Raw genomic sequence first — 58,319 nt, forward strand, 5'->3', positions numbered from 1 at the left:
ATTTCAAATGAAATAGGGAAGCCTTTTAACAGTGAACTAGCCTGGTTTTTACCTGGATTTTGGCCAGCAGACCACAGTAAAGGGAGAATGCTGCCGGATGTTTGCGCACATATTTTAGTGGCTGCAGATCACATTGGTTTGAAGTTGCAATGGATTAATGACTTATTTTGCATACTAATCAGTTAACCCTAGCAAGTGAGGCTTCACCTTAATTGTCTACTCAGCACACATGAAAATAGACTGTTAGTACTAACTCGTCTACCAGTCTCAGAATATTTTGGATTGTTTTTTTTTCTTGATTCACCATTTCTCAAATTGGCAAATTGTTCATTTTCCAACGTGTCTGCTAAAGACTTCATGGTTGTCCATGTATAGACCTTTATCACGGTGCAGCCATCTTGAATTTCTCTCATTGATATCAATGTTACCAAACCGAGGCTAGAAGAACAATATAGTCTGGTTCCTTATTGCAAGGTGATTATTAGCATCCATTATTGTTATTCGATACGAGGAACATTACCAAGATGGAGGTAGCATGATAAAGGTCTATACTTAAATCAGGACTTGAATAGAAAATAAGGACTCAAGTGAATACAATTTTGTCAACAAAACTGGGGTGGACTTTTTCAGAGTTTTAAATAAGCAAAGCTTTTTGGTGTAAAAGTACTGCATAACAGGCATTTTTTAAGCACATTAACAAATCAATTCATTTTCAGCCATACCACAATAATCAGAGTCAAACAGTTTGGGTGTTGTATTTACCATGATGTGTTGGATTTTGTCACTGCGATGATCGACCCAGAAGATCGGGGTTTAATATGTGTCTAGCAATCAGGGAGATATTTTGCACAACAATAAGGGAGATCGATTTTCATTCAAAACTAATTGGGAAAAGGTTTCCATACTCGAGGGGGGTTTCAAATTTGTTTGGAACATATTGGCGTTTTTCACTAAGGTTTCTGCAGAATCAGGGCGAGTTGGCAGTACTGAGTTATTAAACACACCACTGAATCCATCAAAATCAGACAAATGCATTTTGGAAGAATTTGTTTCCGAAAAAGATTTAGTGTCCCAAACGACTGCACCACACCATAAATATTATCACATAGCAGGAATGGGCAAACCTTTTAATCGATGCGACATTTAGAATTTTTTGCACCATCAATATGGCAAGAATCATCGCAAAGGTGTATCTGTTTAAAAAAGAAGAAGATGATCGCTAAAATTTTGTGATCAAATTTTAACAGTGCATCTTTTGAGGGTGCTTATCAATTTCATCGCAGCGACCGCATATCAGCAACCCATCAAGAACACAACATAAAACCACGACCTGATTCTGATAATCCCTTTTCCCATCCTCCATGGAGGTAGATTTGAAAGACCACTTTCGATGATTTCCCATCAGGTCCCGAAGTCGCCATGCTGAACTGAATACAAATGTTAACTCGCACAATTTGAAGACGGAAGTATCTTGATCATGTATAGTTGGGAGGGCAACGTCCTCCAGCTGACTTGTGTCGACTTACTGCATTTTTGTATTCATGGGGCTCTTGCTGTTGATTACGCCCAGGTAATGTTGCGCCTTGCAGCTCCAGTCTGTGCAGCTCCCCGTCGCCCAGATCACACAAATGATAACTCGCACGAGTGATCACAGGGGAAAATCTTCCAGCCGACTTAAGTTGTTATCTGTCTTTGCATTTGTCTCGCAGTGGGGGTGCCCTGCTGTTTCACGGCACCCGGGCAAAACTGCCTCGCTGCTCCCTGCATCGCCTTGATCATTCTCTGCATCAAAACAAGAGGTTTGTGGCAAGAGGTGTCATGGAGTCTCAACGTCTGCATCGTTCTGTTTAAAAAGTTCCCATCCTACACCCGATTAAACAGGTACACGATGAACTCGTACGTACACATCATTATTGCAGTGTTTGGGATTTGCCTGACGAGGTGCGTTGTAAGGCCACCGTAGATCCCCCTATAGCCCTCCTCCCGAGCGACAGTTAGTAATGTTTGTACAAAGGAGCGATATTTGTTTCCTTCTTCCCGCAATCTTGTCCTTGCAACCTCTGTGAGAAGATAAAAAAAGAAAACAGAAATTTATAACTAAGGGCCGTCCAAAGTTGCAAACAAAAATTCACGGTCATATGATAACAGAGCTGCCACCATTAGCATCCGACGATTCGGGACGATTTTGTACAACATTCAGGGAGATATTTAGAAATACATTCAACACAATCGGGACATAGTTTCCATAATCTGGAGATTGTCAAATTCGTTCAGCAGAACATGGAAAGGTCGGTTGCTTTTTAGGGGAACTTTCTGCAGAGAGTCAAGGCGAGTTGGCAGTACTGCGTCGAGTGGAAAAAGAAAGGGGTGGGGGCAGAGACTGTGTTGGACTTTAAAAGGTGCACAAATAGATTGACATTTCTGAGTGGTCTAGTTTACCGGGCCAAAGCTGTGGTGTTGTCAGCAGTAGAGTGTGGCTTTGAATCCTGGTCATGACATGTGTGCCCCCGAGAAAGGCACTAAATCATCATTTTTTTGTAAAAAGTTGGGTAGGTATTGCATTCTGCTCTACCAGCCAGGGTCCTAGTGGATGATACCCATGCCTACATCCTTACTATGAAGAGAATAACCCCTGTTTCAGCAACAGGAGAAGGTGGCAACATGCCCCTGGTGGCTGTTGATGTTTGGTCAAGATCCCAAATCAGTTAAGTATAGCCCTAACCTCGAAGTGGCCGTCTCTCAATGAACAATTTAAAAGAAAGAAAACAAACTTACCGTGTGGATATGCTACAGTGGCTGCTATCGTCTTGGACATGGCAGCCGCCCCCATGAATTTAACAAAGTCCAGCTTCTTTCTCTCATCAGGCAGACCGCTTTCCCTCTCCGTCAGCAACGACTTTATGTGCTCGTAGATGACAAAGTGTATGGCCGTCTCCGAGATGCCCATGTAGGATGCCGAGATGCCCCGGTAGAAACCTCTGATACCTTCTCTACTGTGTACATACTGAGCGCAGCGGAACATGTTCGCATGCCTCTTGCCGTTTCTGCATGCCAAACAAATCAATCAATCAATCAATCAATCAATCAATAAATAAATCAATCTACCAGCTGAAGGGAAATTATACCTTTGCTTTTTGAAACCATTAGATTGTTTCAATCCTGTTGAAGTATAATACAACAGAACTAATCTCATTTCAAAAGCAGGTCGCGTTTTTGAGATATCCCCGAAAAAATCCAGAGCAAGTAATGTTCATGCAGGAAGAGTAATTCCGAATAGGAATAAACAATCTGAGAAGCATTATGACAGAACATGTTTACTTACACTTGTTCCAATTGTAGTCTCGTTTTGACCAGCCATATTGGATTTGTTAGCGTGCACGCTGTAAAACCTAAGAATGAACAACAAAAGGAAATATTTTAAAACTGTTTATTTGTAAACAATGAAGAGTAGTTTATTATTATATGAAATCAAATTCGATTTTGAATAAATATTGGTCACAACATAGTTCACAATACATTAGTTACATGATACCTATTACTTGGAAACATTTACTTTCGAATATCACAATAAAATTAAAATGAATTACATTGCGAAAGTGTTTTTTATTTCAAAAATTCTAATAGATGATGATAATTCTCAATGTGCAATTACACAGAGAGCTCTGTAAGCAGCTAAGCAAAAAAATGCTGCCTAGCAAATTGTGCGGAGCACCAGTTGCAACAAATGTTATAACATTAAGAAATGCTGGCTGGTAGCCAGCATCTGTTAAGATTTGCTAGTGCTTAGGAAGTTGTTATGCTTACAGCCTTTCTGAAAGTAGGCCAAGATGTGAGAAATGGTGTTTGGATGGTAACTTTACTCTGGTGAGTAAAATTTGATGTAGATTAAGAACAGCCTTGAAACTGTGCCGTGGTGTCAAGATGACGCAGAGGAAACATTACTTTACCTGCAAATCCTGCAGACAGCAGGTGCACAAGTGAAGACTCTGGTGTTAATCTGTCGTTCAGGAAGCCCTTTGTTTCTGCGTAAGCACCGAAGTAGATCGCTCTGAAAACAACCAAGAAGGAACAAACACAAAGTTATCGATGGGGAAATGAAACAACTTGGACCTAGCTCTTCAAGGAGACAACACATTGTATTTTCCTCATACATGTGCTCTACAAAGGGAAAAATTGCCTTGCCCCCTGAAAAAAAAACCCATACTTAAACATGATTCATTTACAAAAGCATTGTTTCTCGCTCAAAATCGCACATTTGTACACAGAAAACAAGTTTGTGAGAGAAACTTGTTTGTTTAAATATGTTGTTTATTAGAACAGTGGTGATAATAAGTGATCATGTATCAAGCCAGATGATAACTGACAGTAACATTTTCTGCCGGCCATTTCTATTGCTTTCTGTTTCTCGCAGAAATCATTGATAACAATTTGTAAAAACACAACTCTACGTTGCAACATCAGCTACCAAGATGTTGAAACGAAGCTGTTTGGCAATTGGCATTTTAATCGTGTGGTTTTTATATTCACACAATGGTCAGCTGATAAAACTCCACAGGAAGTCCCCTTCCAGGCCAGGAACTTTGGATTTCTATTGTTTCATTGTTTGAAGGGGGTATTGTTTCGTTGATTGAAGAAGATATTATGTCAAACAAATAGGGACTAAAACCCAAAATGTTTTCAAGATGATAATTGTGTTAAACATGGGAACCTGAGGGGAGCTACCCCTTGCCCCCATATTGGACATGGTATATGAGCAATTTACACCAGTAGTTTAGTCTGGTTCCTTTCTTATAGATAGCTTACCTTGAGGGTGCTACACCAATGAGGTTAGGTCCAAGACCCCTGAAGAGAGCAGCAACACCTTCCTTTTCAACGACGTACCTGAGAAGGTGGAAACAAAAATGGTAAATTGTGAGAACGAATAACCCCAAGCTGCTGTGTGACAATTAAAAAGTATGCGGATTTAATTCACTTTTTACGGAACACCATGACTGCTACAATAATATCACTTTCAGTCTGCAGTATACATCACTTTTCTATTCGGACACTAAGTTAGTCAATAGCACTCCACACTTAAATAATCACTTTTGCTACTAAAAACCTACAAAAAAAAACCCCACGTTTGACAAACATTCTACCAGTTGCGCGATCAATGGCACACACATCATTGATATGCAGCATAACTTCACTAGCAGTAAGACAGTACTCACGGAAAAACTTGACATGTGTTCACACATTCTGTACTGTATGTCAGTAAATTTGTCATGTTTGTCTTAGATCTGGGTATTTAGCTTCTATTTTCAGCAATAGTTCTGCATGCTTTTACAACTTGTATTTATTTTCTGTCGGAACTCAGACCTGCTATCTGAGACATTGAACAAAAATACAGAAAAAGTGGATCGAGTACAGAACTCACTTTTTAATTTTTTAACTGTGGTTTAGTTGATTTGTATACAATTAAAAAAATGTGTAGCGTATGGACAATCATTGTAGGCTAGTTCAAAGTATATTGCACTATGCATAGAAACTCAATCAATCAAATTGATACACACATGCGAGTTCTTTGATTCGGTCGAGTGGTTGGGTCAGTTATTGAACGACACACTTCATTGCTGAGGTAATTCAAACGGAATTTCCAGCTTTCTTCCCCCATGGGTGTTTGTAATGATGCAACTGTGTCCGACACAATTCATATAGTAACCATATTCTCGGGAAATAACCCATCCCATGCCACATCTTTTTTCAGTCTAAAAGTCGTTTTTATGGAAAAGGTCTACCATGGTCTGATACTTCACGGAGGCAACAAAGGCGATTGCCTCCGTGCCCCCATTGTCATTGCCTTGGTGCCCTTGACACAATATGGTGTCCAAATTCTCAGGGAAAAAAACATCCCATGCCTCATCTTTTTTCAGTCTAAATGTTGTTTTTATGGAAAAGGTCTACCATGGCCTGATACTTCACGCAGGCAACAAAGGCGATTGCCTTGGTGCCCTTGAAATGCTCCAGAAGAAATTTACAAATTTTCTCATAGAGTGCCCTTTACAAAGGAGAAAATACATTGGTGCCCTTGCCCTTCCTGAAACGAAGCACACATGCGTGATCTACTGATGTGGCTTTCATCACAGTTGTCAAAGTCCAATCAAACCAACACTGACAGTGATAACTCGACCACATAGCGCATTTTTTAACAACAGTCCCTTCTCCTTTGCACTAGCAGCATGGCACATTCTAAGTATCATGTTCTCCACATTCCAATTCGTGATCATTGGATTATCTCCCAGGAGTTAAAATAAAAAGGGCATGGTGCATCTCAACAAGAATTTGCATTCAATGGACTAAGGATAAAGAGAACCAGTTCAATAACTATTTGAAATGTTTTATGCACGAGTATTGATGATCCATGAAACTAACATTTGTAAACAATTAAAAACGCTCTCTCGTAACAGTGGTCTGTTGGCCAAGTGCCAGTTTAAAACACATGAGGACCAGTCAGAATTCTCTCCAAGTTAACCAGACTAAAGTCACCAGTTAAAAAACCATGTCACATGTACTATCTGTAACTGGTATCCTGCTTATTTTTTTGCTTAAGCATCTCTATATTAATTTGAGCACAGGTTTGACCTAGTCGACCTGACTAGGTGGACAGAGGTTCTCAAGTGGACTTTGGCTAGCAAAACCACTGTTGAAATGAACAACACCTGATTTCAACTTACCTAAGACATTTGACAACGCCAAGCGACTGTCTTGAGATACTGCCAACTTGAGCAACGCCCCCATTTGCTGTTGACAGACTGGCTTGCGAAACTGTTGGTATATACTCTGTTCGTAGACATGTGTTGGACGACTGTAGCCTAGTTTTTATAACCTCCAGTGGACACGTTAAAATTGCACCTACTGTACCGCCAGCTCTATAGATACAATTGGGAAACATAATGGTAATTCATGTCAAACTATAAGTAAAAACAAATCAACAATTTGCAAATGTTCCAATATATTTAAAAAGTTTAGTTTCCACCTGGTAAAGCTTTTGTACAAACAAGGCTTAACACTATCTTTAATCAATTAAAGCATCAGACGTTGGAATTTGAGACCTTGTTCAAACTGACAAACATTGGCTGATTAAATACAGGTCAGGCGCTCGAGCCTTCAACAATGCATGTCAAGTTTGCACCGGTTCACGGTGGTTCACACCGAATCTTTGCATTTCAAATGACATTTTATTATATAGCACAATGGCTACACAAAATTTGCGTTCAATGATTATGAAGGGTCAAGAATCTTTGATTGTAGAATGTCACGTTGATCAGTTTGGGTACAGAAAATGCTTATATTCATAATTTTTCACCACGTGAAATTTATGTCAACACATTTTTTTATCATCAAATGAACTAATTTTGCACAATAACAAAGGTGTCAGTTTTCCTCAGCCCACAAAATCGATTTCCACACATAGCCAGTCAGGGCGTAGTAAATATATTTGGTCATAGTTACAAATTACAGAAAAGACAATGCATAATAATATTTTATGTGACAACCACTTTTCACCAAGGGCCTTTTACGACTATAAGGTACAGGTGTAAGATATTATTGTTTGGGTCTAAAATAACAAATATAAACAAAAACAAAACAGTTGGATACATTCATTATTGCTGAACTTGGTGGTATATTAATAAGATCCAGACGTCATCATGAGGCCTCCATCTTTTATAAACATGGTTATTGCAATCGGTGGAATCAATTAAAAATTGCACAAGTTTTAATTGGAAAACTAAATAAAATAGTTTAAACATTACGCCAAGCAAGTGGTGCATCATATTTAATTTTACCATTATTATAATCAAATACTTCCAATACTTGAGAAAGATTAGGCCTACTTTTCTTGGACCCACCCTTATGGTCAGATGACCATCATGTCAGCAGAATGCCAATTTACCTGACCTGGATTATAAACAACACAACATCGCTGACCCATCCACAAAATTGAGGGTCGAAAACCAAACAACAATCTAGTGCTAAAAAATGTGATAAGTCTTCTTTTTTTAATACAGAATGAGCCAGATTCGATGTCGTTATATACAGCCAGCTTAGGAGGGGCTCTTCAGCATTTACATTGTGACATACTGCTGTTACCGGGGCTCAATCGAAGTGGAACGGAAAATGTGGATAACGTTTTTACGATGTAATTTGTTGAGTCGGCTGGATCGAGGCAAAAGTTTGTTAGTGAAAGGGGCTTGTTACCTAACTTAAACTTCCACGTAAAAGCTACAGTACTCACCCTCCTGCGATAACATGGGTCATATGCGCCGAAACCATTTGATTATGCATCTTGGTGTATTCAGCTTTTTCAGCATTTGATCCTGAAACTGCCATACAAAGTATCCATTCCTTTTTCACAAGATTTGGGATAACCAAAGCACACCTTCAGTCTGCGTGGAACAAGTTTTCTGTGTACAAAATGTACACGTTTTTCTCACTGCCATTCGATCACAGGTAATTTCCTATCAAACGTTCCCCACAAGTTGTCACGCGGCCGCGACATGATGAAAACATTGCATTCGACTTGCCGATTGGTCACATTTTCCACAGTAGAGGTCACGGACCGAGCTGCACGTGAGGCAACTGAGCTGATTGGCTGCTATTTTAAGATGTAATTGGTATAGCATGACGAATGACGACCCCGAAGAAATTTACATAGAGGTTACACAAAAATGGCCTTGGTTTTACGAATATGGAGCGCGGAATGTGAACTAAATTCAAAACCAATGACGTGGTTTATTATTGTAATGTACTGTGTGTTCTTGAGAAATATTTAGGCGGAAAATCGTGGTCATTTTAGTGGTTAGACTGCCAGGACTTTCACAACAATTTTGTGTGCTCAAATTCTGCCTTTGCTAACCGCTGAGTTCTCAACATTCTAGTTTATTGATTTGTACAAATCATAATTGTAATACCTATGCCTGTTTATTGATATTGTTTGTATATTTGATGCATGTTTTCGTCCAGTTTTGTGCATAATTTATATTTTCTTAAAGATGCTTTTGTGTGTGTGTGTGTGCATAGATTTTATCCATTTATTGTTTATTTAAATTTTCTTAACTTTTTAAATTCGAATGGTGAAAAGTTTTTATTTTATTTTATTCAAACAAAACAAAAATAAACCATATTGTAATAGATGTTATGAATTACTATATGAGTTTTGTTGTTGCCAGCTTGGCATCCCTTTTGTGAGCATTGCCGAGTTCACTTTTCAAGATCGTTTTAATGAATCAGCCAATCTCATGCATGTCAATTCTATGTTCAACCCAAAACATTTCAAAATTTATCCAGTCGCATTTCCTTGTGGTTTTATACTTGATTTTGATACTGGTATTGTCCTTGAGGCCATTAATTATTCTTGTTTTTATTATAATTTTTTTGTTTTTTGTTATAACAAGTTGTTTCAAAGTAAACAAAAGAGAATATATATATATAGGCCTACCTTAGATTGAAGAAACTGGTTTGGTAGTTAAGAGATCCAACAAAAGCTTTAGTATTAAAAGAAAACAGTAATTTGAAGAAACTATTCCAAGCCTGTTGTGGACCTTTACATGTATTGGAAACAATAATAATTCAACCACCTATATAGTGTTTTTACCCTAAGTTATCAAGCTTTACACTACAATACATCATTACATAACAGAAGAAAGAAAATAAGAAAATGGTGGCCATTGGGACAAATTTTCATCGTAATGTCATGCACTTCTCTAGCAGGCCCCAAAGGAGTCGAAATCGGGGAGCCATCAGTTCGCGCGAGAGCAGTGAGTTCGCGCGAGAGCAGTGTTGTCGGGGCAGCACTATCTCAGCGCGTGGGGCCGATTTAACGACTTGTCCACAAGTCTAGTGTCCTGGCCGAGCTAATGATGGCTGAATCAATCGTCGAAGCGTGCATGGTTCAGTTTCTGGTAATAACACTGTTTTTTCTTGATTAAGGCACTTATCCTTCTCAAAATGTTATTTCAAATAAGTTTCAAATTACTTTGTCTCAGATTTTGATTTGCCCTGAAAAACTTCGAAGATGTTAATAACATTATGGAGACTTGTACTTTTTGTTTCAACCAGCGTTCCATATTAGTGATGTTTTCACTTTAGATTTGCTATACTCCATCCTGTACAAGGATATTCCTTCTACGTGATTGTTTTCTTTTCCTTTTTTTTTTCATTCACACACTCAGTCGTCAGTCAATCAATGCCAATGGAGAAATACTGGTCAAATCCTACTGCTATATAAATGGCTATAAAAAGGATCTGGTAAAGTGATTGGGATTCTTTGCGAAGAAATTGGTTATTGTATTCAAAATGATTAAATTACGCGTGTATTATAAATTTATCATGAGTCATCGCCTTTTGCTGTCTATGGATATTTTTGTCAACAGTCGAGTCAGACATTATTTTATTCCTCCATGGTCAGACATTAAAACATTTCAAGTTTATGCATCCTTACAACCCATGTGTTATAACTTTTATTCACTAATCCATATGTTGGAGAGCTGTGCATACACCATATACAGTGCAATCCCAATGTGTCTTGTGTGTGTGTACGGGTGTAAATCGTGCAAATGCAAGCAACTTCGTCCATATTGTCCGTCCTCCGACAACTATTTTGTTATCGACGATGTTGTGTGCATCCAACACCTGTCACCTATGAATGACATGAATGTGCGATGACCTGTCACTGGCTGGACTTTCATTATCCAACAAGGTATTGAAACCATGGAGGTAGAATTCTATGTTGAAACTGACTAATAAATAATTATAATCAGGATCGGCCTTTTTAATTTAGTAAATTTGTATGGTTTTATGAAAACAAAGTTCCCTTTTGTTTCCAACAATTGACACACATTTTAACAAACTTCAGTTGACAAGATGCAAAATAAATACATCATTATTTATTCACAGCTCCATGCTTCAACTAGTTCATCAAGTACTTACTCACTGCACTGGTGTATACTTTTTATTTACAATCACTAAAATAACACTATCATATCGTAACATATCACAACAGTATCATCAGTAGTATGGACTATGGTCACTGTTTTCAGGCAATGTTATTGATTGGTCTGTTGAACGGTTGAGTGATGTTGGTACAGTGGGGAGAGATAGATGGTATACAACATTGTGAGAAACAGCTCCCTCTGAAGTGACGTAGTTTTCAAGAAAGAATTAATTTTCCACGAATTTGATTTCGAGACCTCAAGTTTAGAATTTGAGGTCTCGAAATCACTTTATCATTCGAAATGAAATAATATTAATATAGTATCTAATTTACCTCAATGAGATATCCCTTTTTGTAAAAATGAGTGAAAAAGTGGTGGCGCCATACGGAAAGTTCTCCGTAAATCAAGCATCAGAAAGCACACAACTTCGTGTGACAAGGCTGTTTTTTCTTTCATTATAATCTCGCAAATTCGACGACCGATTGAGCTCAAATTTTGACAGGTTTGTTAATTTATGCATATGTTGAGATACACCAACTGTGATGTGAAGACTAGTCTTTGACAATTACCAATAGTGTCCACTGTCTTTAAGTCCCTTTAATTAAATACAACTAAGAGCCTTTATTTTAAGTGCAAGTGCATCAGGGTATTTTCCCCTTGGTAAAGGTATCTATATCTATATGTGGAAGTTTGAACATTTGAAGGGGCGCATCAAGGCTTCCATGTTTGCCTGCGTTACCATGTTTATAAAACGGAAGCTTTGCACTTGATAACAATTTCTTGGAAGGTTTTGGAAGTCAACAACTTCGTATGAAATGTGTATGTTCTACCCCTTTTATTTGGCTCTAAAATCTGTTAAGATAGAATCTTTTTAGGGCCTACAAAATATTCATTTGGCCAGTGTTGTTTTTTCGCTCAGTTTTCTCCTTTTTTTTTGCTGGATGCACCCTTAATTGATCAATCAATTCATGGAAGTAACGAAAAGGCACCCTCCCTGGATGTTTTAGTTGTATCACTCTGCATTTTATCGCTCAAGTGAACTTCAGGAAGAGTTCAATCAAAGGGTTAATTCGTCAATAGTATAAACACTTTCCCACACGACATAAATTCAATTATTTCTGACTTCCTTGGATTGTTCGAACAGACCAAAGGCTTGTAATTACCGTTTACATCGTTGTATGTTTTGCATCAACTTGTTTACTGGCACACTATTTTCTAATTTATGTTTGATCTCCCTTGATTGTGGCTTTTATAAAACCTTGGACACGTTGGTCAAAAAAAGATTTCTCAGTTCTAACTTGGAATCTGGTACTGATAGCAGGTAAACATTTTTGTTATAATCACATAATTCTTGACAAAATATTTAGGTTTTTTTTATTGAGAACATCCTAGTCATAATCCAAAACCAAGACTGGATTTGGGAGTGTTATTCTGTGCTTTCTGTGTGATTAAAGGCACATATATTACTAAAAATAATGGTTAGCATAAAACCTTACTATGCTGTCTTTGTCTGTGTGATTAAAGACATAGGCCTATTAATCAAAATAATTGTTACTGTTTGTTAGCATAAACAAAACTTACTTGGTAAACGAGCAATGGAGAGCTGTTGATAAAACATTACAGAGACACGACTCCCTCTGAAGTAACGTAGTTTTTGAGAAAGGAATAATTTCTTACTAAAATATTTGTAATTGAATTCGAGACCTCGTCTGAGGTCTCTAATTCATGCATCTCAGAAAGCAAACAACTTGTGAGGTGAGGGTGTTTTTTCTTCTATTATTTTCTCGTAACTTTGATGGAGGGGTGCTCAGGGACAATCGATGTCTTCATAGCGTCTTCTCATGAAGTATTTAAAACCTTGCTTGGGGATCGCTTTCTTGCACAATGCAAATTATGAAGATTCTAGTTGCTAGATAAACTTTGCCCCTGGGTCAAATCTCTTGTTGCTACTCAAGGAATGTTGTATAATCCTAATAACAAGAACTAGGAAAGCAGCAGGAAAGCTTATTACAGGGTGATGAGTCATCTGAGGTCATCCACTTTTAACTCCTACGTTGTTTCCTTTAGTCTACTCTACCCGGTTCCCCACAGTTGAATTCATGCTTGCATGGGGGGATAGGCACTCGCTAGACTCTTACATTGACTTTGAGAAAGCTGAATGTCTGTTCAGAATAAGTCGAAGCTTTGCACAGTGTTGGGAAAGTAAAGCAAGAATAAGCTTGATTACGGGTGACGGACATGTGACGGTTATCGTAAACCTGCAAAGAAGGAGGGGTGAGAAGGGCTCAACATTTGGAACAGTTTTAAGGAGAACTGCAGGAGAGGTGGAACTCTTGGCTTGAAAGGAATCGTGTTAATTGTGTTTGATCGCTGAAGTACGGGTATGGTGTGCAGGTTTTAGTTGTGTCCGTTGAGGCATGTCATATTGTTATGATTTTATTATTTGATATTTGAAAAAAAGAAAACATTGCCTTAAGGTGATCCCCTGGCTGCCGCTTCTGGGGTTGTATCATAAAATCTGCTTTCAGACATTCAGTTCATTGCATTTGCTATTTCCCACATGAAATTATGGGAACTTTTTTGTCTTAAAGTTATGTTCACTTTGCTAGAAGCGCCTCAGAATAGGCAACTAGAATGAGGGTTCTCTACAAATGCGATTGATTGATTGATTGATTGATTGATTGATTGATTGATTGATTGATTGATAAAGACAGCAGGGCCCAATTTCATAAAGGTGCTTAATGGCTGATTTTGTGCTTACTGAATGTGTTTCCATTACACGAATGTAATCCATTGTTGAATGCAAATCTGTGGTGAGCGTGCAGAATGGCTGCCTAATGTGCTTGCTAACCTGTGAAATATGCTTACAGTAAGCATGAAATTTGGCTTACCATTAAGCAGCGCTATGAAATTAGCACAGAGGCTTGTTCAAAGGCTGATTTAAGCACATTTCAAATTGATCTACTTTGAACAATTTGAGTGTAGGTGTATATTTTATTAAACCCAAATGTTTGCATGGCATAAACTTTTTCCATTTTTTTACGCAGATTGTGTGATGTCTTCATCATCTGATATCGAATGATGGCAGTGGTGTATACGTGATAGCGATAATTCTAGCAACATGGCGTATATATTCAGAAAGAAACATGCGCTGAGTGGCTTTGCCATGTTGCTATTCTTCTGCACTCTGTGTAAGTACTGCATAGTTCCCTTCCCGGGCATGTATGCTTCGTTTTTGAAAGAGCAAGGGCACCGAGGCATTTTCTCCTTGTTAAAGGGCACTTTATGAGGAAATTGTAAATCCGTATTGTAATAAGCGTAAATGCCACAGACAATATAGTTCCTACTGGTTGAACGGTGGTCATATTTTTCTGGAGTCCGATGTTCTTATCCACTCAGCCACAGCACTTCATTTTGATGTGTCGAGTCGGAGTAATTTATCATAGTGACTCGAACTGCATTCCGAGTTATCAAAGCCGTGACTTGCGTCCGAGTTTTAGTCAAACATGTTTATAGTATCGAGTGTTGATAGAGGAGCAGCAGAGTGTTGGTTTGAATCCCGGTCATGACACTTGAACCCTAGAGCAAGGCACTTAACCATAATTACTTTGTAAAAAGTTGGTTGGGAAGGTAGTGCATTCTGCTCTACCAGCCAGGCTCTTAGTGGATGATACCCATGGATACATCCTGATGGATTGCAAAGGGGGTTACCCTGTTTCAGCCCCAGGAGTAGGTGGCAACGTGCCCTGGTGACAGTTGTACCCTTGAGCAAGGCACTTGACCATTAATGCTTCGTTAAAAGTTCCGTCCTACCAGCCAGGCTCCTTTTGGATGATACCCATGCCTGCGTCTTTACAGAGTGTGAAGTGGGCAATCCTGTTTCAAACCCAAGAGTAGGCCCGACTTGGTGGAAAGACGGTGTTCTGGGTGCCAACAAAGTGCTGAGTCGGAGGCACTCGTCGGAGAGGTGGTTCGTGGGGGCCAGCGGCGCTCCGTCTCCCACGAGCGTTACACTCGTCGGAGAGGTGGCTCGTGGGGGCCAGCGGCGCTCCGTCCCCCACGAGAGTTAAGTGAAGACTACCCATGCCTGCATCTTTACAGAGTGTGAAGTGGGCAATCCTGTTTCAGACCCAAGAGTAGGTGGCAACGTGCTCCTGGTGACAGTCGATTTTGGTCGATAGCTATTGATTTGGGTCGATAATCTAAATCAGAGAAGTGTGTAGCCCTCACCTTGAATTGGCTGTCCTCGTAGTCGGCTTTGTGATGTTGGGTGATCTCTCATCACAAAAATAATAAAGAAGGTCTCCTGACGATGACTAGAGCAAGCTAGTCGAAACGTTGAGACCAATTCAAGAACTCTGTGGTAGTGCAGTAAATTACAATCCTATAACCTAAAATAGTTGTCCAAGCCAATTTTCTATACCCTCCGCCCGGTAGTAGTTAAAAAGCAGAACAGTCCTTTTCTTTTCAGAACTGAGAAATCTCTTGAACATCCGAGAAATCTACTCCGCGGTAGAAGAATAAAGCAAGACAGTTCTGTAAGAACAAACTCTACCTGGCAAATAGACACACATATGGTGTTACAGCAAACCACAGTGTATATAGACCTTATGCACATGACGTCATTTCAGTACGGCGCCCCCGCATTGAGGTCAAAAGGAGATTGTTCATTGGTCAATCTATGTGCGTTTTGATTGTTTCGTCACCGTTTGACCTCAAAGATGGCGGCTGGATGACGTCAATGCATAAGGTCTATTGCTACCTCACCATGCAATGCCTCAAATCCTATAAAGAAAGTATTGTTTTTTGTTTTTGTTTTTGTTGCTCACAGGGATGTTACATCAACAAGAAGAGATTAGTCAGGAGCTGTCCACATCCTCCGATGATGATCTGTTACCAGCTCATGTTCTTTATCCCGTGGGGGAGTTGCAGTACAAGAAGGAACGCCAGAGGATTATTCTTAACCAGATGGAGGGGCCTCAATGTGAGTAATAGCCATAGAGAGAGGGCGCACTAGTGATGCTACTTGCACAAACGCAACGGGACCGCAAGGAGACACGCGTGCCATTTTGTACGCGCGTTGAATATGAAGTACACATTGGAGTTTGTGTTTATAATGCTACGCGATGCTGTTTTGTCAACTTATAGAGTGGCCGCACACCGGGCCGCGTAAACACACGCTATGCGATGGTGTTTGTCAACTTACAAAATGGCCGCATGCGCGCATGCCGGGCCGCGTAAATAGGCCAGTGTGCCCTCTAGTTCTTATATATAACTCTATGGTAATAGCGTGGTGATTAGGTCATATGGGGAGTCTGGGTGTCTTTTGGACTCCCTGTTTTGAAGATGGCCACCATACCATGTCTAATAATATTAATAGTGGCTACTTGTATAGCGCTCATATACGTCACTCAGTGATGCTCAAGGGGCTTCAACATTGAGTATTTGCCGGCAATGTGGGACTACGTTCGAATTATGCGACCTACTCCTTTCACATAGCACCATGTAATGGTTTACAAGGTAATGTGGCCCAATATGCTGCCAATCAAACTAGGAAGTGCAATGGGTTCTTTAACATGCGTTACACAACACATTAAGACCAACTGCTTTACATCCAATCCGACGGACGAAGCATCATGGTTTAGTGTCTTGCTTAAGGACACAAGTGTCACGATTGGGGACTCGAACCCACACTCTGCTGATCAGAAACACCAGAGCTTGAGTGTGGTGCTTCTATCTGCTAGGCCATGTCACGCCTTGTCTGTCATGTCGAGAGAGAGGGGGATACAGGCCCGACATTGCGCAGAGGGTATCAGCATTTAAAAATAAAAATAATAATAATAATGAAACTAACTAACTAAATCCTCCGAAAAAATTCCTGGATCACTACAAATGCCTATTCAACAAAATGTTCCCATCTGAATTGTCAGAAGTAATATTCAAATAACAATTATGTCTTTGTTCCTTGTTTTCCCAAACCAGATCAAGGACCTGTAGAGACCAGACGAGGAAACTACAAAATTGTCCCCACTCCCGTCTCGAATCACGTCCCCGACACGCCAAGGGATAAGAAATCAGAGGATAAAATATTGGAGGAGCAAGTTGGCATCGAGAAAGAGAGAATCGACAAGGGACGCACAAAGTTAGCTGGACTCAGCAAGAAGGTGAAGTCGATGATGGAGAAGAAGGAGAAGAAGAAGAAGCCAGCTAAAAGGCAAAATGAGACGATAGACGTGCCTGAACTATCGTTGCTGGAGATGGAGGAGTTTCAGACTAGAATCAAGGAGTATTGTAATTCACCGTCTGAGCCGTACTACGGGGCGGAAGGTTAGTTGAAACTAAGAGACTTTACCAGATACATTTTTTTTGCAGGCATGATATTCTTCCTACTTTAAGCCCGGCTCATACTTTCTGCGAATGCCAATGCGATTCGAATTTTGACATTACAAATTCGCAAAGAATAATTCACAATGAATAGTTCGCATCAGTTGACTTGTGATCAACTCCTGCGAAACATTCGCTGCGAAAACAGCCATGTGACCTCGAAATAATTATTTTGAGTAAATACCAATAGTGTCCACTGCCTTTAAGCAACAACAAATTAGCTGTTCCGAGTTGCTGAAATTTCTGAAGTTTTAAGGTGGTGGTTTTTAAACAAACTAAAACAAAATGAGAAATTTTTATTTAAGGCATACCGATCCAATAACATTAATAAAAGTAGAGAGACTAATTTCCATTATGTGAAGGTAAGATAAAAGGATGTATACTTTGAGGAGGACATAATTTTCAAGAGATGTTCTGCCCAGCAATATTTGTTCTGGTAATGAACCTGTTTTAGTGTGTAAACTTTTTGATAATTTGTATTCGGATAAAAAAGAGAACTAAAATGTTGTGTTTAATTTTGTGTGAATCTTTTGTTTTCGTCAGGAAAAGTAAGAGGTGGTTATCAGCTTCATTATGTGCATGTTGTTGCTCGGCATGGAGACCGAACTCCCATCACCCAACTCGGTCTCCCAAACATTATAATGGACCGACGTTTCAACTGCGACTTAGAAACAGCTAAGAACGACTTCCCATCCTCGCAACTTCTGCCGAGATTTGTTGCGTCCCTCGTCGCTCAGGACGAAGCTCAGGCTGCCTGGCCTCAGATGCCGATGTTTCTGCGTACTCTCCCAATCGGTAGCAACGCCCGGGAATGCGCAATCGCTCAGTTGACTCCCACGGGGTGGCTACAGCTGATGCGACTCGGTCAACACATGAAGATTGCCTACGAGGGGAAGCTCGTACCGCACCAAGGATACTTCCGTAATCCCAACACCACTTTGTTTAAGAGTACGATGAACGCTCGGACACAGCAGAGCGTCTTTGCCTTTATGTTCGGTTTCTTACCCCGCCTCGAGCTCCACTTTGCGGACCGGATCAAAATCACGGAGAACACCGCTTTCTGCTCCCTGGGAAAGAACTGCTCTTGCCAAGCCATTGTGCAACTCGAAAAAGCAAAACAGAAACAATACGGGGCTGCTCTGAAGAACGACAGCGAGACCCAAATGGTGTTGAAATCCGTAGCTAAGAATTTGCTTAATGAACCTAAGCCTAAGAAAGTACCGGGTCTGACAGCTCAGCAAGATTTGTACTCTTCACTTACGTGTCATGAGAAGTCACTACCTTGTACTCCGTACGGCTGTGTCTTAGAAAAGCACTTTGCAAAGATCGTCGCCTTCACGGACCGCGTATCAAGGGAAATGCGCAGTTCTGAGGACGGACCTCATCAGAAGTACGCCCGGTTGGTCATGCATCCGTTGCTATCGCAAATAGCAACGCAGATGAAGAAAGTCAACCACGGCGCTCAGAATTACCCAAAGTTTGTTTACTACTCCGGTCACGACATCACCCTGACTCCACTGCTGGACATTCTTGGTCTTGGGGACTACCACTGGCCGTGCTACGCTGCTAATGTCGTCTTTGAACTCTGGTCCAAATCGGAGAGCTTCTTCCTGAGGGTTTTGTACAACGGACAGGACAAGACGAGCGCTGTGCGTTTCTGTCGGGACAACCTAAGCCTAGATGGACTCTGTCCTTTGCGCTATTTCCTTAGGTTTGTCAACAAAGAAAACATGGGTTACTTCCACGCTGAGAGTTTAAGCGAAGCTTGTAAGTTAAAAGTTTAAGAGAGTTAATGTTTCTTTTTTTTAATCCTGTCAAGGAACACCTTTAAAGGGGTCTTAGTGTTGTATTTAATCAAGTTGGCAACTTGATATGAAAGAGTTTTTGGTTTCACTCTTTTTCTCCTCTTTTTCAGTCTTACCTGGAGTATTTATTTTTTACTGGTTTGTGATGAATGACCTTCTTAAAAGCAAAAATTTAAATCAAATAGACAGGACTGTAAAAGTGGTTGTTAAATTTTGTACTGTTTTATTATTTTTATATAATTTTTTTCATGAGAGTTTGCCTTACATCAACTGGCCCCTGGCAGCCACTCCAAGGTGAGGGCTATACTTAGTGATTTGGGCTGTTGACTTGAACAAGGGGGACGTTGCCATCTAGTATTTTTAGCTGAAACAGGGTTGCCCCCTTCACAGTCTGTGAGGATGTAGGCATGGGTATCATCTATTAGGGGCCTGGCTGGTAGTGCAGAATGCAGTACCAGGCCAACTTTTTACGAAGCACTTATGGTTTGTGCCTTGCTCAAAGGCACCAGTGTCATGACCCGGATTCAAACCCACACTCTGCTGCTGGCAACACCAGAGCTTGGGTCCGTTGAACTAGATTTCTCGGCAGCCCTGACACGCCATGTGGTTCCTCATGTGAAGAAAAGAGACCACATTCTTTATCATTTCATATTTGTGACCCGCACTGTGAAAATGAGTCAGATGTTGACAATTTAAAGAATTGAGTTATATTCAAATGGCTGGAAAGAACACACCAGCAGTTATTTGGGAATGTCTAAGCTTTGGGGTGTATCGCGTTGTTGAGTTACTCCCGTTTGAAATTAGCCAATACATGATTTTTTGTGAAAAACGAATTACAAGTAAAGTGATTTTTTAAAACTACCATTTCGTGCAAAAGGATACAAATTACACTAAAGTACACTGTATGATCAGTTTATCATGCAGATATAGATCTTAAAAGTGGGTCACATTTTTTTGAATTCAACAGTATTTTTTTAGCATGAAAGCCGTCCTACTATTCAATGCAACATACAACAGCGCATGAGTGAAAACATGACTGCAAGATCCTTAGAGGGGGATTTTGAAATAAAAGTTGAGAAGGTTATGCAATATCATCAAAGCCTTCTTCTTCTCCCTTATAAGTGCTGCTTCATAAGTGAAGATTACCGCACTTCAGTTGTCAAGGATCCAATTTCAAGAAGTTCTTTGAGAGAATGTAGCTCAGAATTTATTCATGACCAGAACTATATGTTTTTTTAACAAGCAAAAACTTAAGTATTTCTTTTACTATAGAATTTAGTTGGTGCATTTGTGACTTATTATTAATCTGAAATCAACTTAATGAAAACTTGTTAAGTATTTGCTGTATGTTTAAAGGGACATGTTGCCTTAGATAGGGCACTTTGGGCTATACAAAGCATTTGTTATAAATGGAATAATGCATAATATTTCTTAAATATAAAGTAAATTTGATGATTCGGCCAAATTTTAAAAAAACGTATCGTGCCACAATGTGTCTTGTGGTTTCTGTGCCTTGATGTAAGTTTTCGATCCTTCGCTTTGGTGCCCCTTCAAATTCAAGATTTTCCACTGGAAGTGCCCTTTGCAAAATATAAAAGGCCTTGCCCTCTCCAAGATGAAATGGCAGGCCTGACCTATGTCTGACTGACTGGTCATTGTTTCATAACTGATCCTACTTTAGCCAATGTATCCATATTTGTTCCATTCTCAATAAGGCACTGGAAACTCTTGGTAAATGTCAAAGACCAGTATTCTCACTTGGTGTATCCAATTATAAGCATAAAATAACAAACCTGTGTACATTTTGACTCATTTGGTCGCCAAAGTTGCATGAGAAAAATGAAAGAAAGAACGCCCTTGTTGTACAAATTTGTGTGCTTTCAGATGCCCATAATAAAAGGCTTCGACCTGAAGCCTTTTAATATTTGAGTGAGAAATTACATCTTACTCAAAAATTATGCTACTTCAGAGGGAGTGGTTTCTCACAATGTTTTATACTATTAACAACTCTTAATTGCTCATGATCAAGTACGTTTTTGAATAATTACCGGTACCAATAGTGTCCAGTGCCCGTAACATTTAATATTTTACCGTCTTGCAAATACATACATACATACTATACCACCAACAACCTCTGTGCATTTGGGAAATAGTGCCTAATTCTCTTTTTGTATGCCATTTGACATGTTTCCTGTCTCAAATCAACTCGTTAATAAAGAAACACACATTCATTATACTGCCTTTTGACATGTTTCCTGTCTCAAATCAACTCGTTAATAAAGAAACACACATTCATTATACTGCCTTTTGACATGTTTCCTGTCTCAAATCAACTCGTTAATAAAGAAACACACATTCATTATACTGCCATTTGACATGTTTCCGGTCTCAAATCAGCTCGTTAATAAAGAAACACACATTCATTATACTGCCATTTGACATGTTTCCTGTCTCAAATCAGCTCGTTAATAAAGAAACACACATTCATTATACTGCCATTTGACATGTTTCCTGTCTCAAATCAGCTCGTTAATAAAGAAACACACATTCATTATACTGCCATTTGACATGTTTCCTGTCTCAAATCAGCTCGTTAATAAAGAACCACACATTCATTATACTGCCTTTTGACATGTTTCCTGTCTCAAATCAACTCGTTAATAAAGAAACACACATTCATTATACTGCCTTTTGACATGTTTCCTGTCTCAAATCAACTCGTTAATAAAGAAACACACATTCATTATACTGCCTTCAAAATTAATACACCACCAAAAATTGTGTGCTATTGGGAAATATTGCCTACATGTAATTCTCTCAATTTGATTATTTTGCTATATTTCCTGCCTCAATTCACTACTAAAGCGAATACGAAGAAACTCACCATTTGTTGTTCATATCTGTGTTTCTCTTTAGCTAGGCATTCATGGCAATTGAGTGTGCCACAGGATTTCATATAGTTAGACAGATTTATTTATTATATATTTTTTTCAACCAAGGCCTTGCTAAGTATTATATATAAGGGATCTTATTTCAGGGCATTGTTTACAGAATAATACCGCAGTAAAGAGCACTCCATAAAACTTGTCTTGTATTGTTTTGCGTCATAAAAAGCAGACTGAAATAACTGAAATGTGCCTATGTCCACCATGGTCAAGCAGCAGGACTTGCAATCACAAGGTTGTGGGTTCAAATCCGGCCAAGCTGACTGCCGATTTTACAACAACCAGAATAAGCACAATTGTCATCTTGTTACTGAATCAGAATTTCTTGATTTTAGCACTTAATAAGGCCGAGTAAAAAAAGAAACATGTTTAGCGTCCCTGCCCGCTTCCTTTTCAGAGGCCGCCTCCTTTTTTATTTTGTTGTTTTATGTACATTTTATTTCATTTTTTTATTTTTTTTTTTTATGATTTTTTATTTATTTTATATGAAAAAAGGGTTATTTTAAACAATCGATCTCAGCTAAAACAATCTGAATGTCTTGTCTGAATGTCTTGTCTGAATGTCTTGACCAAAGTGTTTCATTTATGTATTGTGTGTTTGAGCAGTAGAAAAAAAAATGGATACTTGACATTTTAAAAAGAACGGCGGCCATCTTAAAATAAAAAAAATAACAATTAAAAAGCCCCTCCTTCCTTTTTTTGAGAAACCTGGATGCTAAACATGTTTCTTTTTTTACTCGGCCTAATCATAGTCGTTTAACCAATGTTTGTATGAGAGAGATTGGCCGTTGTCAGGCTTGATGTTTAAACCTTGTGGGAGCTTTGTTGAATTAGCTTTGTTAGGAAGATCATCTAAATTAACAAATAAACAGACCTTCAAAGTGTGATGTCACATGTTTAAAAAAACAAAATTTTACACAATTTATACACAGCTTGATTTAGGAAAATGCACCAGAATTATTTTGTGATAATAAAAGGCCACATCTCACAACTTGTTCAGCTGTTAATTTTAACATTTCTTAATTTTGTATGTGGTAGTTATAATACAACATGTATAAAGTGTGTATGTGACCAGGGGTCGATTCCACCAAACTCTTCCTAACTTAGGATTAATCTAATGACTTAAGACGAGTTCAGTTCCGTATCCCTAGATGTAGGACGCATTGAACTCATCCTAAGTTTGGACGAGAACTCGGGCTCAAACACATTGTAGCCGCGCCCGTCGCAATTCAGCTTCTCAGCCGCTAGTTAAGATGACTATTTTCCCAAATAAGTATTAGTATTATTAACATTATTATTATTATTTATTGTTGTACACTGCCTGTAATTCTGCACAAAAGGGTATCATCAAAGGCCAACAAAACCTTGCAAATATTTTCAATAAAGCTTAAATACTATATTTTTATGACAATTTATAAAGGTATTTGTCTTTTAAGAAATTGTTTTTATTACACCTTAGAAATCTATAGTTTTAGTTCTATATTTTATCAGTGTCATTTATATTGTTTTGGGGGCTTATAATGGGTTACAGTAAACCCTTGTTTATAAAGAGCAGTTTTAAAGAGGTTCTGCTTAATATAAAGAAAACATTCTGAAGTCCTGAATTCATTTCTAGTGTGTTTCTTTGTTTTGCTGTCCTCTTTTAAAAACGTTTGTTTTGTATTAAAGACACCGGACACCTATTGGTAATTGTCAAAGACCAGTCTTCTCACTTGGTGTATCTCAACATATGCATAAATAACAAACCTGTAAAAATTTGAGCTCAATTGGTCATCGAAGTTGCGAGATTACTATGAAAGTCAATCCCTTGTCACACGAAGTTGTGTGCTTTCAGATGCTTGATTTCGAGACCTCCAAATCTAATTCTGAGGTCTCAAAATCAAATTCGTGGAAAATTACTTCTTTCTCGAAAACTACGTCACTTCAGAGAGAGCCGTTTCTCACAATGTTTTATACTATCAACCTCTCCCCATTACTGTTACCAAGTAAGGTTTCACGCTAATAATTATTTTGAGTAACTTCCAATAGTGTCCACTGCCTTTAAAGAGGTAATTGTGGCCAGTCCTAGTGATCTTAGTATAACACGAGTCGACTGTATTGCATAATTTCAATTATCAAATTTTTACTGAGGATCCGAAACGAACCACTGGAATAAAAAAATTTTTTTTTACTATTTTCTTGACAAAATTTTGAAATTTGCAAATGAATTACATCAAGTATAATTTGTGTGTGCTTTTTTGAAATAGAGCCAAGTTAACCTATTATCCATGTGATACATTGTAAGTGTCTGAATTAATGTTTTCTGAAGTAACTATAATTGAATCACTGAAAATGCCTCTTTTTCCACACTACTGCTGCAACCAATGGTCATAGTCATAGCCGTAGCCGTAAATCAGACATGGCTTGTCATTAAATGAGTCTGGTAACCTGACCCATGACTAATGAATCTGAACCACATCAGAATCAAGGGACATTATCAATGGCTTAAGCGGTTGGCTACAATGACAGTTAGTATTATTTAAACAAATTAGAGATCACGAAAAAAAATCATAAGGCTACTTCAAGGCGAGGGCTACACACTTCACTGATTTGGGCCGTCGACCCAAATTAACCGTCACCAGCGTACATTGCCACCTACGCCTTGGTCTGAAACTGGGTTACCCCCTTCACAGTCTGTAAAGATGTAAGCATGGGTATCATCCACTAGGAGCACTACCTTCCCAACTTTTTACAAGCGCCTATGGTTAAATGCCTTGCTCAAGGCCCAAGTGTCATGACAGGGATTCAAACCCACACTCTGCTGCTGACAACACCAGGGCTCAATTTTTATAGAGCTTCTTAAGCACAAAAAGTAGCTAAGAATAACAAAACTATGCTCACTAGAGTAAGGTTACCAGCCAAACGACAATGCCACAAGTACAATTAGTGATTGGTACCCTGCTCATTTCTGCTTAGCAGAAAACTGTTAAGCAATATTTTCTGCTTAAGCAACTCTATGAAATTGGGCCAAGAGCACTTGGGTACAGTGACCCAGACCACTCGGCCATGACACGCCATAGAATAATAAAAAATAAAACTTCACAGCGTTCAGGCCCAATAGTCGCCGCCAAAGTTGTTAATTCAAACACGGCCCTCTATTGAACACAAAATAAAACACAAGAAGACTCCATTCCGGTTTGGAAAATTTTACTGGTCAACCACACGACATGAGTGAGATACAATAAAGAATGGTACATAAATTATTACTGAGCTAATAATATTAAATTAACAAGGAATGCAACTGTTAAACATGGAAAAAAGGAACCTGTGAAAGTAAGTTTTGTGTGAAAACCATTCATGCCTGGTTGTCAGTGTTGTATATACTTCAAGGAGATGGTAAAATAATGTTCTATTCACCCATTTTAATTAATATTTTGATTAATCAAACTCAAACATTGTGTTATACAGTCAACCCTCATTATAAAGACCACTGTTCAAAAGAGGTTCTGCTTATAAAAAGTACATTCTGGTATTTCTGCTTTTTTCGTTTCTTTGTTTTTGGTGTCCTCTTACACAACAATGTTCCTGTTAATAAAGTCTACCCATGTTATAAAGATCACTGTTAAATTAAGATTCTGCTTATAAAGAGTACATTCTGAAGTCCTGAATCTCATTTCTACTGTGTTTCTTTGTTTTTGGTGTTCTCTTATAAAACGTCCCTGTTATAAAGTTGACCCCTGTTATAAAGAGCACTGTTAAACAGAGGTTCCGCTTATAAATAGAATACTCTGAAGTCCTGAATCTCATTTCTACTAGCCCTTTGTGTGTTTTTGTTTTGCTGTCTTATAACAACATTTCTTGTTAATATAAAGAGGTACGTGTAATTTGGTCAGTCCCAGGGATCTTGTTATAACGAGAGTCGACTGTACAAGGAGTCTAAATACTGGTATCTACTTCGTGCTATACTTCATGTAAGCAATGCAGTGAACCCTTTTCATGAAATTATGCTAATTACATTCATGCGTGCGTACAGACCCTATTGGTAGGCAAACGCCATAGAGTTGTGCACTAAGCAGACACACAATCGCGTCAGCGTCATGCTGCCATGTACAAAACAGCGCGTTGTTCCCTCATTTTTGCCAACCAAAATGTGAGTGTGCACGGTCTATGAACAATTTACATATTTCATGAAATGGGTCCATTCTGTTATTGGCGATAAATATGAAACTAGGTATCTTACAAAATAACTATTTATGCCGTTACAGTTTTTCAATAGATTGGCGTAAACAATAACAGTGTTAAACATTCATCATTTATCACCCATGTCTTGAGTTTAACTTTTTCTTTTATATTTTTTTTTTTATAGGTGGCTGTGGCGTTAAAGATAGTTTAATTTATAGCTCGAATCATAATCGGTTGGATGGGGTTATATCTGAAACTCGGTTTACTTTTATGTTACCTTCAAATTATGAATAGCTGTTGAATATTCATTTGCTTGTAAATATTCATATATGAGTTAATGTTTTAAGGTTTGGACCATTTTGGACTTGGTGACTGCTTCTTATAAACGAATTTTTAAGACATACATTTTGTTTTCTTCTTTGAATTTTTCTGTAATGCTTCCATCATGAATAATGGTGGCTTTTGTTTTATCTTTTTGTCTCAACAAGTGAAAAACTTATCGAGTCGTTGAAGGAGCTTCAAAATAATATCAAACCAACCAAATATGATTTTCATATGCGAATTAAATAGCCTTATTTATGCAAATTATATATGCATCCATGGTGCAAAAAAAAGAAAAAAAGGTGAAAGAGAAAAACAACTTTTTGGAAATATTTATAATATTAGCAAGAATTTGTATCTTCAAACCAGTTTTATTATTCTACAGATCAGGAAAGCTTTTTACATTTTGCTGTCGGTTTATTTGTTTTTTTACATTATTTTTATTAAATATTATAAGTTGCTTTATACTGCTGGCAGAGATTGCGTGAACTTTTTTCTTTCTTAATGGCAATGGACGCTTGCGATAAAACTAAGGGTTATTGTTTAAAAAAATCCACAATCACAAAATATCAATACTGATTAATAATGAGGACAAGTTTTTACCAGACATTAAATTCAATACTCACAAAAAATAGCAATGTACATGTACAGATGTTTGTATGCCTTATAACAAAGGAGCTCTGTGTTGCGAGGTTCAGTCTGAACAGCAATTTCAGAGATGGAGATTTCAAATTTTATTTATACGATCATAAGTTTTGTCCAGTGTAATGCACATATCATCAGGACCCGATGTCATGGCGCTGCTTACAGTGTTCCGCTTGCCAGGGGATTTCTCCTAAACTTTTTGAGTGACTGGCCAGCAGGACCAGTTAGCTTGTCATTTCACCACTCCATCAGCTTTTCCACAAGTCCATTTTCCATTTTTTTAAATTGTTATGATTTTCAAAACATAGGTAGCCAGCAGGACCACTTGGGTAGAATTCTGACTGGTCCTTGAATGTCCAGTAATGTTTAAAGTAGCGGCAGGTACAAGCAAGAAGATTCAGCTTCGCTATCCTGTGAAATAGTCAAGAAGCCAGTAGACTGGGTAACCGAGAACAAATGTATACATTTTAGAGTCAGATGAGATTGGGTACCATATTACAGTATGTCAGGTGACTCACTGATGTTATTTTTTATTTCATTTCAATTATGATTGGTGCAGCTACACAAAGCACCCTCAACATCAAATGGGGAAAGCATTCGGCAAAATGCAACACGAGTCCTGAATAAGTGGCAACATAGTTTATATATAAGCAGACAAAAATATATCCAGCAATTTTACTTGGTACACTCTTTCTAACATACAACAACTGTACAAGCTAGAATTGTCTTTTCATTTTTTATACTGTGTAGTTACAAGTTACAACAATTGGTGTTTACATGACATAGCGACCTCTCTTCGAATATAAACTAATAAGAAATTTCTTTCAGGGGGGAACCATCATTTTTTAAACTGGGTAACAAAACACTTTGTAAAAACATGGTAGACTTTCATAGAGCTGCTGAGCAGTGAAGTAATGCTTAGCAAGCGAGTTAAAGCTGGTCATAGAGACGTGGTGTTTTAGCTGGTCACAATACCAGCTTAGCAATATTTCTAGGTGCTTACCAGATGCTTAACAGCTCTATAAAAAGGCCCTATGTAATGCTATAAAGATTTTCTCGAAACACTGATTACTCAATTAACTACAAAATACCAGGAATTTTACCAATACCTTCAAATGACTTATTACTGGTGCTTCTACCTTGACTAAGAAAAGTGTACAAGAAGAAGAAAAAAACCGCAAATTGCACAAAATTTTGACTGTAGTTGGAACGGAATCTAATATAATATCGGTATTCCTCGCACATAGATGAAACTTTCGTAGGTGGATTCAACAACTTTTACTGAAAAATTCCTTGGACTTTAAAAAAAAAAATACTTTTCAACGACTTGGAAAATGTATCTAATTTTGACTTTTCCGTAGCTTAGAATCGGTCTAACAACTGATTAGCACAGTATTATTTGTACAAATATACACTAACACCCATCAAGATATAACCTAGAAATTTGTAAAATATGTAAAAGAAATTCCTCCTGCGACATACTTATACGATTTGCATGCAGGATAATCCGCAGAAAAGTCTGATAATTGTAAATAATTATTACCTCGTGATTATGGTTAAAATTGAAGCGAAAAACTCAAAACAAAACTCCTTTTACAACATGGGTGAAAATCTATGAATTTTATACTCTCCTTTAAAATCCGAGTGCTGACGTTTTCTAAAAATCTAAACAACTATGAAATACATGTGCTTTAAATATTTTTTAGATAATATAAGCTCTTTACACAATTTAGACTGTTCGTTATTTAGAAACTTTGAGAGAAAAAAAAGGATGTGAAAAAAAATTGTAAAAAGATGACAAATTAAAGAAGTTGTTCGATTTTTCACAAAGAACAAAAAAAACTCATCAAATTATTCCTCTTCACTTCAAGGTTATTCTGAAAGTTTCTAAATACTTGACAGATATTTTGTGTTAATTTTCTTTTGTTTTTGTCGGTGAAGGAGAGCTGAAATGTAACTGTAATTCTTCTTTTAGTTCAACAATTAATGAATTGTCTTAAATATTGCTGCAGATCTTTGTTTGTCAGTGCATCCATAACAATTAAGTCAGAAAGCACCACATTTCTTAAACTACACTTTGATGTATGCCAAAACAACAACAGAATTTAAGAAATAAATTCAATAAAAGAGTTTTTTTAATGAGTCTTTCTCGAATGAGAATTTTTCAAGAATCAACTGAAAGATTTAATGTCCACATTTGATGCACAGTTCATTTCAGGTTTAGCGAAGGAAACAACTTAAGATATAATTTTTAAAATGAAGTGCAGCAGAGAGCATCTAAAAAGATTTCTAATTTAATTTACGTAAATCGCTTTAAAATGAATGTCCATTATAAAAAATAAATAAAAAGCAAAACCTTAACGATTAAAACAGCTGTTTCACTTGAACGATGTTATTTTTTAATAGTTTTTTCAATTATTATCTTACAAGTTATTTCTACTTCGCAGTCAAATTTTATCGTAGAAATGAAAAGTGCTCCTACTGCTTAATTTTACAAACTAGTGTTTAGAAAAAACCCAACAACGCTCGGATTTTTAACACGTGCAAATAATTTGTCATGGATCGACTTTTTAAAATTTATACATATCCCATAATGCCCTCCATAGACAAGAACCTCAAAACAAAATAAGAATCTGTTTGTACTTGCTTCTATTTTAAAAATTAAAGATTTATCATTAATTGTTAAAAATGTACACTAGAATGTTTTGCGTCGTCTCAAGACAATAAGGTCGGAAATGCAGTTTGTATGAACTTCATAAAATTGCTGTTGCATATTTCGGAGCTCCTGGTTAATGGAGTTTATTGATCAAGAGTGGTCTCCAAAGTAATCGTTGGTAAAAAAGAAACACTCAGTTTCTTTGAAAAACATTTACTTATGGATTTTGCTTAAATTTGTCCAAACTTGTAAAAAAACAACTCACTTATTGACTTTTTGATTATTACGAGTATGAAGTTGCAACTAACAACCTTCAGGCGTGATTATTTAGTTCTTGGGGGGAAAAAAAGTAGAAACAGTTGATAAAGTACAAGGACTGACCTCCATCCGATATGTTAACATGATGTGTAGGCTTACTGGCTTTTATAGACTTTTCAGGCTATTTAAGCAAAATTCTTCAGATTTTACCCGAGGGCTAAGAAATCAGAAATCGGATTTTCTTAGAAAGCAGGCCTGATACTTTACAGAGGCAACGATTGCGATTGCCTCCTTGCCCCTGGTTAATGCCTTGGTGCCCCTGAAATAATCAAGTAGAAATTTTCAATTTCTTCACAGGGTGACCTTTACCAAAACAAAAGATGCCTTGGTGCCCTTGCCCTTTTTAAAACAAAGCAAAATACAATGCCTTGACCTTATCGCACTGAGACGACGATTTAATGTTATGCTCAATGATGTTTTCCGAGCTACCCGCTAAAAAATTGAATGTCCAGTGAAGCAAGAGTTAAAGAAAGAAACATCAAAGGGTGGGGGGGGGGTATTTTTTTACTCCCTTAGAATTTGAGAGTAGAGTCGTCCCACTCCAGTTGGGTGCCTTTGATTTCCACATCGATTTCTCCGGCTCCATCTTCGTCGTCATCGTCCTCGTCGTCATCGTCTTCGGAGCTGTCGTCCAGGTCATCTTGACAACTGTCATCGTCATCTTCATCGCTGGAGTCACTTTCTATACCGATGTGTGTTTCCACGGGCTGCGAGTGGTGGGGGGGGGGGGGAAGACAGAAAACAATCAATTAGAATGAATTCTACTACTAATTAAAAATTAAAACTTTTAAAAACCCCTTTAATGCTACACTTAACTACATTTTTAAGACAGAAAGTAAGTGAATAAAACAGGAGACAAATAAAAGATAAGATAAGATAAGAACTTAAACTACAATACATCTACAATATTGCTCACATTTTACATTACTTTTTTTACATGTGGCATTATTTGATTCTCTACAAGCTCCATCCAATTTTTTTAAGACCTCAAATTACAGAATTAAACACAGTTAAGGCCTAAATTTTGTTTCTAACCAATTCTGTCACGTTCCTTTTAGTATTGCTAATACTTTTTTAAGAATCCGCAGAAACCATAAAGTGCTAGTGACAATGGTGCTGTTTACATGCAATATGCACAGCGTTTAGATTTAAAAAAGAATTTCAGGCAGTTTACTCATTATGTGCTTACATGTACTTTTCAAAAAGCAAAAACATTTTTTTGAAAACAATTTACATCAACTAAATTATAGGCCTAAAATACTTTAAAAAAAAAGAGCGATAATAATAACAATAAGGAGCCTTAAGGAAGAGCAAGGATCATATGAAAGACCCTTGAGCAGGCCTGATACTTCACGGAGGCAACGAAGGCGATTGCCTCCGTGTCCCCTGGTCATTGCCTTGGTGCCCTAGAAATGCTCCAGTACAAAATTTGCAATTTCTTCATAGGGTGCCCTTTACCAAGAAGAAAATGCCTTGGTGCCCTTGCTCTATCAAAAACGAAGCCCTGCTTGAGATCTGAGGCTATGGGCCTTAATAGTCCGAACTCAAGGAGCTTCCAGCACAAAGGAAAATGCAATCTTTCTTTTGCCTGCTGTGGTAAAACTAATAATAATTGTATTGATAAATGCTTCTCAAAGCTGTTCAAAGGCACATGAAAATGACTTGCAGTCCTTTAGAGAATAATGGGCCTGTTTTCCGCCCCAACTATAGCATATACCCATCTATGGTTGGGATTTGTTTTTAAAATCTAGTTAGGATCAGCAGATTTTTTGTTGGGATAGGCAAAACTGTAAACTTGGTCTAGGCCTCTCCATGGGACAATTTTAATAGTTGGGTAGCAACAGGTCTAATAGTGTACATATATTGACTGGCAATGAGGTAACTAGTGTGCGTCTATTCCCCCGAGGGACTTTGAGTGGTCAGAAGAGGGACCTATAATAGGCCCCTCTTCTGGTCGCTCACAGGCCAAGGGGGAATAGACGTACACTAGGTACCGAATTATGCCAGTCAATATGTGTTTTATAACACAGCTCGGTCTTAAATGTGAAATAAGAACAGAAATGTGGAAAAGAAAAGAAGTTTTGTAGTTGCTGTGCATGGTTCAAGTCAAGAGAGGGCGCTGTAACCGGGCACTATTTTCAAAGACTAGTGCGGGTGCCCGCTCGGGAACTAGTTCCCGCAAAACACGCGCGCGCGGTCACTAGACTATATTAGTTCATCCCATGTGACCGTGTTTCAGCCATAGCCGTGTTTCAGGTTATAGTTTTCAGATTAAAAAACAGATAAAAAGATAGTAACATCTGCTTCTAAGCATTCACAAATATAGGGGAATACACAGTGGTCATAATTGTCATGGTACATGTAACTATGCAGGAAATATTTACAACGACAGTGAATTATTATTGTTGATTGATTGATTGATTGATTGATTGAATTTATTTGGATAAAAATACAGTAAGAACATGCCAAAAATACATAAACAACAACATGAGCAAAGACAATCAAATAAGGTAAACAAAAATAGAACACAAGATAGAACTACTGCACAAAATTATTCAAGGATAGCCCCAAAAGCCAATAACCTAGACTTATTTCCATTGGGGTCCTTACAGAAAACGGCAAAATCACAAATAAAAAGTTTTAGTGGGTTTTTTTTTCAAAAAAAAAGTCAAACAAAGTCATCGGTAACAAATGAAAACTGCTTACACAACAATAGTAAGAAAGAAAGATAACAAATAGAAGCACACAAGTTAACCTTTACTAAACATACAAAACAATGAAACAAAATCAATTTCATACAGGTATACTAAATCAATATTTCAACTAATCCATCCTCCTAGATCGGAAAATACAGTAGGTACTGTTCAAGTTATTATAATTTCACTGTGTTTTTCACTTTGAGGCTTTGTGAAAAAGAGGCAATTTGTTTTCAGGCAACTTTCAAGTTTGATGCACACTTTTGACAGAGCCAACCACAACCTTTGTCTAATACAAACATGCTCTCTATCCACCAAAAAACATTACGTCAGGGAGGGCCCATTTTCATAAAGCCTGTAAGCACAAATACTGCTTAGCACTTATTGCTAAGCAGAAAAAGGTTACAAGCCAAAATTACATTAAGTTTGTACTGTTGCAGCTGGTGCCCAACTAAATTTTTGCTTAGCAAAGCAAATTTTCAAGGAGTATTTTCTGCTTAACAGCTTTATGAAATTAGGCGTTTTGCCGCCGATGGTCAAGAACAAGTTGCCTGTAGTTAATTGCCTTGTCATGTCACATGACCAGTAGAATAAAAATGACATAAGTCACACAAGGACAATGACTATGACAACTCACCCCTTCCATTGGGTTAACGGTGATATTCAGAGCGGAGTCGTCCCAGTCAAAGTCTTGCTGGTCGTACGCGCTGTCACGGTGAGCTGCGTAGATACGGAACACTCCTAGAACGATCATGAAGACGAGGAAGCCAACGCAGATGACAATGACAACTGTCATGGCTGTACCTAGAGAAGGTGACAAAATAAAAGGCACATTAAGATCAAGAAGCCCAGGAGGATGGACAATTTTATGACAATTGTCTTTGATGTATCCCTAAAACCGGATTCAGACAGGCGTGGCAGAGCCCAGAGTCGTGCCAAACCAAATAGAATTTATAGAAGTATTTTATAAAGTACCAAGGCTGAACTACATGTACACATGGTGTAGGCTTCAAGAGACTTTTCCAGTCCTACTACATGTACTTGCCGTCAACTCGCCGCCGTGCCGTCAACTCGCTGTCAACTCATTTTCGTGCCGTCAACTCATTAAATTTACCTCAAAAATTTATAAATGGGGCATAGCAGTGTTAAGTCTGGGCTAAACTACATATTTCTTATGGTTTTCGGTAAAATTTCATTTACAAAAACGACTTTGTGTTGATAAAAAAAATAGTACCAATCATTTACATATTCAATATTGGGCCATGACTAATCCAAGTGAAAAAGCAAGATTGGGGCCGACAGTTTTGCTGCTTCAAGATAAATTTGTTCACGAGACAAAAACTCAATTTTTTTTTCCAAAATGTAACCTAAAACTTTTGCAAATTATCTTTTAGCAAATATACCTTAAAGTTCTATGCTACTTTTGTAGATTTTAAATGTATATTGGAGGAGTTGACGTTGACGGCGAGTTGACGGCACGAGTGAGTTGACGGCGAGTAGTGTAGGACCCGACTTTTCAGGTTATTTAATCATGATTTTAAACGTATTTTTTTCCCAAGAGCAAATCAAATCTGAAATAAGACCAAAGTAGGAAGAATATCATGTACGGCAAGTGCCAGCCAGGCCACAAAACAAAGGTAGAAATAGGTACACAGTTTTGTTTCTCCCTTTAAAAGAACAACAGTTTGAAAACCACCGTGGCAGTTACCTCAATGTTATTCACATATCATTTAAAGGCAGTGGACACTATTGGTAATTACTCAAAATAATTATTGGCATAAAACCTTACTTGGTGACGAGTAATGGGGAGTGGTTGGTAGTATAAAACATTGTGAGAAACGGCTCCCTCTGGAGTGCCATAGTTTTCGAGAAAGAAGTAATTTTCCACAAATTTGATTTCGAGACCTCAAGTTTAGAATTTGAGGTCTCGAAATCAACCATCTAAACGCACACAACTTTGTGGGACATGGGTTATTTTTCTTTCATTATTATCTAGCAACTTCGATGACCGATTGAGCTCAAATTTTCACAGGTTTGTTATTTTATGTGTATGTTGAGATACACAAACTGTGAAGGCTAGTCTTTGACAATTACCAATAGTGTCCACTGCCTTGAACAATCACTGTGTTAATGATGAATGCACAAGTGTGTGATTTTTCTTGAGTATAATACAATATCTGCAAAAAAATAACTCAACCAACTGATTTGGTGTCTTTGTAAGAGTAAACCCATGATTGAGGGTGTACACACCCAACCAACATATGCCCACATAATGCCAGGTTTTAATCAATGCCCTTCACTGAAATATACACACACACTCCACAGACTAAAATACAATTTGAAAACTACCCTCAAATATAAAATAAATCTTACCAATTTGCCTTCCCTAGATACCCGATGGGAAAAGTTTCAACATGACTATCTTAAAAAGAGAGGATCCTCAACAACACAGCCCAGACGGCCGATAATCCAAAATGGCCGACTTCTTGAGCTATTGATTCCAAGCAACGTGTGCAATTTCCAGCCTCTTCCTTCTCAATGCCAAAGCGATTTCATTCACGCACCAGCGCCTAACTAATATCACATATGATTGGTCAACCATGACTGAAGACTTCACCACCACCGGCCAATCAATGAACACCCGACCTCAATACAAGACCACTGATTGGTCAACGTACAATCACATTTGCATATAAATGGCCATGCAAGTGGTTGTTTATTTTGTAATCTCATATTAAGTACCTGCTGGTGGGGGATTATGTCATTAAGGGATTAAGGTTTGTTTGATCCCAACTTCTTAAGACAACACTTTAAGCAACACCTGATATCTTCATGAGGTTATAACGATAAACAATTGAATACAAAGGGCTGGCATTAAGAGGCAGTCTTCAGATCCATTGTTTACCTGCTCATGTTTGTTGTGTTGTCATTCAACCTTTAAGAAAGAATCTACTAGGGTTAAACCCGCAGGCCATTATTTTATTTTTTTGCACCATTGTTTACATAAACACAAGTCCCCCAACCAGCACAAACAACCATAATAATGTTGATTTTAATTGCACTTTAACAGGAGTCATAAAGTTGTACAATAAACAAGCAAACAAACAAACACCTTCTTGAGCTGCCTGAAAGGCTACAACCATTATTTTTCCATCTGGCACAGCTAAGTGGTCACACAAGAGTCTGAAAATCCCAGCTAGGCACAACAGAATTATGCTCACCCCGATATGTTTACCATAACAACTACCATGCAATATGAAACTACTTGTGACTGGTATCCTGCTAATTTTTGCTAAGCTGGAAATTGTTCAGCAGTATTCTTGTTTAAGCATAAATCACAACCCCAAAACAATGGGGAAGGGGGAGGGGGGTATTGGTGGAGGGGGGGGGGTTAGTGGAGAGGAAACCTGTTATAACTATTTTACTCTTCTATTGGTGCGTTCAGACACGGTACTAAAGTTGGTTTAACTCATGGTTCAACTCGATTGAGTTCATCTCAGTGTGTCTGAACGGATCTAAAGTTAGTCCGAATTGAGTTCAACCCACAAAAGATAAACCGTCCAGGGAGGGGGTTTATCTTTAGACCGCTTCGGGTTTATCTTTCAACACTGTGTGTGGACAGAATAAAAAAGACCACATCCGGTTTAACTCACAACATTGACCTCCGTAATCATTATGTAAACACACGGTGACCAATGAACAGGACAATAAACAGGATGTTAGAGTAACGGGGTCGCGTTTTCTTTGACCCCCTTAAAACCAAAGATTAACTGTGCTGTCTGAACGCAAAGGGGTTTTATTGTTACGACCACCCCCTGCTGCTCGTAGAAGTTAAACCGGTTCAGGTCTAACTTAGTACGCTGTCTGAACTTACCCTTTGTTTAAGCAAGCCCTGTTTTGGTGTAGTAATACTCAGTGGTTTAACCATGGTTTAACAATGGAGATAAACAAATGTATTTCAAACAAATATCCCTAGTCCATCCTTCTGGAGACCAATTGGACACCGATACAAACTAAATATACAAACATTTTTGCAAAGATACAATTAAAGCTTCTGAAAATAATTTAAGATGCTGGTTAAAGGTCATTTTGAATGGCACCCGAACTACACAATTAAAAAAATATGTCATGTCGTAACAATCTTAAAAATGCACCAGTCTATTTTGAATACCAGCCTCACTCTGGCCCCATATTGACATGTATACAAAAAAACTTTAAAAAACTACAAGATGTCTTAATTAGTGCGGTGATCTGACCCAGCTTAGTGAATGGCACCCAGACCACACAATGACACACCATGTCATGTAGTAGCCTCTTACAAATTGCACCAGTCTATTTTGAATACCAGCCTCACTCTGGCTCCCATAGTTGCTCTACAGTGGGGTAGCTAGACCAATATTAGTGGTGGGCTCTAAATCCAATTTAGTCCACCAAGGGCAAGCAGTTCAACAAAATTATTCATGTTAATATATAATATGGTGCCTGGCACTGCCCACCAGGGCTATCACACTTGTGTTCAGTATAAAAAAAATTCTTTTTTAGAAAACTCCAAGATGTCTTAATTGATGATGTGATCTGACCCAGTTTAGTGACTGGCACATATGATAGACCACACAATAACAAACCATTACAAATTTTTAGTAACATCTCAAAAATGCAACAGTCTATTTTGAATACCAGCCTCAATCTGGCTCCAATACTGATGTGTATAAAAAGAAAATGTAAAAAACTCTTGAAAATGTCTTACTTGATCCGGTGAGCTGACCCAGCTTAGTGAGAGGCGTCTTCTCGTTCATCTCTTCCTCCAAGGTGTTCCTGCCCGGCTTGAATAAGATGTTATTATGTGACGCAGCCTTGTTGTGGTTGGGGCTGGCAGCCTGCTTGACGGCCTTATGCAGGACGTTGACCTTTGGGGTTGGAAAAAAAAAGATTGTTTGAAAATTATTAGAATCAAGGAAATTGTTTCCAAAAGACGTAATCTACCCAGCAAGTAGATACACAGTCTCGGCCGATTTTCTACCTTTCGCCCAGGTAGTAGTTATTAAACATGAGAGTTCTTTTCAGAACTGAGAACTCCTACTCCGCGGTAGTAGAATATAAAGCTAGACAAGTTCTCAAAAAAAACATAATCTACCAAGCAAGAAGATACACACATGTAGTCCCGATCGATTTCCTACCTTCTGCCCAGGTAGTGGTTAATAAACAGGACAGTTCTTTTCAGAACTGATAAGTCTTCCGAAGTCCCCAAAAATCTACTCCGCGGTAGTAGAATATATAGCAAGGTAGTTCTTTAAAGAACATAATCTACCTGGCAAGTAGTAACACACACATGGGGGTACCGCAAACCAAATCTATATTGATACCTCACCATGCAAAGCGTCAAATCCCATACACACACATGGTGAAACACACAAACCAAGTATACATTGATACCTCACCACACCTCAAATCCCACAACCAAGGAAATGTGAAGAAGAACTTTCTCTTGGCAAAGAAAGCGTTCACACACAGTGAGCATGTTCACTCTCCGACACTCCACGGCCTTGTTTGATATGTACACGTCACTATGAGAAATGTTTGGGACGTGTCACAAGAGGAAATCTACAGGCCAAATCTCCATCACACGTCGAAATGGAATGTGCACATCACAACACTAAGGTAATCTCCTTGCACAGTACTATTAGCTGTTCACACGACAACACACGCTCAAGGCAATCTCCACACACACGTTCACATTGACCGAGCACACCACAACAACACACAGGACCTACGGCTTTACATGAAGAAAGAAGCAATAAGACCGAGACTCAAGCACACACTCTGCCGATCAGAACAACCCAGAGCTTGAGTCCGTTGCGCTTGACCGCTCGGCCATGACACGCCAATACATATAATTTCCTCGGGGATAGTAAGACACTGGTTTATACTGACACCTGAATGAGATCATCTTTTTTTAAACCAGGTGAGGTTTGCGGTAGCAATGTGCGTAAATCTCTTTTGAGTAGCGTTGATTGGGAGAAGAACCTGTGGTTGTCAAGCACCAGGGCCATATTTCATAGAGCTGCTTAAGGGAACACATTGCCTTGGATCGGGCGAGTTGGTTTTTTGAAAAGCGTTTGAAACTGTTTGTTATGAAATGCATATGGTTAGATAGATAATTTTAAAGTAGAATATAATGATCAACACAAACATGCCTCGAAATTGCATGGTTTTCCCTTTAAGTCGGCCATTTTATGGAGTCAAATTTTGACTCCACAAAATGGCCGACTGCAATTGTTTGCGATGCAACACAAAAACCGTGCAATTTTTAGGCATGTTTGTGTGGATCATTATTTTCTACAAGTTTTTCATTATCTATCTAACCATACGCATTTCATAACAAACGGTTTAAAATGCTTTTCAAATACCAACTCGATCGATCCAAGGCAACCGTTCCTTTAAGCACAAAAAGTAGCTTAGCACAACAAAATTATACAGTGCTAATACTCATTAAAGTAAGGATAAAACCAAAATTAATGTAGACATACCAAGATCTTGTACTCATTGCTCAAGAAGCGTCCGTTCAGCTCAGTGCATGTAACGGTGAATGTATAAGATTTCTTGTCTGATTTCTTGCTGTTAGTGTACACAACCTGGCGCAGGGCCTCAACATAATGCTGAATGGTGTCGACACCTAATAAAGACGAGAAGAAAAACCCCAATTACCAATCAATTAATCGATCAATCAATCAGTTTATTTGCACAGTATCGAAATCACAATCAAAATTGAATCAAAGACAATGTAAATTGGAAGTTAAGAGATAAATAGTTGTTCGATAAGATTAATTAGAATGTAAGCAATAAGTCTAAGATCCATACAATTGCAGACCTGCCTTGCCCCTGGTCTTGGTCTTTGCCTTGGTGCCCCTCAAAAGTTTCCCATATACTTTTAGGTTTTGCAATAGAAGTGCCCTTTGAAAAATAAAACTGGCCTTGCCCTCTCAAAGATAAAATTCCAGGCATGGTGAACTCCATCCCCAACCCCACTCCTTCCCCTCCCATCTCTATTTTGTCTTCATTCTAATTATCTCAGGAATTCTTTTCTTTTCGGAGGGGAGGGGATAACTTCGGTACAAGAGGCAGAGAGAATATATTTTAAGCATTGGAACGTTTGGGGGACACATATCGGGCATGTTGTTTATGTATAACTGGATTTCCCCACTAGGCCCCTGCATGTATGTACATGTATATGTTGTGGGACTGTAACAAATTTTAAATAAAAACAAATATGTTAATATTGTGCCATGCGTCTAGAAGAATACCTGTCTGTAGCTACGGTTCTTATGGTCAAGTGATTTACTGCATCAGTGCAGATGATTGATTTTGAACAAGCGACTGCTAAGTTGACAGTGATCATGATTAAAAAGGACTGGACACTATTGGTAATTACTCAAATTATTTGTCAGCATAAAAACTTACTTGGTAACAAGCAATGGTGAGTTATTGATGGTATAAAACATTGTGAGAAACGGCTCCCTCTGAAGTAATTTTCACTAAAACATTTGAATTTGATTTCGAGACCTCAGAATTAGATTTTGAGGTCCCGAAATCAAGCATCTGACAGTGTGACAAGGGTGTTTTTTCTTCCATTATTATCTCGCAACTTCGACGACCAATTGAGCTCAAATTTCCACAGGTTGGTTATAAATGATGTCACTGGAGGGCACCCTCTCTCCAAGATTAAACTTAGGGACCTCGGTGAGACAAACATTATTTTAGCATGTAAAACATATTTACCGATTTTGGTTTTTAATACCAAAACTGGTAAATACGTTTTTAAAAAAAAATACTCAGTTTTTAAAAACTGAGACAAAAAATAATTTTTGCGGCATTGTTTCACACATTTCTCAAAAAAGCAACTCAGCAAATATTTTTTGGATGGGAAGCTTTCTACCCTCATTATCTTCAAACTGTGTAAGTTTAATGTTAATCTGTGGCTATTGTGTTTTGTGTTGAACAAAAAGTACCCAAACCCATACAGGGTACTTCTGGACATAACTGTGTACCATTCGTATACAGTGGTACATTTTCATTGTCACCACACGTTTTTACCTCACATGTATATTTTACAACCTGTTTAACAACGTTACTGTGGAAACAATAAACCTTAAACCTTAAGAGAAGTACTTACCTTTGATGGACATTCCTTCGGACGAGTCAAACTTGGTGAGATGGTACGAGGTCAGCAGATCAGCCGAGATGGTGAATGTCTCGCCAGATGTGAGGTACGTTCCAGTGGTGATGTTACAGGAGTCCAGACGGTGACCAACGGTCAGAGGAACCTCAGGCTCTTGCCCGGTTACTGTTTTTCAAAAATATAAGGAGAAAGTACAAAATGGTTTATGAGGCAGGCCATTTCAGAAATTACGCGTGAATATTTTCAAGGATCCCATGCTAGTTCTTTGCTCAGCAGAAAAATTTGGTGAGTGCAGAAAAAGGGTACCAGCCAATAGGGTACAAAGGGCACTTGTTCCTTACTACTTATTTGCTTATCAGACAAATTTGCTAAGCAAAGAAAAAGGTTACCAGCCAATAATACCATGAAATAGATATAACTTGTGACTGTTTACCAGCAATCGTTGTAATATGAACAGTGGTTGGAAGGAATATACCCCTTGCATACAATGTCAAAATCCCCAACAGTACCCTCACTGATGTAACCATCTGATATTTTGCTCCACAAACAAATTTGCGTGTTTTATCGAGAATTTGACAAGCAGGCCCCTGCTATTTACATGGACAATCATCTATGCCGTCTTTATGACCCACTCAGAGAATCGGTAGCATGGAGGGATAAAAGTCCCAACCCCCTTTTAGATATCGCCCATCCTAAAACAACACCCTACCCCGAACCCTAGAACAACACACATTCTCATGTTTTGTTTATTTCCCTTTAATGTATGTACATGTAATCTTGATGTTTTTTACCTTGTAAATTCAAATGTAGTTTAGCCTTTGGCTACAAATATTTGAATAAAATCCCTTGAATTGAATTGAATTGAATTGAAATCAAATATGCATACCTATGGGGACATCTTTCTTTCTTTTGTCACAGTACTTAAAAGTTTCCCATTGACGTTGTACACAAAATTCCTTGTGGAGCACACCAGTCTTTAGAATTTCCCTATTGGAAGTGTCGTGGCCGAGCAGTTAAGAGCACCGGATTCAAACTCTGGTGTTTCTGATCAGCAGAGTGTGGGTTCGAATCCCCAGCCGTGACACTTGTGTCCTTAAGCAAGACACTTAACTATTGCTTCGTCCTTCAGATGGGACGTAAAGCCGTTGGTCCCATGTGTTGTGTAACGCGTGTAAAAGAACCCAGTGCACTTATCGAAAAGAGAAGGGAGTACATGTACCTTGTTTGGTAGATACATGCGCTATATAAGACTTTGATATTATTGAGTCCTTTTATTTTCTTGTCTCCAGAAGACACCGGATATGGGAGCGCACTACCCTAGAACAACACCCTGCCCAAATCCTCTCCCCTCCTCCTACCTTCAAGCTCCGCCTCCTCTTCTTCCTCTTGCTCTTCCGACATCATACTGACGATGTTGATGGAGGCAAACGGTTTGATCCCGCTTGCAATCTTATCAGCTTCCTGTGCCATTTGGGTCGGCCCCGAAATGGTAATGGTAGGTTCCTCCGGTTCGACAACCATAACATAGGCTGACGTGTCTGACATGGGGATTGGGATTCCATCACATCTGTGAAATAGGGGTGTTCAAAGAAAAGGAGGGGTGGATTATTTTTAACTAATCAGACGATCAATAGACACCCTGAAGCCAGCTGATGGTGGTGTGTCGCAGCCGAGCAGGCTACTGCATTAGACTCAAGTTCTGATGGCTGAATCATAACAGTGTGGGTTCAATTTCTGGTCATAACTGTTATGTCCTTGAGCAAGGCACCTCACCATAATTGCTTCTCTTAACCCAGATGTGTAAATGGGAGCGTGAGTTGTGTCTGATTAATCCTTTGGCGCTACTATAGGCAGCTTAAAGTAAGGTTGTATGCTCCCGGGGGATTTAAGAAAGTTAGAGTCACGGTCTAAAAGTATGCTTGATGAACAGCGATAATAGTGCTGTAAAGCAGCTTAATCTAGCTATTAGGTTTGAATCCCCAGCCGTAACACTTGTGTCCTTAAGGGCCCATGGATAAATTAAGAACGCGGCCGCCCGCGGTCAGACTCGTTCTAGAACGAGTCCGTCCCAAAATTGTCACGCGCCCGTCCCAAGATGGATTAAGCGCTTCACTGATTTTTAAGGTCCCTCATTATCGAACTCTATTGTTGGTGCCTTTTGTTGTTCAGATTACATGGACAAGGCAGCTTGCAAGTAAGCCACGAAGGGGTGAAGGATTAGTGTTTGCGGTCTAGCTCAGGTATACACCAGACAATGGGTTGGAGATGTCCATGTACAGCCAACCCTCAAGTTTGCCAAAGCCAATACAATAATATGCTACTGCCATAACAAGTTGAAGTGGTGACTATTATTCGTCAATTTGAAATCATCGCCAACTTATTTTGTATCTACATCTAATTGTTACATTATGACCCGTGTTTACAGAGATGATTACACTTACAAGATTCGTTTATAAAGGTACCGCGAAATCATGCTGACCGGCTCGCAATCACACAAAACACAACGCAAAATTACATCGTAGTACACAAACACTCCATCTAACTACACACTCACACACAGTGTTTTCAATATTCAGGCCTAGTAGTCTTGTTATTTTGCGTGCAACAAACTATAATGCAAGAAACATTGAACGCTAGAGGGCTTTCCTAAACAATGTGATAGCGGGAGAGCCGCCCTCCGTGGGAAAAATTGCGCAACAGCTTACGAAATTAGTTTCAACCGCCTTGAGATTAAGACTTTCGGGAGAATCTGGTGTCCGAAAATTGCAATACTAACCAGCGTTGGTGCCCGAGCTAAACTCATACAACATTGGCGCCGTCGCTGGTACCTTGGGCAACGTGGTGAATTTTCAGCAGTTCCTTGGGAAATATTAAACGTGTTTAAGAAAAACTTCATAACGTGTTGGCTTCATTGTTCAAACATGAAACATTTTGGACACCTTGGATGTACAAAAAAGAGTATAGTTTTACTGTTTAATGTAAGATGTTTTTCCTATTGACTTTGTTTTACTTTGGGGGATTATTTTGCATGGCGGTCGTGCAAAGACGTAGTATTTTTTTATTTTAAAATCTGCGGTTGTGTTTTGACTTATTGTGTGAAAAGGGCTACAACTTGGGTTTATCTACCCAGATAAGCCGATTATAACTACACAGTGGTTTTCGGCCTACACCATTGTTCCTTTGTTATACAGTGGGTCTTCCTCGAGACCCGGTGGTTGAGGAGAACGCGTTCCACTCCGTAGTTTTTCTTTTGTTCGTTTTGTCACGCGAAGGAACGCGTCGCGACGCGGTCGTTCCCGTGACATAATTTATCCATGGTCCCTAAGCAAGACATTTCACCATTGCTACATCCTTCGGATGGGACGTTAAGCCGTTGGTCCCATGTGTTATGTAACGCATGTAAAAGAACGCAGTGCACTTATCGAAAAGAGAATGGGTTCGCCCCGATGTTCCTGGTCCGATCGGCAGCAAATTGCTCCATTACATGGTGCTATCAGAATTAGCTCTCATAATTCAAACGTAGTCCTACATCTTGCAGGAAAAAATGTATGTTACAGCCCCAGGAGCGTCACTGAGTGACGGAAATGTGAGCTATATACAAAGCCACAATTGTTATTATTATTATTATTATTATTATTATTATTATTATTATTATTATTATTATTATTATTATTATTATTATTATTATTATTATTATTATTATTATTATTATTATTATTATTATTATTATTATTATTATTATTATTATTATTATTATTATTATTATTATTATTATTATTATTATTATTATTATTATTATTATTATTATTATTATTATTATTATTATTATTATTATTATTATTATTATTATTATTATTATTATTATTATTATTATTATTATTATTATTATTATTTTTATTATTATTATTATTATTATTATTATTATTATTATTATTATTATTATTATTATTATTATTATTATGTGCTCTTTATAAGAACCAAGTATTATAATCGTTGGCTGATTTCTCAAAGTATTACAAGACTTACGTAGCGATTGTCTTAATGGTGAGTGGTCTCTGGCCAGGGGTAGGAAACTCACGAGAGTTGAAGTACGACACACGCTGGAGCAGCTGGGATGCGTCACTCAAATCACCCTGCGAGAAAAGTAAACAAGGCAAAAGTGAGACCCAAAAAGCAAAGGATTATATTTCATCTTCACTGTGATCACAGCTCAAAAAGCTAATCAAGCAAGACCATAATTTAGGATAAAGGTCTAGAAAAAAATAATTAAACAAATTTCAGCAACCAGAGAGTAAATAAATGTACAATTTCAACAACTCTATAAACTTGAACATGCCTTTACTGCTGCTATGAAACCATTTCTGTGTATTGAGACAGTTGCGATGTGGATGAACCAGTTTTCTTGGTAGCTGGACACCATTGTTTAATGTGCTTTCTCATTTTTCTAGTCCTCTCTGCACTGTGCTATGAAAACGGCTATTCATAACCAGGGATGCGACCATGCCCAGTAGGCTGGTTCCAACTAGTCGACTAGGGTAGTCCAACTATCATCAATTAGACAGAGTTAAAGGCAGTGGAAACTATTGGTAATTACTCAAAAAGAATTATTGGCATAAAACCTTTGATTACAAGTAATGGGTAGAGGTTGATAATATAAAACATTGTGAGAAACAGCTCCCTCTAAAGAGACCTCAGATTTAGAAATTGAGGTCTCGAAATCAAGCATGTGAAAGCGCACAGCTTCGTTTGGCAAGGGTGTTTTTTTCATTCATTATTATCTTGCAACTTCGATGACCGATTGAGCTTAAATTTTCACAGGTTTGTTGTTTCATGCATATGTTGAGATACACCAAGTGAGAAGACTGGTCTTTGACAATTACCAATAGTGTCCACTGCCTTTAAGGCTAATGTAGTCGATCTATGGTCAACGATAGTTTATACATGAACTTGGCCTATATTAAACCCCCCAAAATAGCCCCCTCTTGTGGTCAAGCATAAAGTCTTTTACTTTTTATTGCAAACATAGCCTGAACATCTGACGTCCGGCTTGTGAATTAGGCCAGAGGGTGGCCTCAAGCCTAGGTCAACCCTCATCCAGAATCACCTTTCACCTACATTCATAAAGCAGAAGACCGAAAGCGCAGCTGCTAAACGTTACCACGGACCAATCAAAACACAGATATGTTACTACAGGTTTATCCAATGAAATGTACCCTGTCTTGATCCTTGCGGATAAAGAAAGAGAACCAGTCTATTTCAAACCCTACCTTGATGACAAGCTCGGTATTGATGGAGTTAAACTGTACTCTATCTGCAGGTAGATCCTCAGTGTTCATGGACAGGCCTTCCTTGCAGCTATGCAGGCACTGGATGGTGGCTTCCTCCTCCATGCGACCGGGGAGAACACTCAGACCGGCAAGGTACCCCTGGAAGTGTCCTGTGAAGCGTCCTTTACCACCTGTGCGTGCAGCAGTAGTAAAGTCTTTGGGTTATAAAGATTGCATGCAGGAATCGGGCAGTGGATGGATTATAGGTTGGTTACGGTCAGGGAAAAAGTTTGAACAGGTTAAAGATTCGAGAAGACATGCACCAGAAGAGGAGTTGTGAGTGATGAAACCCGTTAGCGCACAAAGAGAAAGATTAGAGAACAAAATACGACGGGAGGATGGCACGGTTGGGAAGGGGTGCGGGCAGGATGCAGGGACGGAGTTTTGTTTAGGGTGGGGTTCATAATGTCAAATTAACCATGCAAGATCAAACAGAAACAGTAGCAACAGAATTGAAGTTTTCGATGTACGGAAAGATGCAGATCCAGGGTAAAGTTACAAATGTAGCATAACAGGGTACGGGTATCAAAACAATGGGAACGGTGGATCGATCGGAGAGTTAAAATTATATCAAAATCAACAGCGATGGTTTATGAAAATTTTAAATCATTTCAGGCAAAGTGTATTAGGAGGAAGGTAAAAAATAAGAGAGTAGGTTAGAGGTTAGGGATCAAAATGAAGCATTAGAATGTACAAGACAGTAGAAAGGATTCGAGAGAAGGAGAAAGAGAGAGAGAGAGTGGGGGAAAAAGAGGACGGTGGAATGGTGTTTAGGATGAGATAGACAAATACAAGGGATATCCATCTAGTATTAAGGGGATAGACTTCAATGGACAGCAAAAAGGTTGGGATACCTCCACCAGATGGGTTATAACAAAGATTGGGAAACCTCTACCAGATGGGTTGTAAAAAAGGTTGGGATACCTCTACCAGATGGGTTATAAAACAAGGTTGGGATACCTCTACCAGATGGTTTATAAAACAAGGTTGGGATACCTCCTCCAGATGGGTTCTAACAAAGGTTGGGATACCTCTACCAGATGGGTTCAAACTAAGGTTGGGATACCTCTACCAGATGGGTTCTAACAAAGGTTGGGATACCTCTACCAGATGGGTTATAACAAAGGATACTTTAGAACCAGGTTCAAACAGGGACCTGACAAACTACTCAGGCATGCAACTCTTCAGCAGAAAAAAAACCCGCACAATTTTCCTATTGATCGCCCGTTCTGAAGCTAGCCCCGTATTGGGCCCTTTTTGTCTGGTTCCCCCCACATCCCCTGATACAACAAGCAATAAAAACACTACGGAGCCAGATTGTGCAAAAAAATAGTGTAGAAAGTATGCTGTACACAAGGAGGATTGTGTCCTAGCTGCGTATTGGGCCCTTACCGTGTCTGGTTTCCGCTGCATCCTCATAATACAACAAGCAATAAAAACACTACGGAGCCAGACTGTGCAAAAAAAATAGTGTAGAAGGTACGCTGTAAGAGGAGAACTTGTGTCTCCGTGATTTTATTTTACGTGGAGTTTTTTCGTAGCAGCGAATTTCCATTTCATGAAACCTGGAAAACCGCGGATCCCCGGAAGAGTTGCATGCCTGACTACTAGAAATTAAATGGACATCAAAGCTTGGGATACCATCAACAGATGGGTTATAACAAAGGAAACATTAGAACCAGGTTCAAACAGGAACCTGACAAACTGCTAGAGCTTAAACTGACATTAAAGCTTGGGATACTTCTACCAGATGGGTTTATGAGAAAGGCTGGAGTCCCTCCACCAGTGGGGTTTTAACATAGGATACTTTAGAACCAGGTTCACAAACTACTAGTGCTTAAACTTTCCCACTTGGGGTAACATCTTGCAAGGAGCCGAGTGACCATCCAAAAGCATTCAGCTGCCTGGATTGTGTGTGGCCGCACAATTGTGCATAGAACTATCCGTGTACTCTGTGGATGCAATCACCACATGGTACTACAGAACACAGGCTCACATAGTGCTACTGTCCTTCAAAAGCAGGCGAATGAAATAGAATGGTCAGACAGGTTTGAAGAACTTCACAGGGACAAATTTAACAGACCCAAAGCAACATGTATGACAAGAGAGACATTAAGGAAGTTTCGCACGCGAACGGATACGCACATGCATACGTTTAGCTATTCGTAACCTACTTTCGTGTCACAAGCAGGATATCAGTGTCGTCTGCACGTAATAGCGGATAGCGTATGACGTCATAATGATGACATATCCGTCGCACTAACAGTATTTGTTCGCATGCGAAACCTCAAAACCTCCTTATTGTTGGTGTCAGTGAGAAATGTAAGGGGTCAAACAAGCTAGGAGAACAAGATTTTTGGGACATTAGGAGAGTTCAACACACAAGGATTCATGGGAGTGGGCACTTCCACCATCTACAACACTGTGACTTAAGGATTGACTAACTCAACTCACAAAATGTAGATCAATTTGTGCAAACAATTTTTAAAGTTGCATCGCTCGATTTGTTGCTGAAAGAGACACACACACAAATTGATTGGCTCCGTAAAATACTTTTCCCCGCAAAATGCATGAAAACTTGTGAGATGCACATTGTTGGTAAAATGAGATTATGTTGGGTCCCAACAATATCTCATTTTTTTTTAAAACTAATTATTACTAAACGTTGACAGATTTTTTTAATTAAGTTTCTCAAAAATTGTTTTTTTTTTAACTGCCTCTGCCAATCGCCTTGCATCAGTTTGGCAACAAATCGATCGATGCATCTTCAAGAAAATGCTACGACATGGTTTTGTGAATTCCTCAAACTTACTAGATATACATGTATATGCTTCTAACACCACAGGTACTCAAGTTTATGTGGGAAAGCATTACCACAGTGTTTTGTTAGTGTGAATATCTGTGTAAATTATCAACATCTTAATCTGAGAAAGACTTCATGCCTGAAGCCTTTCTCAGGTTACAATTTGGGGATAACAAAGTTCCTCTTTCTCTAAAACTACATTACTTCAGAGGGTGTCGTTTCTTAACAATGTTTTATAATATCAACAGCTCTTCAGTGCTCTTTAACAAGTAAGTTGTTATGGGATTTGAGACATTGCCTGGTGAGGCATCAATGTTTATGTGGTTTGCGAGAACACACCATGTGTGTGTCTACTTGCCAGGTACAGTTGGTTCTTTAGAGAACTGTCCTGCTAGTTATTCTACTACCACAGACTAGATTTGCGAAATTTGGGAGACTTCTAAGTTGTTTTGGGCATATTTTTGTTTAGTAGTTACCAAAGGTTTACCCTCCCTTTAAGAGGGTCTAGGGCGTCTGTGGAGACGCGTATCTTACCATCAAAACATGCACCGACAGTGAGAGCTGTGGGGTAGTTACTACGATGAAGTGGCCAGTTATCAGATATCATCTTCGTTTGGCGGACTTCACCATCGACGTAAAGATATACCTGGGGAAACAAATATAAATGTAAGTTTTTCAATGCATGGGCTTAGAAGATCAAGAAGCCTTGGTACAAAATGGCGGAATTCACTATAGACAAACAGATATACCTGGGAAAACAAATATATATTTAACACTTGAGAATCCTTGGCTTCGCAACCAGAATGAATAAATACCAAAAATAAAAATGCATTAAAAACTCTATGGGCATAACACCAAGGGTTCTTGGGATCTCATAAACCACACATAATATTCCCCTTTTATTGTAGAGAGCTTAATAAACATGTACATAACTGCTACTGATCGGTCTCATCTAGACTTTTCTCTTGCATAGAAAAAAGGGAATGACCGAAGTTTGGGACTCAACTCTACAGGGAAATCAACTAAAAATGTACAGCTATCCAAGATTGTAGTACACGGTTAACTCTACTCCACGGAGCCCTACGTTGTCGCTGAATCAACTCGGCAGCCGAGACAAAAAGAAAAATCCAAACACGCCGTTGTAACATTCCACGGCAGAAGATCTCCGACCTAGGTAGGAAATAAACTTTCTTGTGCTGTGACAAATTGAGCGGGAATAATTACTAGACATATAAGGAGTTTTTTAACAGGATGAGATTTTCAATTTGAGACGGTTTGATTTGGGGAAATCATTCGCAAACTCACATGGGAGGAAGGCAGGGAGCTATGTGAGGGCTCTGAATTCAATTAGTTCCCCACTGGTCTTGTAGCTCGGCACTTATACGCTGGACCAGAAATATTTTTTTGTTAGAACTAAAATATTTCTTTCTTTTTATGAACTTTGCTGAACTTTTCGGACTGCAAAAGCTGATATGTATATCAGTAAAATCTATAAAAAGAATGTGTTTAAGGAAAATATTGGAATGACGGGACTGGACAAATAATGGACTTATTTGGTTTTTGGGTTACTGGCTGCATATTGTGTCACAGCACCTTGTAAACCATTATTAGTTGCTATGTAAAGAGAAAGGTCTCCAACTTCAAAAACGTAGGGCCACAATACCTTGCAGGAAAACACTGAATGATGAATAATAATAACCAGATTTATATAGCGCTTTTCACACCTACAGGGCTTCTGAAAGTGCTTCCAACATTATTACCCCTGGTCACCGGGCCTTATCTTAGCTCCCTGGGGAGTATACAGCCTGTGCAACATCAATATGCGCTACTCGGCTAAACCAGTCACAAGAATCATCTCTGCCCATACAGGTACCCATTTACCCCTGGGTGGAGAGAAGCAATTATGTAGTGTCTTGCTCGGGGAAACAAGTGTTACGACCGGGGTTCGAACCCACACTCTGCTGAGTTTGAGTTCGATGCTCTTATCTGCTCGGCCACGAAGCGCCTCAAGCATCACTGACATACAATGTAGAAGCCACTATTATCATTATTATTATCATAGTAGAGAAAATAGAATTAGCTGATTGCAAACTGCTTACCAACCAAAAGGACCTATGGTGTACATGCAAAATTAGTTAATGGCCTGACGCGGCAGAGTCTTATTCTTATAGTAGTTACAAAGTACATACCGAAAGGTTGTCCACGTTGAAGGTGTAGCGATGCCACTGCTTGTCGCAAACCTCATCAAGCTTCCACCGGAACTCCGTTGGGAAGAACGCATCACTCTTTCCCTCGTCCTGGTGGCGCACCAAGAAGATAAGATGACAGTTGTGGATGAAGATGGCGTAGTGATGACGATTCAGACCTGCAAAGATGGAGATTATGCAACTTTTTTTATAAATATTTTGTTTGTGCAAGTTCGCCCAAAACAAGGCTAAAAGCCACTCTACACGTAGGTAAAGAGCTACAAGGAAGAAAACATAGAAATGTAGTACTCAGTGGAGCTGAAGGTAGGAATTGATATTCCTCTTTAAAAAAGGCAGATCATAGGATGAAGGGAAACATGCACAAGGCAAGGAGTTCCAGACAGATGCAGTCTGAGGGAAAAAGCTACTATAGATTGATGCGGGGGCGCCATCTTGGTACTCTAATCCCCAGGGGGGGGGGCTAAGGGTATGAAGTCATGAAGCTGCTGAGAATGTTTGTTAAGCACAGCTCTATCATGGTAAGTAGAATCACGGCATATATTCAGTTTGCAGTAACACCATGTGCATTTCTAACTTTGCTGTAGGATTTGAAACTTTGCAAAGTGGGAGTACAGTATAATCGGGTAAGGTTTCTGGTAGCACCATTTAAAAATCTCTGTTTCAATTTTAGCCATGTGTATGTTGATGGTGGTGGTTAAAGACACTGGACACTATTGGTAATTGTCTTCTTAGACCAGTCTTCTCACTTGGTGTATCTCAACACATGCATAAAATAACAAACCTGTGAAAATATTAGCTCAATTGGTCGTCGAAGTTGCGAGATAATAATGGAAGAAAAACAACCTTGTCACACAAAGTTGTGTGCTTTCAGATGCTTGATTAGAGACCTCCAAATCTAATTATGAGGTCTCAAAATCAAATTTGTGGAAAATTACTTCTTTCCTCGAAAACTATGATCTACTTCAGAGGGAGCCATTTCTCACAATGTTTTATACGATCAACCTCTCCCCATTACTCGTTACCAAGTAAGGTTTTATGCTAATTATTATTTTGAGTAATTACCAAAAGTGTCCACTGCCTTTAAACAGTCTCTAACGGGTTGGTATTGTGATGTGTCTTTTTCTCAAATGGTACATGTGACTCACCTTCGCTGTCCGAGTTGCAGAGAATGTGCTCCTTGTTGAGTCCCTCGGTCTCACCGTGCTTCATCCAGAACGCGATGCTGAACTGGCTGGTCAGATTGCCCGGGGCGTACTTCTCTGGGATGACCACGGCGCTCTCCTCACCATCAAACTCGTAGATCTGCTCGCTGTCGTGTCCCTCGTCGGTCAGCAGATCCTCCGTCCATTTCTGGCCCAAGCTCGGGGTTGGGAGGAGGTCAAAGCTGCCCGGTGCAGAACCTGGAACAACACAAAACAACAAAATTGATTCTCAATATGAATTAAGGTTGATTCATATTTCCAGCAAATGCTTAATAAACTTGTTAAGCATACTCTTATCTCGATGCAAATTTAACATATATTAAATCGTTGCGGTAGCCGCTGCTAAAATATAGAAATCGAACTGCCTCTAGCTACCAGGCAATCTTGGTGGACGAGTTCGTATTAAAGACCAATGCTCTAGAATTGCCAAGATCGTGGGTTCGAATCCCAGCCGAGTACTATGCCTGTGATTTTTTTTCAAAGAACACCAAGCATAAAATGCTAAAACATATTCTTTATCCAAGATGCAAATTTAACATCCTATTAAATATCCTTGCTACTTGTTTAGCTACGTTTTGCGCTTAAGTTGCCCTATGAAATGGAAACTGTGCCCAGGGCCCAATTTCATGGAGCTGTTATCAGAAAATACTGCCTGACAAATTTCTTTGCTAAGCACAAATTGAGTGGAGCACCTTCCCAAACAATGCAAACTTCATGTAATTTTGGCTGGTAACGTGTTCCCACTAAGCAATACTTTTCTGTGCTTAGCCAGTTTTTGTGCAACTAGGCTTTATAAATTTGGGCCCTGTTCACAACTGATCATTTTTCCTCGCTCCCCCTTTTCCAAACATCTAAAATAAACAAAGAAGGCATTTGATTGACATCTTGCGTGTTTACTCACCACAGAGTTTACGCTGAGACTGCGAGGAGTAGGTGTCGCGATCGCACCCGAATCCGATATGCCTCGTCTGCAGTTTGACCGTGGTGATGACCTCGCTGACATTGCACCTTGGCGCGACGCATGTCTCAAGGTGGATCATGGGGGCCAGGATCTGACTCTCGGTGCCAGGGGTGTACTCAATACGACGAGAGTTACCTAGGAAGGAGGAATGGAGGGGTTGTGGCATAGTAGAGAATCAAAAATAAACGATTATTTAGTACTCATAAACAATTGTTTGTTACTGATGGAATAAAATAGTGGTACGAGGTCTTCAACAATGGTTTATAACCGGCATGGTAGAGGCCGTGCGATAAGGGACTGAGCCGTAAGCAAGAATCTTTATCGCATTCCCACAATCCTGCAAGGTTTTAAAAATGAGCGTTCAAGACCGAGTCACTACTCTTTTATTCCCAGGATGCATAAATGCCCTTTTTGTTAAAAAGCGTAAAAATGTAGGAAAATCTATCCAAACTTTGTTGTAAGTTTTCAGTTCTTGTCACAATCTCATGCTCTTTTTTGCTAAGCGTCAAAATGCAGAAGCGGGGAGAGTTAGCAGCACTGTATTTACCAATATATGACTCTGCTCTAAACTCTTTCCCTGAAACTGACCACCAATAAGATACCATACCATACAACTTGTAAAGTACTAAAGAATTTTGTTGTAGTACATGTAACACCATTTAAAAGGTAAAGTGTGCCTTTGGTTTTTGAAACTGTGTAATTGTTTTAATCCTATATAAATGTAGATGTATACAATAAAACTAGCATGTCAAAATATGGTAGCATTTTTGGGATATCAACTAGCGAATAGAGCGAATATGCCGTGAAGGAAGAATATTTCTAAATAGGAACACACAATCTGAGAAGCATAACTGACAGTAACCTCTTTCAGATTCAAACTTTTTGGGACATAACAACTGATATCTTCTTACATACCCACATTATTTCAAAGCGAAATGTTTCTCAAAATGCTTCATCCTATCGAAAACTGCTGTAGGCTTCAAACCAAAAGGTTTCGGTGCCATTAAAGGAACACGTTGCCTTGGATCGGTCAAGTTGGTCTTGGAAAAGCGATTGAAAACGGTTTGCTATGAAATGCATAATGGTAATAATTGATAATTTAAAAATAGATTATAATGATCCACACATACATGTACACATGCCTCGGAATTGCACAGTTTTAACTTTTAAGCCGCGCCCTAACACGGTCGGCCAATTTATGGAGTCAAAAATGTTACTCAATAAAATGGCCGAATGTGTTAGTTCTCAAAGCAAAAGGGAAGCTGTGCAATTATGAGGCATGTTTGTTTGGATCATTATATTCTACTTTTAAATTATCTATCTAACCATATGCATTTTTTAACTAACGGATTCAAACGCTTTTCAAAGACCAACTTGACCAATCGAAGGCCTTGTGTTCCTTTAATTTCAAAGAGTGGTTACCAAACAGATGCCTTCCCAGGAATATTATTAAATCCTTTCTGATTCATGACCCTTTCAAACTGAAAGGTCAATCTTATAAGCTCATACCCGACCACAGTCCACTAATAAGCCTCAGCTATTGCAGTAAAACCCTAAAGCAATTAGCGTACTGGCTCTACACTGTGTACATATGTTGTGCGACCAGGGGAATATCATATTAGTTGACCTTGTAGTGGTAAATAATTAATTTTTGGAAACGCTGACGGCAATAAATTGCTATCAGTCACGCATGAGTGAATCTTGCCTGGTAAAGGTCTTTTTTTACACACTGTACTTGGGTCATCTTAGTCTGGTTCCCTCCGTAGAGTGTTAATAAAGAGGGTGTTTCAATGCACAATGTAGTGTAGTGCACCAGACTATGTTATTGGCCTTATTTGAATACAATCGTGGATTTTTACGGTTAGAAATAAAAAATGACTGCAGAATTATGAGGGTCCTTTTTAAGGCCTTAAAATTGTTTTATTATTTTTAACCATACCCTAAAGAAAAAAGGACATGTACCTCCTCATTTTCATTGCAGTTAGGAAACCTGCTAAATTGTTTGGTTGGAAAGCGAAATGTCTCAACTTCAAGACTTATCACAAATCCTGTTTTTGGAGCTGCTAGTGGTCTTTATCTACATGTAAGACACTTGGTTTGACATCTGTCAAACCTCAAAGTCTCCAACCTGGAAGTCTCAATCTCAGACCAGGAGTTTCAAGCCTTAAGCCCGGTTCATACTTCCTGCGAATGAGAAGCAAATTTGTATGTTCCAAATTCGTGAAACATTCACTGCGATGTGACAGCCATGTGACGTCAAAATTTGTGTCGCATTTGAATGCACACGAAGTATGGACCAAGCTTCAGTCTCAGACCACAAGGTCTCAGCCTGAGTCTGAGAAAACAAGGCCTTAGCCTCAATGTCAGGCCTCAAGGTTCTAGTCTCAGTCTCAGACTTCAAGGTTCCAGTCTCTGTCTCGGACCTCAAAGTCGTAGCCTCAGACTCAGGCCTCAAGGTCTCAGCCTCAGTCTCAGAAAACAAGGCATCAGCCTCAATGTCAGGCCTCAAGGTTCCAGCCTCAGTCTTAGACTTCAAAGGTTCCAGTCTCTGTCTTGGAACGCGAAGTCTTTGCCTCAGACTCGGGCCTCAAGGTCTCAGCCTCAGTCTCAGAAAACAAGGCCTCAGCCTCAATGTCAGGCCTCAAGGTTCCAGCCTCAATGTCAGGCCTCAAGGTTCCAGCCTCAGTCTCACACTTCAAGGTTCCAGTCTCTGTCTCGGACCTCAAAGTCTTAGCCTCAGACTCGGGCCTCAAGGTCTCAGCCTCAATCTCAGAAAACAAGGCCTCAGCCTCAAAGTAAGGCCTCAAGGTTCAGCCTCAGTCTTAGACTTCAAGGTTCCAGTCTCTGTTTCGGACCTCAAAGTCTTAGCCTCAGACTCGAGCCTCAAGATATCAGCCTCAGTTTCAGACATCAGAGTCCCAGCCTCAATTTCAGCCTAACTCTCACACCTCAAAGTCTTAGCCTCACTCTCATACCTAAAGGTCTCATGACTGAGGCTAGGTCTGAGACTGAGGCTGATCAGCCTCAGTCTCATCAAGGCTGATCAGCCTCAGTCTCATCAGACCTCAAAGTCTTATACTTGGGGCCATGTCACACGAGGCAATTTATAATACAGGCAACAATTTCCAGGCAATCTCCATGAAGAAAAGCCATTCACATTTCAATGTTCAGGTATTTTCCTTGTTGATCGTTAGACAATGTTTGAAAAACGACTATGTGCTACCAAAGTGGTCATGTAGCATGCAGTGCAGTTGGTTGCCTATAAGTTGGCTGTAAAAGTTGCCTCGTGTGACAGGGCCCTTAGTCTGAAACCTCAGGTCTTCTCAGTCTCAAACCTCAGACCTCAAGGTCTCAGACCTCAGACCTCAAGGTCTCAGACCTCGGACCTCAAGGTCTCAAACCTCAGACCTCAAGGTTTCAAACCTTCAGACCTCAAGGTCTCAGATCTCGGACCTCAAGGTCTCAAACCTCAGACCTCAAGGTCTCAAACCTCAGACCTCAAGGTCTCAAACCTCAGACCTCAAGGTCTCAGACCTCGGACCTCCGGGTTCAACTGCAACGCACAGCGTCAGACTCTTACCTTTCCATCCTGGGGAGCACATCTTATTGACAGTGATCGTCACCATCACAGACTCGCTGAACCGACCGCCACAGTCGTACGCCATGACGTAGAAGATGTAGTTGGGCTGCGCATCGGCATCCAACGCCTTAGTGGCTGAGATTTGTCCTGTTGAAGAGAAAAACAACAAGAACTTTTCAATTAGTTAATTGAAATGACCATCTGTGTTTATCCAAAAATAGCTGAGGTATTCAAAAAGGAGAGACAGTAGACAAAACAGGATCAAAAGTTAGGGGTGGTTTTGAAGGACATGGATTTCATTGCTGATTAACGATTCTTTCGTCTCATTGGAAGTATGCCATTAAACACCAATGCTACATTTGAAGCAGCAGTAAATGTCTTTGACAACATGGTCTAATTTTTACCTAAAGTAAACATTTTACCATTTCCTCTGTTCTTTCCATAAAGAAACGAGAAATTATTTGTTTATTTTATAAAAACAAAAGACCGTATATAATTCCTCTAGGTTCTCAACAAAATAGGGTTGAACAAAGAAAAATTTCCTAGAGCCGAACTCGAATCTGCGATCTCAAAATAAACGGGCCGGCGCACTTCCAACTGAGCTGTCTAGCCCTACATGAATGTTGGCCATCTTCCTATTTTGTCAATATCTTTGATCGGCGGCGCAAGTCAGAAGCCATTTAATCAGTCTTTAACTTCCGTATAGCCAGGGATCACACCCAAGTGTACGCTATTAACATGGATGCGGCAGCAGTGAGCACCTTATGGGGATACAACTTTTTATTTTAAACATCAAGTAATAATAAAAAAAAAATCAAACAATAACCTTTAACAAACATCTTGAAATACATTTTGTTTTACAAACATCAAACTTATTAAATCATATTAAAAAACAACAAGTGGCTTCAATTAAACACAATATTTCTCCAGCATCTGCAACTCATTTGTCACGGTATTTCCAACATATTTTCTGTTAAACAGCAACTCAGCATCCACTTCCTAACCCACCCAGCCGTGACTTATCATCAACTTGACTTTTACTGTTACAAAAACCTGCAAGTTTGTTTCCAATAACGGTTCACATCGCCGTCAATTAAAATCAACACATCGGGCACACCTGGAGTATGTTTTCAGGGATTACAAACATTTTTTTTGTGTC

General features: G+C 39.0%; 3 protein-coding genes across 4 annotated transcripts; 1 reads left to right on the plus strand and 2 right to left on the minus strand.

The window, feature by feature from the left end:
- Positions 1-504: 504 nt before the first annotated feature.
- On the minus strand, positions 505-8,466 carry LOC117302339 (solute carrier family 25 member 36-A-like). The gene is made up of 7 exons (XM_033786246.1): positions 8,276-8,466; positions 6,714-6,908; positions 4,804-4,881; positions 3,948-4,048; positions 3,323-3,389; positions 2,776-3,044; positions 505-2,060 (listed from the first exon to the last, which is right to left on the minus strand). The coding sequence occupies exons 1-7, from the start codon at positions 8,368-8,370 to the stop codon at positions 1,864-1,866; spliced, it is 1,002 nt and encodes a 333-aa protein (XP_033642137.1). The 5' UTR covers positions 8,371-8,466; the 3' UTR covers positions 505-1,863.
- Positions 8,467-10,257: 1,791 nt separating this feature from the next.
- LOC117302722 (2-phosphoxylose phosphatase 1-like) lies at positions 10,258-19,609 on the plus strand. The gene is made up of 5 exons (XM_033786725.1): positions 10,258-10,738; positions 14,021-14,164; positions 15,805-15,957; positions 16,956-17,300; positions 17,901-19,609. The coding sequence occupies exons 2-5, from the start codon at positions 14,095-14,097 to the stop codon at positions 19,139-19,141; spliced, it is 1,809 nt and encodes a 602-aa protein (XP_033642616.1). The 5' UTR covers positions 10,258-10,738; positions 14,021-14,094; the 3' UTR covers positions 19,142-19,609.
- Positions 19,610-25,276: 5,667 nt separating this feature from the next.
- On the minus strand, positions 25,277-57,303 carry LOC117302696 (calsyntenin-1-like). 2 transcript variants are annotated; one of them, XM_033786694.1, is made up of 13 exons: positions 57,161-57,303; positions 53,521-53,715; positions 52,563-52,817; positions 51,400-51,575; positions 49,745-49,856; positions 46,348-46,538; positions 45,107-45,213; positions 42,439-42,647; positions 41,075-41,245; positions 39,432-39,577; positions 37,652-37,811; positions 33,542-33,708; positions 25,277-30,915 (listed from the first exon to the last, which is right to left on the minus strand). In XM_033786694.1, the coding sequence occupies exons 1-13, from the start codon at positions 57,243-57,245 to the stop codon at positions 30,721-30,723; spliced, it is 2,169 nt and encodes a 722-aa protein (XP_033642585.1). In that variant the 5' UTR covers positions 57,246-57,303; the 3' UTR covers positions 25,277-30,720. The 2 variants fall into 2 exon arrangements, with proteins under 2 accessions (XP_033642585.1, XP_033642584.1); XM_033786693.1 differs by having other exon boundaries at positions 46,348-46,562.
- Positions 57,304-58,319: the final 1,016 nt, after the last annotated feature.

This window comes from Asterias rubens, chromosome 18 (assembly GCF_902459465.1).
Source record: "Asterias rubens chromosome 18, eAstRub1.3, whole genome shotgun sequence".
Taxonomy (NCBI): Eukaryota; Metazoa; Echinodermata; class Asteroidea; order Forcipulatida; family Asteriidae; genus Asterias; species Asterias rubens.

Coding starts and splice junctions, on each gene's coding strand:
- LOC117302722 (XM_033786725.1), top strand. CDS start 14,095: ATGGCGTATATATTCAGAAAGAAACATGCGCTGAGTGGCTTTGCCATG. Junction 15,958..16,955: donor CCAGATGGAGGGGCCTCAAT/GTGAGTAATAGC, acceptor TTCCCAAACCAG/ATCAAGGACCTGTAGAGACC. Junction 17,301..17,900: donor GCCGTACTACGGGGCGGAAG/GTTAGTTGAAAC, acceptor TGTTTTCGTCAG/GAAAAGTAAGAGGTGGTTAT.
- LOC117302339 (XM_033786246.1), bottom strand. CDS start 8,370: ATGGCAGTTTCAGGATCAAATGCTGAAAAAGCTGAATACACCAAGATG. Junction 4,049..4,803: donor ATTGGTGTAGCACCCTCAAG/GTAAGCTATCTA, acceptor GGTTGTTTTCAG/AGCGATCTACTTCGGTGCTT. Junction 3,390..3,947: donor GCTGTCTGCAGGATTTGCAG/GTAAAGTAATGT, acceptor GTTCATTCTTAG/GTTTTACAGCGTGCACGCTA.
- LOC117302696 (XM_033786693.1), bottom strand. CDS start 57,245: ATGGCGTACGACTGTGGCGGTCGGTTCAGCGAGTCTGTGATGGTGACG. Junction 45,214..46,347: donor ATACCGAGCTTGTCATCAAG/GTAGGGTTTGAA, acceptor CTTTTCTCGCAG/GGTGATTTGAGTGACGCATC. Junction 41,246..42,438: donor AGAGGAGGCGGAGCTTGAAG/GTAGGAGGAGGG, acceptor TTTGAAAAACAG/TAACCGGGCAAGAGCCTGAG.